The 65,467-nt window shown below is 40.0% G+C and overlaps 6 protein-coding genes across 7 annotated transcripts in view; 1 reads left to right on the forward strand and 5 right to left on the reverse strand.

Annotated features, from left to right (window-relative positions):
- Positions 1 to 1,750: 1,750 nt before the first annotated feature.
- On the reverse strand, positions 1,751 to 9,671 carry suox (sulfite oxidase). Its single transcript, XM_041032963.1, has 5 exons — positions 9,604 to 9,671; positions 7,330 to 7,400; positions 6,841 to 7,015; positions 5,485 to 5,757; positions 1,751 to 4,450 (listed from the first exon to the last, which is right to left on the reverse strand). Exons 2-5 carry the CDS (start codon positions 7,386 to 7,388, stop codon positions 3,227 to 3,229), a joined length of 1,731 nt encoding a protein of 576 aa, XP_040888897.1. The 5' UTR covers positions 7,389 to 7,400; positions 9,604 to 9,671; the 3' UTR covers positions 1,751 to 3,226.
- A 2,975-nt stretch (positions 9,672 to 12,646) lies between these two features.
- On the reverse strand, positions 12,647 to 17,454 carry mcrs1 (microspherule protein 1). Of its 2 annotated transcripts, XM_041034824.1 has the most exons (14): positions 17,311 to 17,454; positions 16,341 to 16,495; positions 15,991 to 16,129; positions 15,720 to 15,884; positions 15,493 to 15,602; positions 15,288 to 15,396; positions 15,035 to 15,173; positions 14,436 to 14,511; positions 14,272 to 14,300; positions 13,987 to 14,079; positions 13,799 to 13,881; positions 13,610 to 13,697; positions 13,192 to 13,319; positions 12,647 to 13,080 (listed from the first exon to the last, which is right to left on the reverse strand). In XM_041034824.1, the coding sequence occupies exons 2-14, from the start codon at positions 16,493 to 16,495 to the stop codon at positions 12,994 to 12,996; spliced, it is 1,401 nt and encodes a 466-aa protein (XP_040890758.1). In that variant the 5' UTR covers positions 17,311 to 17,454; the 3' UTR covers positions 12,647 to 12,993. The 2 variants fall into 2 exon arrangements, with proteins under 2 accessions (XP_040890758.1, XP_040890759.1); XM_041034825.1 differs by lacking the exons at positions 16,341 to 16,495; positions 17,311 to 17,454 and having other exon boundaries at positions 15,720 to 15,886; positions 15,992 to 16,123.
- Positions 17,455 to 18,773: 1,319 nt separating this feature from the next.
- Positions 18,774 to 26,035, reverse strand: LOC121179789 (25-hydroxyvitamin D-1 alpha hydroxylase, mitochondrial). Its single transcript, XM_041034823.1, has 9 exons — positions 25,785 to 26,035; positions 24,661 to 24,851; positions 23,927 to 24,117; positions 22,441 to 22,641; positions 21,486 to 21,649; positions 21,236 to 21,402; positions 21,058 to 21,139; positions 20,682 to 20,879; positions 18,774 to 19,977 (listed from the first exon to the last, which is right to left on the reverse strand). The coding sequence occupies exons 1-9, from the start codon at positions 26,010 to 26,012 to the stop codon at positions 19,864 to 19,866; spliced, it is 1,536 nt and encodes a 511-aa protein (XP_040890757.1). The 5' UTR covers positions 26,013 to 26,035; the 3' UTR covers positions 18,774 to 19,863.
- Positions 26,036 to 35,537: 9,502 nt separating this feature from the next.
- On the reverse strand, positions 35,538 to 41,265 carry mettl1 (methyltransferase like 1). Its single transcript, XM_041034206.1, has 6 exons — positions 41,074 to 41,265; positions 40,566 to 40,693; positions 40,258 to 40,442; positions 37,728 to 37,841; positions 36,440 to 36,541; positions 35,538 to 36,174 (listed from the first exon to the last, which is right to left on the reverse strand). Exons 1-6 carry the CDS (start codon positions 41,151 to 41,153, stop codon positions 36,058 to 36,060), a joined length of 726 nt encoding a protein of 241 aa, XP_040890140.1. The 5' UTR covers positions 41,154 to 41,265; the 3' UTR covers positions 35,538 to 36,057.
- Positions 41,266 to 42,580: 1,315 nt separating this feature from the next.
- LOC121179569 (E3 ubiquitin-protein ligase MARCHF9-like) lies at positions 42,581 to 49,370 on the reverse strand. Its single transcript, XM_041034476.1, has 4 exons — positions 49,029 to 49,370; positions 45,138 to 45,293; positions 43,290 to 43,482; positions 42,581 to 42,900 (listed from the first exon to the last, which is right to left on the reverse strand). Exons 1-4 carry the CDS (start codon positions 49,368 to 49,370, stop codon positions 42,581 to 42,583), a joined length of 1,011 nt encoding a protein of 336 aa, XP_040890410.1.
- Positions 49,371 to 55,551: 6,181 nt separating this feature from the next.
- cdk4 (cyclin-dependent kinase 4) overlaps positions 55,552 to 65,467 on the forward strand; it is an 11,583-nt gene continuing 1,667 nt past the window's right edge. The window contains exons 1-7 of the mRNA XM_041034570.1: positions 55,552 to 55,823; positions 61,881 to 62,115; positions 62,206 to 62,341; positions 62,505 to 62,672; positions 63,241 to 63,350; positions 64,866 to 64,916; positions 65,018 to 65,153. Of these exons, the coding sequence (XP_040890504.1) occupies positions 61,898 to 62,115; positions 62,206 to 62,341; positions 62,505 to 62,672; positions 63,241 to 63,350; positions 64,866 to 64,916; positions 65,018 to 65,153 (819 nt within the window). The 5' untranslated portion in view covers positions 55,552 to 55,823; positions 61,881 to 61,897. The remainder of the gene's footprint in view (positions 55,824 to 61,880; positions 62,116 to 62,205; positions 62,342 to 62,504; positions 62,673 to 63,240; positions 63,351 to 64,865; positions 64,917 to 65,017; positions 65,154 to 65,467) is intronic.

Here is a 65,467-nt window from a genome sequence, read left to right on the forward strand (position 1 = left end):
CTGTCTTTTCCCTTTAATGTTCACAGAAAATCCTCCAACAGCCATATTCTGCCTCCATCCACATGCTGGACATTCCTCACTGTATCACAACTTACCACAGAGAAATTAAATGAAAGCTGCCGTGCTCAGGTCTGCATTTACCACCAATGTGACACAGTTCTCTGTGTTTGCTGACCTAGATAGCAGTGAAACGCAAAGTCAGCTTTATCTGCTTCCTGTCATTGTAATGACAGAATCATTACTACTGACGGTAACAAGAAAGGAACAGAAAGCAGGAACTAGCAAGAAGTGGGAGTACAGTAGACAGATTTTTTTTTTTTTTTTTTTAGATGAGGCTGCTTTTGACACCTTGACCAAAGGGAAAAAAAAAAAAAAAAAAAACACTGGAAAGACTGATGAAAACTGACGACTGTCTGTATCCAAAATTAACACACAGGAGCATGGGCGAATAGAGGAGGTAAAACATTTGGTCCAAATTACAACAGTTTTATACAACAGACCACTATTCTTTGATGCGATTTCTTAAGCCTCACTTGATATTTGTCATTTCACTGCTGACTTTTCTTTCCTTCTCTTTGTGTAATTTCTCCTAAGCCTTGGTGAGTAGTTCATGCTCGTAGTCACACCAGCATCACGGTTTTGTGTACAGAAACCAACAGAATACATCTATTATCACAGCCCAGGTCAGCGGCAGATCTATATAAATATGTTTTCTACATCTGTTTGATGTAATTCTGCTTACCGCAACTTTAGTCATTTATGACTCAGAGACAGATCAGAAATAAAAGTTTGTTACTAACATGATTGCCAAAGAGCTTCCCCTGTCGGTCAGTTCCCTCGAGATACTAATAAATGAATCCCACTGCGTCTATCATGCGTGGAAACTACTGAAATATACCAGGTTTTATCATATAAAAATACCTGCAGGCAGAGAAAACAACATGCAGAAGAACATCCGTATCACTTTAATCCAAGAGGGCAAAAGGCCAAGCTACTCATCATTATGACAACACCCTACCTCCCACTTCATTAGTTCATTAAGAAATCACACATAGACTGTAACTTTAATGCAGGATAAATATATTTTATATGGTTCAAATGTGGTTTTGCACCAGTAACTACTCAAATTATTGTAGATTTGATGAAAGAGTTTTCTGTTTTGTTTTTTAACAATAGTCTGTCCAGACATGACATCTCATCTTTTAAAATTAAATTATCCTCCCTTCTTAGCTCCTGTCACCTTCCTGCCAGCTGCAACATCTTTTGTCAGGAAGCTGTCTGAGTCAGTTCATATCCTGTTTCCTCTGTTGCCACATTTAGGAATCACTGTGTAAAAGTAGCAGGAAAAGATATCTGGAAACTTTCAGACAGATTTTACAGTTTGAATTAAGTTTGGTGCCAAAGCCAAAATGACAAAATCCAGGATATGACCCATGATTTTTGTTACCATGATCTAAGAGCTCTCAATAAAACATTTTCAAAAGGACAAATCTTTGCAGGTTATTCTTGATTTTTGCATAATAAATCCAAAATGGTGAGAAATCACCAAGTAATATTTTTTTCCTAATTAAAATAAACCTTGAAGAAAAAAAATGTGATGTCTTTTACGAAACAGCAAAAACTGCAGTTTGACCTGGTTAGTGGCCAAAAAGTTGACACGTTTTCAATGTCTTCAAATTATTCTAATAAACCAAATGCTTTTTTAGTCTTTTTTCATGTCTATACACAGCACATCAGGAAATCTAAGATGTGCCTGTGAACTGACTCAGACAGCTCAGACAGGTAGTGACACTGAGCAGAAACTGAACCAAATGCCTGTGTAAAGTTAGATCTCTTTATTCATCATCTTCAGTGATAATATTCATTTTACACAAAACGTAGTGTTAACAATGCTAACCACATGGCTGTTTGCCATGAAAGGAATTCAGCAACTCTGACAGCTTCAACTGTCAATATGACTCAGATAGGTTAACATTAATGTGACCGAACATCACCATGATTCTGAAAAATGAGGTTTCCTTTGGAAAAGTTGTGCAGTTATTCCAGTTTAAATTAGTTCTGCAAACGGAAAAAAAATTAGGTTAACAATTAGATTGTGGCATACCAGGTCTTACACACTGTTTACTACTCCTCCCTCTCCTGGTCTGTCTCTCTTCATGTAAGGAGTCAACACTCAACTCTCACCAGTCTCTAAATCTCTGTCTTTTTGGTTATTTCAGAAAACGGACACAAAGCACAAAGGCCTCCGTGTTTGGACAAACCAGGTTAAGACTGTGGTCAGGAAAAGTCCTGATCTCTGCAATATGCTGTAGTCTATACCCAGATCTTCACAGGTAGGTCTGGTACTTCATGGCAACTGTGAAACAGTGGGGGGCAAACTGAATAGAGACCCCAAAGGTCACAGTTCATCTGTGATTTGCCGACTAAAAGCAAAAATTGATGATTACAGCCACTTCTGCTACTTTTTCTTTAAGCTACTCAAACTTCTCCCATAAAAAACATTTTCTTTAATCTTATCTTTTGCGGGGGTTATCGATCAGCAAAGCCGCAACTGCAGATTAAATAAAAAAAAAAAAAAAAAAAAAAAATCTCACAAATGTTTGAAAAATTCCTAGCCTTTTCCCATCTTGGTAAACTCCAGTTAGTCTCTCTAAGGAAAAGCAACTCAAGCAGTTTTCATTTAAAGCAGTACCACTAAAATAAACTCAAGACATCTCTATAGCTCTATCAGATTCCATAATATTGTCTAAAATTTGGCATTTAAATTATGATGCGTGGTAATCACACAATGAAGTAAACCCTTTTAATTTACTGTGCATCTTCAGTGTTAAGAACATTGATTAAAAAAATAAATCTTATCTTTTCTACAAATCTCAAAGATGTTCACTTATGACAAAAGTGTAAGTGACTCGTCAGATAAAACTGGACATCTTTTGGTTTAGTTTACAGCCTTTAGCTTTGCTCTCTGTATGTACCGCTGAAAATATTCTATCAAATCTCACAGGCAACATGTTTGGATAAATATTTCAAGACTGTGCGTCAAAAAATCCGGTTGTGTTTGTTGTAATACTTCAAAATATTGTGCATTCTATGTCTCAATGACACTGTTTTTTTTTTTCGTCGTATATTTTCCTGCTGAGCCCAACTGACAGATGTCCACCCTTTAACAGCTGTATGAGCCCTAAACTTTGTAAAAGCATCTTGAAGGTGGATCAGACCACTGAGTCTATTCCTCATTCTCATCGTCTCTGATCTTCACCTTCACTCTGTGCCAGGCGTTACTCAGGACACCCCTCAGGTTCCAGATGGGAGGCACCGTGTCCGGCTGCATGTTGTAACTGTTGTCGACTGCCTTGCAAATTATCTCCAGCTCCTGAGCTTCAGGAGGAAGAGCAACTGTCAGCTCCCACAGCTTCCAGGCCCAGGCTCGTCCTGGTGGAGGTGAGGGTTCGGGTGCTTGTCCCTTGTCGCTGGTCCTCAGCTGGGCCACCTGCCACGTCTTTCCTCCATCTACAGAAACATCTACACGTACCACCTCTCGGCCCCCGCCGCTCCACGCGTAGCCCTTCACGGTCACCTCTTCCATGCTGCGATCTACCACAGCACCGTCGGCCGGTGTGGTGATCGCAGACTGAATGGGCAGCTCTTGGATGGCCGGAGCAGACTTGAAGTCCACTGTGTCCCAGTCCGTCCCAGGGGAGAAACCCTTGTAGTCGTTCTGCTGCCAGTGGCTGATGCTCTCCTCCGCGCTCACGATGATCTTCCCCAGCCATTTAACGTTACGGGCACCCACAATACCTGGTACCACAACGCGGACAGGGAAGCCGTGGTCGGCAGGAAGCTCCTCACCATTCATTTCATAAGCCAGCAGCACATCGCCTTCCTCACTAATTGCCTTGTTTAGGGGTATGGAAGCACCGTAGGTAGTACCCGTCACATCCTTGTCCAGTCCTTCAAACTGAACATGGCGAGCCCACTGAGCCACATCTGGCCCGTAGCCAGCCGCCAGCAGCACATCCCTGAGTTTAGCGCCGCTCCATGTGGCATTACTGATTGCAGCAATGCCCCAGTCCAGTCCTTTCACCTGCTTGACCTTGTTCATCTCAGAGCGGCGGTTACCTGCACACTGCAGTGTGGCAGTGACTGTGTGTTTGGGGAATCGAGTCTTCAAGTCTTCTAAAGACAACGTCAGCGCTCCTCCAGGTAGTCCCTCCACATGGAGCTGGTAAGAAGCCGGGTCCACCTGAGGGACTGGTAAATGGTTTCTTTTGAAGAAGAAAGCCGAGGGGGTGACGTAGCTTTCAGAGAGCATTTCAGGAGGCGGCTCAGCATTGAAGGGCTTGAGGCTGTTGATGTGCAGGACGGGGTGACGCTCTGGGTCAGTGGAGTAGGGGTCCGATGATTTAACAGCCTCCTGCTTCTTCAGGTCTTCCGCACTCAGCTCACCGACCTCATATCAACAAAATACACAAAAGCTTTATTAGACCACATTAGCGCTGTAAGTAATCACATATCTTCAGCAGAACTTTTCTAAAATGACCTAAAACAGAAAGGAAAAGGCAAAAAAGAAAGAAAAAAAAAACTCGGCAGGATTCAAGCTCATGAATAAAACAGATGAACCAAGCATTTTCCTCACTGGCCACTTGAGGGAGTGCCAAGGTTTAACCTACAGCTGTGGGTTTTTCCTTAGTTTACAGTGAGCAGCAGACCTTTGCGTATTTGTCTTCAGTGATCAAATGCAAGAAGGACAGAATAAATCAATTCATTCTCCCAGTAATCCTAATACAGCCACACTGTAGACTGACAGCAGTTTCAATTTAATTTAATTTCTCAAAGATTAAGCAAACATTATTTAATGGATGTGTATGCTTAAATAGGTATTTTTTTTTGTATTGTGATTAACATGTAGTGGAAACTTTAAAGCACTGAAAGGAAAATTGAAAAGAAAACTTGGATTTTATTTCTGTATTGTCGCTGCATTTATAATTACTATGAGGTATGACAACTTCTAGAACTGGTGGCTGGAGCTCTGAAAATCAGTTGTAATAAACCATAGTTTTCAATTAACTGTTGGTGATTTGCTCCTGCTTTGTTTCAGGTTTGACTGTGGCTGGCAAGTTGCCGTGGCAGCAGCAGAGCCCTGCAAGTGTGTTACTGGAAGTCAAAGAAGGTTGACACTTTGACTTAAGGCCTGCAGAATATTTAGACGGCAAATGTCTACATGAAGGCTCACAAACATTGTCTATAGTGTTTGGTGCTAGCAGCCAATTCTCGTCTCAGTTGTGTGGTGGATGCCCTGTTTGATGGAACTTGTTCCAACCACAAGACCAGTTAACATCTGCTGAAAACACCTTTTTTTCACTGGAGGTACAGAGAGTTAATATTTTACCCATAACTCACTGGTTTCATAGAATTTTTTTTTTTTTTTTTTTTTTTTTACAGTTCTTCAGTTAAATTATCAACAAAAACCAAGCGTGTCCCCACCTTATATTCTGAGAGGATTTCCAGCACATGTTCCTGGTTGTGTACAGCATACAGAGCCCAAAAGGGTTCAAGGGCCCCACCCGCTGCCAACAAGATTTTATCCCCGCCAGGGTGCATGGCCACAAACTCAGTGATGTTGTAGACGCCGCCTTTGTAAGTGACCCACACGCCATCCTCCAGAGAGCGGTGTTTTGAGACTTCTTCCTGGCTGAATATGGGAAGAGAGGAGGTCTCCTCTATGGTTTGCACTTTGATGGCGTCTTCCCGTTCAGCCTGTAGGGGAGAAGAAACTAATTCTGAGAGAGTTCGTTAGCCCAAAAGGTGTATGGTGCATACTGCAAATACATGTGTGGTACAACTGTCACTGTGTGGTCTGTTGGATTCTTCTGTCACTACTGTGATTGTAATTTTCTGTTATTAGATCACGCTGCAGTGTCACACTACCATGAAACTAGAGGCTTAGTCTTAATTGTGCAAACACAACATACTGTTCCACCAGATGGCCTTTGTTTGTTAAGCATCAGCAGCATGTAAGTGAGCTGTTAATGATTTTTTTTTTCTTTGAATTGCCCTTTACTTGTGGCTAAAAACAAAGTAGAACAGACAGTGAGAGCTTCTGAAGCAAATGCATGACTGCTACAATTACTACAACTACTACTACACAAAGTCTTGAAACCGACTTTTGCAGCATCACTGTTAATTATTCACACATTTTTATAAGAGAACTACACTACTGCTGCTTGGAAAAGTTAATGTTTTCTCACTGCAACTGAAACACTTGTGCGTTTGTAGTCAGCAGTGTCCTTAGATTTCTTCAGTCTGAACTTCCTGTGACATTTCTTTGTTTCAGGACATTAAGCATTCAGCTCAGCTTAAGATGTATATGCATGTTGAGTCACATGAAATCTGGGAGTGAAAATGAGCCAACAGTACGTCAGGTCACTGCCCTCACAGTAAACAGCAGTGGGCCATAAACGGGTGTGAGAGGGAGCACTGCAAATTCTTCTTCCCTAAATTTAATGTTATCAAAATGTATGTTTGCCAAATAAAGCACTGCTTTCATAATTAGGATTGTAACATACCACACTGTGCAGTTACACTGTGCTACTGTAGAACAACACAGAAAACCTTTAAGACCTTTCAGACAACAATTTAATAGATCTATAAAGAGTGTAGTCAGTGGGTTTCAGGTTTCTAAAATCTAAATCAATCCATCGTTTTCTTAAATATGTAGTCTATAGGATGTAAAAAGAAAAAAGAAAATCACCCATCACAACTTGTGGCAATAATTTAGTTTTGCCACAAGCAAAGCAAATTAAACATTGTCTGTCTTTACAGATCTTATCGGCTTCTCACCTTGTGCTGGTGGAGGCTATAAGCCAGTACAGCCCCGGTGCCAACCAGCAGTCCTGCCAGGCCATGTCTCCAGCTGGGAGCGTGGGCGCGTTGGTACGATCTCTGGTCGTCACTACCGCTGCTGCTGCTCCAGAGACGAACTGCACACGATGCCAGAGCAGGTGCCACCTGATGCCTATGAAACGAAAAAGCATGACTCTAATTTTAATGCAGAACAAGCCGAGCTCATTAGTGTAGAGAGTGTGAGTGAAATAAAAGATAAAACAGGGATGAACACCACATTCAAGCTATGTTGAAAAATGAGCCAAATAATTTGCTAAAATGCAGCTCGGGCTGCCCATTTTAATGTCCTTCTTCAAACTGAGACCTTTGACTGGGTGGAACTCAGTAACTTAATTACTCTGTCAGTGGCAGGCCAAGTAAATGTCAGCACATGAAACCTCATGTACGACACCTGTGACAAACAACCATTTTGTTACTGTACTGCACCTGTGAGTGTGGAGAGGGCCAAGTCGAGTCAGGCTGTGGCAGCACCTGAGAAGCAGCATTGCATTGATGTTCTAAAGAGAAATTGAGATGAGGGGGAAAAAAAGGTAATTTCACAGTTTTAACTGGACACAAAAACCATAGTAAAATTCAACCTGTAGATAAAACAAATTATTTCTTTTCCCTTTTGCCAAGCTGACTGTATTAACATGATTTGCCAGCAGTGGAAAGTTACCTGTTACTGCACCGTGACTGATTTTTCTTTCTGTATGACACATTTGGTATGTACTACTGGTGTCACTTCACATGTATACAATGATGTGATGAGCCACAACATGGCCAGTTTCTACTGGGCTTTACTGTTAATTTTGCTGTCTGAAATTCTACTCAATATACAACCAGATCTTTGGGTTTGGATCAAAATGACGGCCGTCCACAGGCTGCTGGACTGATTAACACTATGATCAGTCTGGCTTGTGAACCCCTTGTAATATGTATGCTATGCTACGTCTGACCTAGGAACAGTTCAACCAAGTGGTTATTTTTTCTTCTCCTTGTTTCATTTCAGTAATTTATATGCACTTAAGGAGGAATAAGTACCCAGTGTATCACAAGAAAAGATTTCTTAAATCTTAAAATGAATTTAGTGTTCTTATTAAATCAATCATCTCGTGGCCTCCTAGATTAATCAACTTCATCGACTTCATATCTTCATATGCAATTTTGACAATAAGCCTTACGTGTGTGAGGAGCACTGAATTAGATAGATCAGACTAGAAGAATTTGGAAATTGTATAAGTTCAGCTTGCAAAGACCTGTAACAGTCCCTCTGAATACAGGCTTCAGTGTCAAAGTCATTCTAACATAGAATTTGCACTGAAGGCTATGTATAGTCTAATGTATGTATAGTCAAGTTTTTTTCGGCATGTGTTTGCGTTAAAATGACCAAGTGAACTTTTAAACCCTTGTACTCATACTGAGCTGACCAACCAGCAGTAATTTCAACCTGTAAAAGGAGCCAACCAGCTGAGGGGGAGTGAACAGAGAGAAGGAAGAGGAGGAGGGCTGAGCTTCAGCTCCCTCTTCCCTCAGTGCTGATGTGTAACTCCCTTATAGTAAACCCTGACAGTTTGTCCAGTGTCCAATTAAGAAACCGACGGAAACGTATTACCATTTAATGGGATGTGTAATTAAACAAAACTTTGTCTTCAGCCGTTGACATCGTCTTGACATTTTCACAAAAAGGAAACAAAGAATGACTCAATAATGACTCCAGCCTGAACCCAGGAACAGACTAAATGTCTCACTACACTTTATGTGGAAAGACCTGAGACTGACTAAGAGGAAGGTTGAAAGTTTACAGATCTCCACGGTTCACTGGAGCATCAGACCAAAATGAACAGCATAAGCTTTATTTGAAGAGAAAGTATGAGGGAAATTTAAAAAGCAAGCCGCATGGTTAAAGAAATGCATTTATTTTATGTCAGTCGTAAAATGACAAATAGGATGTGGAGGAGCTCTGCTTTATCAGTTACACTTGCCTTATCACTGTCACAAGTGGCCATTAAGATTACTGAGGGTTATCTCCAGCCAGCTTTCACTGAGGCAGCCAGAAGAACGCTACTTAAATTCCTCTCTTTCCCTCCTGTTTATGGTTAGTCTCACACCATTTTCAGTAAGAGAAAACAAGTGCTCTTTCAGGAAAAATAGTGATAAGGTGGAGGTATGGAGCCATATTTGTCACAGCTATATATATTAAAACAATGTCGACTTAAATTTTCCCTATGATTTTTTGATGACGCATTATCTAGAAAATACCTGATGTGTGCACAATTTCCATCATGTAGTTAGCAGTGTGTCTATGGACACTAAACCCCTGAGAGACCATCTGAAAGGCTGGAGAGGGAAACTCAAGTGTGAAGAACATGACTGTTCTCACTGACAGCAGCAATAATCAACAACAGTAAACACGTTTAAGGTGGTCCACGCAAAGTGAGCACTTCAAATGACCTGGCGTTAGGGTTTTTTTGCCTTAATGTTAAGAAAACAAATGTAAGGTCAATTAAAACACCTTAAATCGGACACTGCAGCGCTTCATCATCGCCATCACCCCCATCATCCTCATCCTCGCGGCTAACTTAGCTAACACTCAAGTTAGCAAGCTTGCCGCCGGTAGCCACCCTGGCCGACTTCAACCACTCATTCATAAGAGGAAGAAACGTTTATTATTGGGTTGTCTTTTCTTCATGTAAACCAAACCAAACCGGCGTTACTCACTTCTGATGTGTCAGTCGTCTGCTTGAACCCAGATGCTCTCCACGATGCACAACCGAAAACAACTACCGACAAGCACGGCTCTGAAACGTTACACAAACACCGACTGAGGGGGCGTTCAAGACAGCTAGTACATTTAAAAAAAAAAAAAAAATTCTCGACCCGTCATGTGTTAAACTAAAAGCTTTGCAAGGAGCAAGTGAATTAAATATAACCTGCCCAAAATATAAGCAGGTTTTTTAGCACTGTAACACTTTGAAAACAACCGTTTGTGAGGATTAATTTAAGGATGAACACCGGCTACTGGCAATCTGTCAAACTAATGAATCACCACCTCCTACTGAGACACCTTTATCAAGGATTTAGGTTGTAACTAATTACTTTATTAATGCTGAAGTTGGCAGGGTGTAAAAAGTTAAAAAAAAAAAAATCTCAATGACTCATTGGACCACTTATCTTCAGGGAAAGTCATTCAAAGTTTCAGTCTTTCTAGACAAACCCTGAACAAACCTGAATTTACAGGGTAAACACTGGCTGGTTTGCAGAGCGGTTAGTGCACTGAGGTATTTGAATAAAACGCAATATTGTTAGCTGATAAGGGAATATTGAAATTTTTTATTTATGTATGGGGAAGAAAAAACAGTAGCCCAACATCCATATGAGGGCTGGAGAGTGTGATATAAAATATATCCTTCCCTGAGGGGTGATTGTCACATCAGACAACAAACTGAAGATAACAGACAAGTTAATACACAAATGCAAGCATCTGCAACAGTGCATGGCATAAAAACAAGATAAAGATATTTCCTCCTCAAGTAAGCGTTCAGAAAGGATAGCAGAAGCAAAAATAGAGATAATGGAGAAACAGCAGGGAATAATGTGGTTCTCCTCATATTAAGCTATTTGGATTTATTTTATTAGTTAAAGCAGTCTTCAGAGTAGGGCCTCGGTGCTCTTGCTGGCTGGCAGTAGAAGTCAATCAAAACTTTATTGCTCCAGGTGGAAACAGTAGATAGGTGTGGCGATGCAAAGTGGAAGAAGTGTCTGACAGTGACCAAAAAAAAAGCAGTAACAAAAGTGAAACAGGTGTTTCTCGTAAGAAATTAGTCAGCACTGTTTTTTGCTTTAGCTTTCCTGAAAACTGCTTGCTTTTATAAAAGTAGTATTCTTACACAAGGCCTTTTCTTTGTGTTTTTAAATGTGTTTTTGTAAGAAACGCAGGAACCTTCTGCAATTTTTCCACCAGAGGAACCTGCTTTTACTCACTGTTTTGTACCAGATTGCAGTCAAACTATAATGTAGTAGCTGCCAGTACAAGTCTTCTCTGAGGGTTTCCTTTTACAGTAAACTTACAGTAATATGTAACTGTACTTCAAAAATGATAATAAATGCAGCAATGATTCACTAATGTTACACAATATCACTCTGACTAAAATATACAATGTGATTACTGCTTAAATGAAGAGATACAGACTCAGAAACCTGCATATTTTGAAGATATTTCACACTTAAGCTCCAAAGGTTCTTCTGTGTCTCAGTCTACAAATCCAGTGAAAAACCATTTTACCTGTCAACACAAGTCTCACTACTCTGATTCTGTTTCTTCTCTTGCTGAAAGTCTAGTTGTAATAATACATATTTGAGGAGCAGAATATTACAAGAGAACTGTGTGGATTTGGTCACTGTTGTGTACAGAGTGACAGAGGGTTGTCGGTTTCCTGTGTTTAAACTTTGCCAGGTTACGTTTTCACTGGATTCCAGTGAAAACACAGCCTGTGGCCTTATTCTGGCTAAGGATCTGGTTGCTGTGGCAACAACAGATTCACTGTTTGTGTTTTGATGACAACATTTCCAACCCTCATGCTACATCTCCACACAGCCTTAACAGTCAGATGTATTTGTTATGTATGGGTGTAATGAGACATGCAGTTAATATGGGCTTTGCAGTTATCCAGGTCACTTCCATGGGTGTTTAGTTTCTTCACTGTCTTTAGCGCCTTCTGACACCTTCAGGTTAGTGAAGTACACATTGAATGAACCAGAACATCCTGTTGCACACTGAAACATTTTACAGACAAAACATTGCTTAAGCTCGGAGGGAAGGGTCAGATCTGTCAGACGTTTCCACAAACTGTATTATCAAGCCAACAATCAGGCCATGCTCAAACTTTAGACACACCTTAGAAAAATATTTGTTTAATAGTATATGCATTGCGTGTAGTTTGTGCAGTTGGGTGCAAGCAGTGAATGTATTGGAGCTGTACATGTTTTAAATAGCCTGAATGTTTTTTTTTTTGTTGAATTCCCTTTAGGTGGAAATCTAAGTCTGATGCTGTATTTCTGAATGATGCTGTGCCTGAGTGTAGCTCACGTATTTTATATATTTTTGCAGTTAATCCTCTGTGTAACTAACTGCCTTGAGGTGAGTGATTGGTATTTGCATGTGACCAGAAGAATTACAAAAAATTCAGAATGTATTGAATTAATCAAGAAAAAGAGGGAGTTAGTTTTATGCAGACCACAGTGTGTAGTGCATTTTCCTTATATGTACATTTAGAACCTGGAATAGTAGCTTTGCTGTCTGTATCTGCAGAGCTCTCTAGCACTACCTGCTGTCAATGTATAAATAATTGTTAATGCAGTCAAAATAAGAAGTTCTGTGCGCCCACAACCTACGTCACAGGCTGCAGATGCAGAGTTAATAAGTCAATAAAACGGCAACTGCAGGTTGTTTCACCTGATTATAACAGGAGTTCTGCATGCTGGAAAATTAATTTCAGTCTTTCACAAGAAAAACTAAAAATCAAAAATAGACATCAATTTATGTGTATATATAAAAATTCTCAAAGATTTGGGCCAAATTGTACCTCCAGTCTTTTTCTAACGTCTCACTGAGTGTAGGTCATTAAGTACATTTTAGTATTTTTGCATTAAATGCTTGTTTGCAGGATGTGCTGTTTCTCACAGTAGGTTTTTTTTGTTAATATGTGAAACTTAATGTTACAACAGTAGATTGGGCTGTAAAAACTTCAGAAACTTCAGAATATTGTGTATACAAGTTTAATATTTTGAAAAAGCTTTACTACAGAATTTAAATACAATATTCTGAAAAACTGGAAAAACAAGGCTCTACCATCAGAGTATCTACATTACAACATGAAAAAATGTTCAAACACCAAGTAAAAACCTGTTAGTATTTCGCTTCAGGATTCAGCTGTAGCTTGTTATCAATTCACATTTCAGGTTAACGTCGTCGTCAGTTCAATTCTTGGTGACACTGCTGTGCTATGTAAGAACAAATGTTAACCACTGTTCTACACAGAGCGACTGACTGGTCCTTTCGTTTCTGCCAGTTTGTCCTGTATGTCGATGCTCCTGCTGGATGGCTGGCATTCACTGCTGTGTCATTTTGGCTGCTTCTGCTTTTATTAATGAGATGAGTTCCAGGTTAATTAGAAATACGAAGCGAAGACCTGCAATCTGAAGAGACAGATACAGTATGTTAAGGTCGTGCCTCACTCTGTACCACTCAAACACATTATGTTTGATTTGAAATATTGTACAACTTGGCCGGACCACACACACACACACCTCCACCACTGAGTTGTTGTTGAGTTTCCACTTGTTGCCTGACAAGACCGGTCTGCCATCTATGTAGATGGGTCGTCTACCCTCATTGGCGATGAAGAAGTCTCCATTATTTTTCAGTTTAATAATTCCTGTAAACATCAACACATACAGTAAGCATGATTCAAATGACAGACATTTGTGTACATGTTCAGTACACAACAGTGTAGCATACAAATCTACCTTAAAAAATAAACAGTTGTAGTAATCATTAAGACAAATAATCTCAAAATCAAAAATGTGTTTCAAAAATTAAAAAATGTTCCACTCGTTTTTGTTCTGTTGTTTCCATTCTCTCGGCTTCTTTCAGTAACTAACAGCAAAAAATATAAAATTGCTTTGCATGTGATGTTACAGCCTCACAGTGTATGAGTTTACTCACCTTGTTTTCTTGATATTTTCCACGCAGGTCCCTCTAGGGACAGATCTACATCTATCTGTTTGTCCTTGGTCGCCCTGCCCAACGTGATCTGTGTGAAAATCAATCAAAAAATAATTTATGCCACAGTCAAAATTTTCTTCTCACACGCATTAAAACTTCAGCATTAGCTGTTTCTGAAAGATTATTTACCTCTCGCGATCTCATGAGGTAGCGTACCATTCGTCCTCGTAGTGCTGCCAGTGTCTGGTTGTCAAAGTCGGGCATGCTCATCCCTGATGACACAGACACACAAATGAGTTCCACCTGAGTGGCTTCTTTAAAACAGGCACACCTGTAACAGCCGCCTGATTGTGCTTGGTGAGTAAATCTTTACGCACCTGTGATACTGTCCACGAGAACCTGCCAACGAGGCAACTCCTGCTCTAACTGTCTGATCTCCTTTTTCTGGTGTCGATCAGAAATCATCAGCTCTGAAAGTGAAGAGGAAGAGAGATTGCATTCATGTTATATAGTGACAGTAAAATCCACCAGGACATTTCTGGCTAGAATAACAATCTAATGTACTGCCTGGACAATAACGAATCCAGCAACAACTTAACCGAACTGTGATTTCAGATTTGCCATTAGGACAGCATCTAAACAATTTTATAGTGATTTCTTACCATGTTCCAAAACTTCATCTCTGCTCTCCCTGTGTGAAAGGAAACATGATCAGTATATTATAGTACATAATACAGTATTTTAGTGAGAAGATGGACAATTTTTTTTTTAATCTTTTGCCACACACACACACAATTAGCTGCAAAAGCATGAGAAACTCTCTTACTTTAACTTTACATCATCAACCATCTGCTCAGCATCAGAGAAGTTGAGGACTTGGTCTCCTTTAGGGAGAGGCTGGACTGCAACACACAATCAAAACCAACCACAATATTACATACAGAGCTCATCACATTGTTTCAGAAAACCAACAACGGGAGCTTTCATAGACATGATACTTAAAAACTCTGATTTAGGCAAAGTCATTTCCATCACAGTTTTCATCTGTGATAAACATTGGGATACTGTTTTCCATCCAGTAAGACTTCAGATTAATATAATTTGTTTTACGCGACCATTCTGAATAGCTCAGACATTCCTAGAGTTCATTCTAACAAAATGAAGAGTCTGGCTTGTCCTCAGCTCATTTTATTATACAGGGTTTTCAAAGTATAAGTGACTACATGCTATCAGATGTCAAAATGTCAGTTTACTGGCAACATGGCGCCTTAAACTGTCAATTACTAATTAATTTGATGTGCATCTGAGTACAAAAGCCATTTTATCAATTTCCACAGAAAAACCAAACCAAATTAGTAAATGCTCCACAGTCTGAATGAAACCTGCACACAACATCAGTACTAATGCGTGGGCAATTATACTCACCGCTCTGGTCATCCAGTAGGTAGTACTGCTTTAGAAGCTGCCAGTGCACCAGCAGGCTTTTGGGGGTGCGAGATGGGTGAAAGACACCAGGGTGTTTGCTCAGAAGCTCCTGGAACACGTCCAGTTTGGGCTGACTAGTCTGTTCAATGACAAAAGTAATACAACACTCCTTGTGAGTACCGAAGTTAAATGTGTACATTTATGAGATGGTTTAATAATGTAATAATGTTTCTAACGTAAAAATTTCACGTACTGAGCCGATCTTTGCCAGCAGTGCCTCCTCAGCCTGACTGAAGAGAGCTTTACTTTGAATTGCTGCGATGGCTTCTGGGTGAAGTTGCCGCATGGCTTGCCATGCCAGCCTAACCAGACAGACAACAGGGAGAATGTGATTCAACGGTAATTAAAGGATAAACGTGCCAACAAGAGGAAAAGTTGTTGCCTGCGTAGTCTCTTACTTTGAGATGACAGGATCGTACAGCAGAGCGTACCACCTCTCTTTAATTTCCCGCAAAGTGAAACGACAGCTGAACTTGACCCCCAGATGAACAGAGGTTAGATCTGTGGTCTAGAGGGAGATACATATAAGCACAAGATTGGCTGTGTCCACGTCCCACACTGGTGCTTCATAAGATGACAGACATTCATCTTTTTAGACAATGATTTGAATTTTTGCACTACTCACCTGTAACACTGCATTTATAAGGAGCAGATCATCAGTGGGTTTCCATCGGCCCAGGTCTTTAGTAATATGCAGAGGCTGCTTGCTTTTCTTTACTCTTTTGGTGATCGGTGCAGGGTTTATTACCATGGTGAGAGGAGGTGTGAGAGCAGTCCCTGACTTTGTCACCTGACAAAGTGTGTGAAAGGCACAAAAATTATCCATCAAACTTCTGAAAGCTCTACCTCAGTCATTGCTTCCTGACGAAATCTGTTGATTCTATGGTCACACATACCTTTTTTTTCTCACTAGATGATGGTTCACTCCCTGAACAGCGGACAGGCTCTATGACAGGAGGGCCTTTGACTCTGCTCGACGATTTCACAAGACTGCTTTCCACCAGTTCATCATCAAACTTCTTCCTCTTTATCGACCTGAGGATGTTTTGACAACATTTGTAAGCAGTTCTTCATTTTTTAAATGTGATGCACTAAAGCAACACTACATCAAATATTCTGAGCAACACTAAACAGCACATCTATTTTCCTATTTTATTTATACATATCTATTTTATTTCCATCAAAGCTATACTAGTATACAGTGGGATGACCGCTACGGTACAATATACAAGTAGATATATCAAACCTGGAGGAACTTCTGCGTTTGGGAACACCACTTCCAAATGCTTGTGTTGCTGTCCTTTTTACATCTTTTACCCCAAGCGACTCCTCGTCCTCTGACCGACTCTGGGCACCAGCTACAGCCACAGATGCACCAACTACAGGGTCACCTGCTTGCATCTGTTCAATCACAATATGAAACACAAAAGGAAATTATTCAGAAACATCTCAGCTCAGAGCAGCAGGATTCAAGACACAATAAGGCTGGATGGTGATCTGTGGCTGACATTATAAACTTTTAACTTGGCTTCACACACTTGCAGAGTCCATAGAGCACGTTTCCTAATACAGGTTGCACACAATTGTTGTAATCTTAATATAGTTCAATCTTTTTTGAAAGAGCAGCTGGCAGAAGAGGTTTGTGAACTCACCTCTCACTTTGACGTAGTTTGCTCTAACTGGCACCGAGTAAATAAGGTAAAGAACAATCTAGTATGCTTTTTTTGTTTGTTTTTTTTGTTTAATCATCAATGTTAGCCCTTAATATTGAGCATCTTAACATCACTGTATGACAACATGATGCTTCTGCTTTGGCTTCAATAGATACACAAGGTACCAGAGCTGTCTATGTCTCAGAGTAAAGTGATTTATTCAGAGTGTTACTTTACAATTCAGACTTTATTTCCGCTTAGCAATTACAGGAGGCTAATCAACTTAGCCGCGTCTTTTGTTTACATTTAACGTTAGCCACAGCCTCTCCCGCTGCCTTCAATATCTAATATTTAGTATAAACGGAATTACTGTGGCGGGCAAGATAGCCAGCCCAGACAATATTGCAGTGCAGTGTGTTTTGTTAGCCAAGATATTTTAATCAAAATAATACTGGCTTATGTTGGCTAGCTCGCATTAGCTTTAGCTAACACAACGTTCTCGCGGTAGCAAACGTTAGTTAATTAGTGAGTTAGTTCAACCAGCTACCCAGCCCTGTCACTTACCTTTCCTCGCTATTTTCCTTCGTTGTGTTAGCTGATCCGTTAACCGGAGTGTGGATAATGTGTTTGTGCCTTTAATCAACTCCCTGTTCGCTGGCTACATTGCTAAATGGCTACATGAATTTGACGTATGCCTGTTAGCATTAGCTTCTCTGCTGTTTACTTCCTGGAAGGTTTGATCGCGGAGCTTTACCGCCGCTTCCTGGACTGGAGTGTAGACCTGGATCTGTATAAACGTTAATCATTTTCACGAGATCTGTCCAAAGTATTTGAAACTGACAGATTTTTCTTTTTTTTACCTTTATTATCCGACAAGCTTATATTTTGTTTGTCTTCTTTTACTTGTTGGGGGCACATAACCAATATGTATGGTTTTTACAACTGTAGACAATAGTCATACATCCCACCATTTGCTTATTTATTATGAACAGTGGCATGTCATGCTATCTTCACTTCTTGATAGTGTAAAAGGGGAGAACCATGGAGTCAGGCCACCCGGACACAAGCTGGGGTCTGATCAGCCCCAGCTGGGTCACCTGGAGGAGGGTGTATGATGTTTAAAGACCCAAAATGCCCGATGAATGGTGTGCTCAGAGGTGTCAGTAGACGTATGAACACTAGAATAAATAGAATGACATCAAATAAAATCTACACGCTGTCTCTCTTCTTACTTTTCAATAATCCAAGAATCACCTCCAGCATCAATATTGCTGTTATACTTACAGGGTTATAGCTTTGTCTTTTGTTTTTTCTTTTTTATTTGCTTAAAAAACCAACCACAGCTCAGTGATTCTTCTCCACTTTTTCCAAGAGAGATCTTTTCCAGTGTAGGTGTATAGTATTTCCAATGCATGTGCAGGTTTTCTCAGTATTCTAGCGGCATTTCTCCCAGAGTCCTTTACTCCACAGTCAAATATTGATCTAAAATGGTCTCTTGTGAATGTACAAGAAATGATTCAAGGCCACAAAGTCAGGAGCTTATTCATATCCAGCATCTACTGATTTTAACATTCAGAGCTGATTGTCACTGTTCATTTTTGAATGAATGTTTATTGTTATAAATAGCATTTGAGGTGGATCTTTAGTTTTAAAATAAGCATAATTGTTCCCCGTGTAAAGGACAGGTGGATGTGATGAACGAGGCATCTGAGTGATTTTTGTCCAAATTATTGACCCACAGCTGCTGCACCACAGCTCACACAGTCCACATGTCACACGGGAACTTTGATACTTAGCACTGTGTTTCGCAGAAACTGCTGCCTACGTGCCTTGTGGCTGTTCACTGGCATCAAACTAATGACTATTTCAAATATGGGTAAGATCTAATCTGATACAACTGATGCATCATGTTAACACAAAAGGAAGAGGTGATATTATGGATGTAAACTGGACTCTCATTGATTAGGTTAAATTAAATAACAAATAGGCACAGGTGCAACTTGAAACCTTTTATTAACGTGTACAGTAACAGTTTCAAAATGTGTTAAATTAAAATAAATACAGAAGCTCACAAGTTTACAAAATTGTGGTATATCACTCATAGGTTAAGATGTAAAAAATAAAACAAATTAAAAACAGTTAAACTTGCATTGTGCTGCACTAATTGTGGCTTATGATACAGATAGATTTACAAAGCCTGAGTGCAGAGTAGCCTACTTTTCAGATTTCAGTGGCACTATATTTTCCTACACAGGGATAATTTCAACAGCTGCCATTTTTCTTAGAGGAACCCGTCACTAAAAGTTTTTCATCATAAGCACCTTATAAAATACACTTTGATCAATATATTGAACATCACAACTACACAACTCTCTCACAGTAGCTAAATAAGAGCTGGAGGTATTAGGAACAGTGTCTCCATGTTCCAGTCTGAGGCTGCGATAATATGCTTGAATAATTTACAGCGCACTGTGTATCTCAGACTTTGAGAGAAATGTAATGCGCCTCTTGGTACTCTGGGATAACATATACAGAAGTGCTCTTGAAATGTTTGCGCAATCAGGACACTCAGGAAATTGCTGATATTGGTGTACTGTATGTATTAAAGAGCGAAGATCACAGTTCATAATCAGATTTAGGAGGGGGTTACCAGATTCAGAAAAAAAATCAGCTTCAAATACTGGCATACATATATCAAATGCCATGAAATGTAACATGGTCTGACTCACTTTCAGAGTGAAATGAAAGTCTGTTGAAATGTTTTGGAGATCACTGGGTGGCTCGTGGCATCTGTGCAAATAAGTGCTTAATGGTGAATTTATGTTCAAAACACACTATTAAATTTGGAGTAACAACGCTCCCAGTGGAAAGCCTCAGTGAATGAGCTGTCAATCCTCATCCTTCGTTCATTTGTCCTTCTCCACATGTTAGCCTCTTACAAATGAGGGTTACAAGTACGGAGGGCTTTGGTCTTTGCTGAGTCGAAGGTTGAAGGTCCGCTCTGACGCGATCCACTGCATACAGCACACTCACGGTTCCTGTGACAGCTCCGCCTGCTAGTGCTCCCTGCTGCCAAGAGACTCACGTTCACGTAACTGATCGGCTCGGGAGAGTAGGTCATCGTTCGATAAACTTTAGGCTAATGACATTTTCAGGAACTAGAAGCGTCCGTGTCATGGGCTTCACAGAAACCCCTTCTGGGTCCGGCTTCACATCGAACTCTATTAGGATCTAATGAGAGCAGAAACAGACAAAACAGATTTATTATGTGGTGACTGAAATTAAAAAAAAAATCAAGTGGTCATCATGTGATAAGTGTTAGGTAGTGACTCTTAACTGAAATCCCTGGATTAAGTAATCAAATTAAATCATTAGAAGCTGGATTTGCACAATGGATTAAACTCCCCCCTCAATAGTTTCTCACATTATTACAAGAAAAGGTGCAGCAAGAGGATTTGTTGGAAATACAACAGTTTCTAAAACTATTTAATTGCAAAAAATTCTTGTCAAAACATTCAAATAATCTGTGTACATGCAGCACGTAACAAAATGTTATTTCTATTACATCCATCTATTGAAAGGCTGTAATACTGTGATTACACTAATTACAGTGCCTTAAGCCTCTTCTAATATATTTCATATGTATATATGTTATATACAAACCTATTTGAATAACTAGAGATTAAAATTGTCTAAAACTGTCCTCATATTCAACAAATAATCAAACATTAAATGATCACTTAATATATGGAGTGAAGTAGTGCATTATAACTGCAATGCAAATGTACCTGGATTTACTACCTTCTTGCTTTTTCCACTAAAACCACTGACTCCGTGTGGATCAAAACTTGATTTGGATCGTACTACTTTAAAAACTACTAAATTCAGTCTCTTAATATCTTATAGAAATAAAGATCAAGATCCAGCCAACCCACCCTGGCAAGAGCAAGATAGAGCTCCAGCTCAGCAATACGACGACCTATGCAGCTGCGTTTTCCCACCCCAAACGGCACAGAGGCGTACGGGTGATGAGTCTGGTCCTTGTTCAACCATCGATGAGGCTGGAATTCATCTGGATTTGGAAACACTGCCGGATCTCGTGATGTTGCGAAGTGGCACAGAGTAATCAGAGTCTGGATGGAAGGATTTTATGGTCAGATGTGTGTTGGACTGCAAAGGTGAACCGTGAATGCAACATTCATATTTAGCCAAGAACAAAGACTCTTTCTAATGTGACAACATGGCACGAGCCAGATTTGAATTCAGTCATCACAGGGTATGAATGTGAAGTTATTCCCTCAACACACTCACATTTTTAGGGATTAGGTAGCCTCCAACTTGTATGTCTCTTTCTGTAATCACTCTTGCATTTGCAGGAATAACAGGGTACAACCTGAAAAATGAAATTTCAATAATGTAAGAATAATTCACTTGTATATTAATAACTAGATGTTTGGCAGGAAAATAAACGCAACCTGTTTATTTATACCTGAGCACTTCTTTTACTGTGGCTTTCAGGAGAGGCATTCGAGCCACATCTGCTGCCTCCGGCATCCTTCGACCCTCCAGTACGGTCAACACCTCTTCCCGGAGTGAGGCCTGCACCTTAGGGTGACGGGACAGCTCATACAAGGACCAGGACATAGTGCTGGAGATCTGTAATGACGCAGTAAGACAAGAGTTTTAACAGTCTGTTGGACAGCTCGGGTTGAAAAAGAGGACAGAGGGACCATCCTTACTGTGTCAACTCCTGCGAGAAGCAGCTCTGTGACGTTGCTGTACACGGTCTTCATGGGAAGGCCCGTCTGGGACAGGAAGTAGGTGAGATAACGGCCCTCCACCTTCTCTCCACGAGCCACTTTCTCCGCTTCGGCTGTCAGGCGCTGGTCGATGTGACCTTTTGCTATAGGCACAGATATTATGGGTCATTATGACAGTGAAGGTAAATGTGAAATAGACTCACTCACGCAAGGAGGCTGAGACACAGCAGTAAAGCAAGTCTTGAGCTCACGCAAACCATGCATTGCCTGCTGATTATTTACAATCATTCTCTCAAACTTGAGGTCTCTGTTTTCCAAATTTAAAGGAAAAATAATCCTGACCATCATGACTGATGGTAAAGATCAAGACTTCACATTTGTTTCAGCAGAGATGATCTTGTAGTGCGTGAGGGTTAAAGACTTTAATCTCCTGCTTCCTGATCTAGTTCGGAGCAGTGTGATTATTTTAAACATGTTCGATTTTGACGTCTCAGATCTGGACAAGACTTAATGTGCTGTAAGAGTGAGTGGGACGACAAGCCAGTGCTGAGTGGTAACCAGCAACAGCCAGTGAGAACTGAGGAGAGCGGAAGGAACTCAGTTGCATAAGTATGATGTGGAAAGAGATGATCCACCGCCATGTTTATTTCGGTCTCATGTTGTAGCATGGTGCTCGCTTGTGTGGTGCATCTTTAGTTTCAGTATTGACTGAGGCTTCTCTATAACATCCTCTAGAGTCTGTTCATTTAGTTTCCCTGTACGTTGGTAGATTTCACACTTTCTGACTTTCAAAAGTATTTTGTGATCTGTACAATGCAAAAACAGTATTATAAGTACAATTATAACTATCAGAGTTATTGTTTTCATGTAGGCATTTATTTTGCTGCCATTTCCTACACCAAACTCAAATGATGCAGTAGGAGAAACAACCTACCAAAATCGAACATGTAGTCCCAGCACTGACAGAAGATGTTCCAGGGTTTAGGGAAAAGCTGGTGTAACCAGCTTGGCATAGCCATTGTAAGAAGCGTCATCACAAACATGGTGTTGATAGACTGGATGAAACGCTCTGTCTCCTCAGGAACAACCTTATCAAGACAGCCAATTCTGGATTCAAACAACACTGAGGAAATACCTGTTGGAAAAAGAAAAAAGGAAAAAAGAAAAAAGGTAAATGAAGAGGTGAGAAAGACATAACGGCACAAGGGCTGACAGAAATGTACTGTAGACTGTGCAAACCACAACTAAGGCTTTTTTAAAAAAGATATTGTATTTCTTAAGTTGTCAGCTGCTCCATCATGATAACAGAGCTCAGAAATAACATTATGGTTAAATTAAGCAATGCCAAGCAATAACAGTATAACCAAGAGGGGATTTTTTTTAATCCCAGATGTGAAGAACATGGATTGAACAAAACCAACCAACATGCAAAACACCTTTCAGTAATAATTACTTGGTTGATGTGCCTGTTTCTTTAGGTTGTTAACTTATGCATTTATTGTAAATAGAAGCCACAAAGAAATGTTTAGATCAGAGTAGACAATGAAGGATTAATTGGTGGCTTCTAACATCTACTGTTACCATATGTAATAGGTAAGTAGACAGTTGTTCTCCTTTGGCAACATTTAGTTTCTTTCTATATGTCACAGTCTAATTCTTGGCCCAGTGTCCATTCAACAATACAGTCATTTTGGCGACGGTAGAGTAAATGTTTGAGAATTGTGCATGCGACCATGCAGTCACTGGACCGAGTCTGTGCTTAGTCTGGGAAAACCTGAGAGAGGAAAATGAATGAATGTAGTTCTCGCTTCCTGCAGGATTAACTGTTCAGGAGCCCAGACACAGAGAGCAAGTTAAATTCTTACATTCGTTCGTTTTCATATTTCATTCTATGTATCCTCGGTCCATTTTCTTTCTCTCTCAAACTGAGAAACTTGACTGCAAATATCTGCAAAGTTCAGCCTCTTAAGTCAAGGCTACAACATTAAATGCTGCTCAGACACTAATACATCAATAACTATTATCAATATATATGTAACACTCCATTCTGGCCATTCTACTTTATGTGTTATTTTACTTTTGATATTTTAAGTCTAGTTTTCTAGTAAAACTACATTACTTTTACTGAAGTATAACTTTACTTTACTTATGATGAAGTATTTTTATATTGCAGAATTACCATTTTTACTCAATACTTTTTCCACCACTGGAAAGGTGAGATAAAGGTTACTTGACATTGTCATCGTAGGTGCAAGGTGGAAATGTTTAAGTTATTATAGCATGTACATTTAAAATGCCGGTGATATCACCTTATATTACTTCCTGCATGCGGCTGGTACTAATCACCAATGTTTACATGGCGTGGTCCACCCCGTAGTGATGCGTGACATTTCCACTCGTCAGACTACATGAAACCTTACCCTCGAGGCCGAAGCGATAGAACTCGCTGGCGATATCAGTGACGAGGCCTTGAGGGCGTCTGCTGAGGCGAAGTTTGGCAATGAGGTCACTGACCACGCTGTTCAGGGTTTTATCATAAGCTTCCACTGCCTTCGGCCGCAGCATGTGCTTCCCCAGGAGACTTCTCACCGCCTGCCACTCCTCCCCCTCACTAGGAACACACACATAGTCAAAATGAATAGTAACATGCATCTGTGCACACAGCTGAATTGTAGTACTACATGGTTTCAAGACGGAGTATTTAACTGCTGCTCTGAAAAAGTTTTCTCCTTTGTACTTCACTCACAATTAGCAGAAAAACTTGACACCTGATACATTATACAGTGAGACAGTAAATAATTTAAAGTCTTGTAAGTCTGACGCATCAGTATGACACTTTGTGAAATCTTAGGTTGTAGTTAAAGCAAGTGCCCTCTCAGTTGTGTTTCCTTCTGCCTGAATCAAAATATTTTCATATAAGTGAATGAACTAAGTTGAGAAGAGGATGGTCGATTGTCTGCGAGCCTCATCTTTGTTGTTGTCTCGGTTATGTGATTTACGTCAGGAAGGCCAAATACCATACATTAGATTTGGTTTAACCTTGTGATTTCGAGCTTCTAAGAAAGGAGAGGACAAAGACAAGGAAAACTCTGTGGGTAAAGACAGAGAAGTTGCCACAAGTCAGAGTACAAGTAGGTGATTATGCAACACTCACGATGTCAGGAGTCCGTAGTGGTGCCCCCTGAGCTTCCTGTAGTCCTTCCAGGAGGAAAGGTCAGAGCGCATGGGGTGCTGGCCCTCCTGCCTCAGTACCTGCTCGATGAGTGCTGGATCAGCCACGTGAACTGTCAGGATGGGGCCAAAGCTAGCCTTCCACATGGGGCCATACCGCCGCACTCCATCCAGCTGGGACATGAGACAGAGGTTTGACCTCGTGAAAAATTCTGCAGGCTACGAGATGACTGGCATTATCTCTGGATCATTATTTTAGTTTGAAAGCCCGGTGCAGAAATGAAGATGCCTGCAGGCTTTCCTGAACCACTAATGATTCGATAATTTTCAGTGAAGATACATAAATTTATAGGCACCTTCTTATCAGCTAAATCTTCTTCTTTACTTGGCAGACATGCTGACTTAAGGCGTTAGAATAATTCAAAAGGTGTTTAACAGATGTGATACTAGAGGGCTGTTTCATCTGCTGAGCTCACTTTACATCTGAGTTTGGGACATGTTCGTACGAGCTTGTTTTGTGACATAACATCTAGTCTGGAAGCCAGTCATGATGCAGTACTCAGCTTGCACAAGTGGGAAACCTCCAGTGCACATACACTGAGAATGGGCATTTTTGAGTGAGCATCTGCGTATTAATAGATTCTGGATTTATCACTGGGGGCGGAGCAGCTGATATGTGTTTTTAAGAATTTTTTTAACGTGGAAATCTTTGTAGAAAAAAAATAACATATCAGACACAAATTATTATTCAAATCAGATTTCTAAATGTCTTAAAACATATCTGGAGGGACACTTTAAGCAACTTCATGGTTTTTTTTTTTTTAAATGATCCAAATAAAAAGGGGAGCTCCTTCTTGACCACTTCTTATTATCTTGTCTCCCCCCGTCCCCTACAACTATCTAAAAGCAAGCAAATATTTCAGAACTGCATTCATTCTGCTCTCTTTGAATCTCCTGTGCATCAGTGTTTTTCTTCATCAGTCCACTGTGATGCAGCCTGTACACTGTGCACGTGTTTCTATTAAAAATGCAGGTATTGTAAATACTGGTGTATTGCACAGCATTTTGGCTCCTCTTTAACTTCATGCATGTTGAACTTGAACCTACCTGTAACTCGTGCAGCCGTGACAGCCCCCGTTTGGCGAACAAGTCCCAGGCGAAGCTGGCGACCGACGGTCCTGGCATGTCGTCCAGCGTCCTCACTGCCTGCCGCTTGGTGCCCTCCGGACCGGCTGACGCGCCCTCAGCCCATCTCTCCATCCACTTGACCAGGGGGAAGGCGCTCCGGCCGGATACTCTAAGAGCTTGCTGCAGCATCTTTCTCACAGAGATCATGGAGCGGTGGCCGGACGCGTCTCCCTCGGTTGTCGGTGCTCATTTTGTTTTCCCCGGCTGGTGGCTCTATTTATAACGCGCGACCTGCTCGTCGAACCTGCGGAGATAAAGCCGTAAATTTTCTTTTTCTGGGCCAATCATGGGTGTAAATGCAGCGCAGACCCCGCCCCCGCCTGAAAGAGGCTGCGAAGGCGTGAGCGGAGAGGAAGGTGTGTCCAATCAGAGGGCAGAGCTCAGACCATCCCAGAGACAGCACACGTGGAGGTCCTGCATAAATAATACATGACTTCTCTGTTACTGTTCAGGCTTATCTCTCCCCCTGTGAAGCACTTTGCTCTCTGAGAGTCCAGCAGACTGACATATATAGAGCGATCACGCACTTGTGGATATAATGTCTTGTGTGCTCAAAAGACTTACCCCTCAAGGCCAATGTTATTATAGATCCCATTTATCTAAAAGGGGGGAACCAGGTCTGTTTGACAGAGATAAGAGGGCTGGAGGTTAGTTTCACCTTAAACAGACAGTCCACAGCCAAGCAGAAACAGTTGATCCAATAACCAAAAAGTGTGACAAATCACGATTTGGCCATACTCACGAAGCACCAGGAACAGGCTTAAGTTTGTAGAGGCCCTCCATGCACAAAGAAAACGGAACATTATTTCAAGCTTAAATTGGAAAAATAGGCAGGGATAACCTGTGTCTTTTCCAGACCTGCTGGTGCTTTGTTTACCCAGCTATAACCCATTCTTTTGCTGACTTGGTGGGTTTCCTTGTGAGAGAGAAAATCCTGACCTGATTTCATTTGAACTGGAAATTGTCCAAAGCACCATGTGTGTGGACTGTGAAGTAACAACCCCAGGGCTGTACTCAGAATCTGCTTTGACATTTGCTCCCACATTTCGTATGCTCTAACTAGAAAGCTTAGATCACCCAGTTTCAGAGAAAAACAGAGGATTGACTGGCAATCTCAGCTGTAAAATAATGAGGCTGGATGGAAGGCCTCTGCACTCCCAGTGGGACGAGGGTGTTACATCTCAGCATTTTTATGGTCATCTTACTGTATTTTACAAATCCATGTCATACATTTAAATATATTTAGTGCTTTCAGGATAAGCCTCTTGATTTTAATAGTGTCATTACATTACATTACATTACTGCCATTTATCAACTATTGGGAGGTACAAAGAAAAAATTGGATTTAATGTCACATCATAGACAGCCACAAAAGAGGATGCTTTTTTTTTCATCTTGTCTAATCAAAGTGTCTTAATAAATACACAGAGGTACGTAGCTATAAAAACTGCTTCAAATAAACAGGGTAATTAAAAAATGCTTTTAAAACTGAACATGAACCAGTGCCATTTTCTTACAGCAGCCAATTAAGAGCATCATAAATATAATAAATATTTCAAAATAAATCCACATTGTAAATAACATTCAATACTTAAAGGTTGGTACTTAGTAGTATTATGATATACAATGTCAGCATTATCTAAAATAGGCAGCAACAATTGGGCATTAAGAGAAAAACAGTGCTTGAACCTGTAAAGCATGACCAGACCTTAAAAGGCTTGGAATCATTAATAACACCAAGATGTTTTACAACTTATAAAGACAAATCAGTGCATGTGCTTGAAAGTATATTTTACTGAAGCAAATACAATGGCTAAAACATTCCTAATGAGTTTTAGACTGCACTTTTTTGGCTATGACTGTATGTAATTCCTCTGAAATATGTGATTAATAATCATCCTTTAAGCTACCCATACTCCCAATACCATACCATAAGCTTTTTAAATCACAAGTTATGACCACAATATGTCAGCCAAATGCTACATACATCCCATAGGTGTGCATATAAACATGTGCAGCCTGAAGGAGAAAGAAATGTGAGTTGGCGCCTGAAAATGAGCCCAGCAGCCCAGTAAAGGTAGTTCCAAAAAATGACATATTAGCAATTTTTGTCTGTCTACTTATAATGATGTGCAGAATAACAGCAGACCAGCATATTATTTATACAGCAGTAGCTTTACTACAGTGAGACAGACCTTCTGCCCTGTGATGTTCAGACTCAGTCGTGACCAGAGAGCCTGGTGCATACATAACAAAAGGTAGCAGAAATATTGTGACATAAGAAAGTTAGATTAGGCTGCACAGTGGTGGTCATAGACGCTAAAGTTGACCAACATGAAATCGATGCAAACACCTGACAACAGCTCCAGCTGTATTGAACAAAGAATCAAGGGGAAAACACTGGAAGACCGTGTTTAAGCACGGCAGCAGTCCCCACATATTTGACCTCACTATTTACAGTACATGACCTGAACATGTGAATCAGACTTCAGTTTCAGAAGCAACAAAACGATCTGTGATGCTGAGTTATGAGGTTGAAAGTGCAGCATGGAGCAAAGAGCGAAAGATCAAACCCACTCTGTCGGAAAAACGTCTATACAAACAATGCATGTACACGAGACTTCCCAAGTGGAAGATGCTTAGTTATCTTTAAGAGAGAAAGATAAACAGTGACCTCTGAAATTTACAAGAACACATAAACAACTTTTAAACAAGGTCACTGTGTTTAAAACCTGCTCTAACCCAATACACTGAGAAATGGGGGATTAATATTGATTATGAAAACCATAATAAGAAATCCAGTGAAAGAATGGCTTCTTTGTGCTATCGTACAGTGTGAACTGATGCAGCCCAGTTGTAGATCATGCTATAGAGCGTGGCAGGGATAGCCTGAGAGGTATTTCCCTTTATTGTATTGGCCCGGTGCCCAGAAGGGAGGTTGCTATACTCCCAGACTAGTGTGTTAAAGTTCATGGCTGCAGTCTGCCTGTCTGGGTGGTATCAGAAGAGTTACACAAATACACACACACACACACACACACACACACACACACACACACACACACACACACACACACACACACACACACACAAACACACATACACAGACACATACACATACACAGACACAGACACAGACACACACACACACACACACACACACACACACACACACACACACACACACACACACACACACACACACACACTTGTACTTCTATCTTTGTGGAGACACTCATTGGCATAGTGCATTCCCTAGCTCACGATCTTAACCCTAACCCTCACTCTAACCTGAGCCTAAACCTGAATCCTAAAACCAAATCTTAATCCTCAAACAGCCATTTGAGGCTGTGTTAGAAACTGAAGACCAGCCAAACTGTCCTCACTCCAGTGGTTTAAAACTCAAACTGGTTCTCACAAAGCTTAGACATACAAGTACACGCATGCACACACACATGTGTACATATGTGTATATGTACCCAGAGGTGCACATGTGTGTGTCTAGTGGTTGTGTTAGCTGTATTTCCTCACTCTAATGAGGATGGTGTTTGAATGGTTTATTACACGGTCATATATGCATTCAGTCATTAAAGCATGTGGGTGACTAACTTCCTAACTACCTTTCTTGCTCTGTCAATTGCAACCTGAGGTGTTTGTGTTACAACTGGCTCAGGCTGGTGGACTGCTTACTGATGTAAATATAATAAACATCAGCGCCACAGGAATTTGTAATCCTGTTTGGCTGTTTATCTTCCTTACTGATGCAAATGTGTGTTATGGATTCTTCTTTTTTAAAAAAAATAAATTCACAATTTTTAGTTTTGGTGAATTTAGTTAAGTTAATTAGTTGAGCTTTCCCCTGACAAGAGCATAAATTAACCCTTGGAGTATAACTGCCTTTGGAAACACTGCATCAGGGCAGTCGGTAATCACTCCAAGAGTAACCACTATTTCAGTGACTGAGCCACTCTCTGTGAGAGAGCCCTGGCTCAGAGCCCTCTAGAATTCATCATGTTGTTCCAATTTATTTAATTATTTTTTAAAGTTGCTTTTCACTGTGTTTGAAAAACTGTTCAGGATATGATATTCAGAATGTGTTTATGGACAGGACATAAAATGTCATCAGTATGGCAATAAGCTGGAGGGATGAGGTGTGCACGGAGTCACTAACAACCAACAACAGGAATTTGCCAAATGCCCAACAGCTGCTTGTGAACATACAGGATATGAGGATGTGGTAATGAAGAATAAAAATAGAGCAGTAAAATTACTGAATAATGATTTTTATTGACATACACGTGGTAATTGATTGAGACTGTGCAATTAAAAAAAATAAGGAGTGGTAAAGGGCATCTGTTAGATAAAGGACACATCTGGATACCAGATGTGCTCTTTATGTCCACCACAGTGACAGCATACATGTTACAGATAATGGACTTTATTTGTTCCTGGGCTGTGTTTGGCACATCCACTGTACACCATGAGTGATTACACACAAAATTATCCATGGTGATGGAGGTAAGGTAAACTCTCTGCCTGGTCATGTTCACCAAGAGACATCAAGAACTCTGGACAGAAAAACAACAAACACGATCGAGCGTGAATCAGCCTTCTGTAGAGGTTTGATTATGTCCCTAACATCTAATCACACCTGATTGATAAAGCTGTATGAAAGCAAAATGGTTCTGAGATGGGCAGCTGTGCTCCACATTCTCTCCAGTCAGAAGCATTGTACAATTACTCTCTGATTGCATGTTTTGTTTACATTTAATGATGCACTCCAGCTAGAACATAAAGAACCAGTTGACCCTAACACTGTTATAAAACCCTGATGACATTCTTTGTCTCTGCTGGGTTTTTTTTGATTATTCTTCCCACTTGAAGTAGCTCTGTATTTGCTTTCCTCTGAAGTGTGTTTTTACTCTGGGACCTTAGCTCTAATAATAATAATAAAATCCTAGCATTTTGTACAGCATATTTAGTGAGGACACTAAATATCAAAAAAATATCTGTCGATCTAATATAAATATATATATAAATATCCAAATTTCATTGAAATGCGGCCGTTAGTTTTGGAGAGATCTTGCCCCGGACCAAAGTGTTGAACAGATGGTGAAACTGATGTGCATCATGAAGCTTATGCCAAAAAAGAAATGAAAGTATTCTATAAAGGGCCACATGGAAGAGAGATCCTTAGACTAAGTTGCTCCCAAGACAAACAGAGCTCCGAACTCACCTTTATCTGTTATTAAAAAAGGACAAAGTACAGATTCAGCCAAACCTATAGCTAGCATGCAGCAGTCTAGACATGACTGATGACCACTTGGCACTGTGTCATATTTTTGGTCACACGATGCAAGCTGACTTAAATGATGAAGCAGTCATGATGTCATGCGCAGCGGGTGTAAACAGTTAAGAGAGGGCTGCAGCTGCTCTCCACTTCAAATTAATTGCTGGTGTCCATCAGCAGCAAAGTTTACTCTGAAAAGTTTGAACAGATTACATTTCCTACAATTTATCATGTACACATGGCGCTTTCTTTTGCTTTCTTGCATAAAGGTGATTGATTGAGGGACAAAGCAATGAAAAACATAGTATAACCATTTCAAAGCCCGGCTTCCCTTTACAGTAATCATATCTACTTTTTGATATTTCCATTTTACAGCACACATTTTTTTCCAGTATGCAATTAATTCAATTATGGAGTAAGTTTAAAACCCATCATTGCCACTGTTTCAACCCGTCATTGGAAAAGGTGAAAAGGTAATTTCTTTAACCTTAAATTATCCCATGAAAAACAGAGAGTGCAAGGTGAATAGATTTTTTCACAGAGGCCAACATAAAAGGTGGAACAGAAAAGTGAGACGTGATCGGGGTGAAAAAGGCAATGTGAATGTTTCTTGAAAAGATGAGTTTGCAACAAAAGATACAATGATAGGGTGTGAGTCTTCAGCTGTGACTGAAGTAGAAAAGTAATTGCAGCCAGAGAGGAGCAAGCAAGTTGAAGAAATGATTTTAGATAGAGAAATTACAAAGTTATAGCAGGAAAGGAGTTCAGGCTGCTGTGTGGAGCTCATACACGTGTGTGTGTGTGTGTGTGTGTGTATACATATATAATTTCGCCTTGGATATGAATAGTGACAAGCAGTATGGGCGTGAACACAGGAGTATAAAGTGAATACTTTGTGAACAGTTTCTCTTTGTTGAGTTGAAGGGCCTGAGAAAATTAGGTTGGAACCTCAGGTCAGGAGAGGTTTCGCGTTAGTCCAGACCTCAAAATCCCAAGTGAGGAGGGATTTGACGCTGATTTCAAGCCTGCGTGGTTGCAGAGTCACTCTGATGTGGTTGTCTAAAACCTCACCACGGTTGTTAATGCTGTGGGAAGGAACAAGTCAGGATTTTCTGTAGAAGTTGTTCTGCTCAGACTGGTTTAGGCTGAGTTTGAGCTTGACCTTGAGGCAGCAGAGATACACACCTCAACCTCAGTATTAGGGCAGAAAATAAAACGGTAAAGTTAGGCACCAGGGACTCAATTGGCAAAAAGTAGGAAACATTGTGTGATGTGATGATGCGTGTAGAGAGGAGAGCAGCATAAGCTGTCAGAAACTTCAATGAGGACAGTTCAGAGACAAACAATGACTGTACATATCCGTAAATCCTTTTGTCGTCTTGTGTTGGAGTCTGGTGTTTAACAGTATCAAAGGCTTTCTACAAAGCTGGGAGGGAGAGAACTGAGGAATTAGAGTTAGCAGAGAGCTACATTACTGATATCTCTCTCATATTAGTGTGGTAGGTATAAAGCTAGAACCTATAGTTGGGTAACTTAAGACAGAAAAATGGTAGAAACAGCTAACCTCTCTGTGCAAGGGTAAAGCTCCACCTACTAGCAGATATAAAACTCACTATTAAATGTGTTTAATTCTGTTTGTTTAATTTATGCAAAAACTGTGGTGTAAAAACATCAAATTGTGGTTTTATGGTGCAGTTAAATGCCAGATTACTTCTTCTCCAGGAAACTTAAGGAAGTTACTGCTCCTGATGAAGAAATTGTCCACCATACAGCTACGGGCTGATGTTAGGAGGACTTAGTTACTTAGCTAGCTACCTGTTCCTTTGTTTCCAGTTAAGCTAAACTAAGATAACTGGCTGTGCAGTGTAGCTTCATATTTACTGTACAGGCAAGAGAGTGGAATCGATCTTCTCATCTAATGCTTGGCAAGAAAGAGAAGAATGGCGACAATGAAATCAGTGACTAACGTTACACATCCTTGTGTGTTATAACTTAAAAGAGAATGATGGTCGGTGGGGGTTTGATTATGTTATTAACAGCACTGGACAGCTGCCTCTGTAAACACGTTTAGAAGGGGATTAACCTTTGACCTCAATAACATTCTGACGTCCAGATGCAACAAATTCTTTGGGTGTGAAGCAAAGGCAACATCCACATTGCTTTACTGGTGTGGCCAAATGCTAATCATTAAGTTTCTCTTTCTGTGATTCCCCTGCAGTGCATTTAATTAAACTCTTATTTGATGATCTGATGGAACTAAAATGTTACATGATGTACTTGGGCTGACTCAAATGGCTTTGTTGCCACATGGCAATAATAAGTGAACAGCGGTTCCTCGACAGTGTCACGGATTTAATGGACTAGACTGGTTAACGCTTTCACACCATAAAAAATTCTGTGAATACTTCCTGTATTTATCAAACCTTACGTAGACTTGAGGAAATGAGTCAGAGATTTGAGCTCAAAAGCAGTTTGGCAAAAACTTACCAACACAAGATCCACGTATTTGGAATTTCCGAAGCTTTCAGTCACATCTGGTGAGCCTCCTCAGTACATGTCATGGAAGCCAATGACTTGCAGCTAAAAGCTCCCAATTAAAATCTCTTCGGAGATTTTTTCGTTCTTTGTGCTATGATCGATGTGGTATGGCAGGTTTGGAATGTGAACATTATCATAAAGAAAATATTTGCTGATAGACACACTCACCTCCATATTATAATGATAGAAATGTTATGTGAACAATTAGTTTTTCCCCTCATGGCTTAAAGAGTTTGTATTACAGCCATATTATAGCTAAATAACAAATGACTGTAGAGGGGAAATGTCACCTTTAAGAGTTTTAACTATTCTCATTTTCATTACCTTCCAAGGAATAGAAATGTGTCTGAGCACATACTGCTGTATGAGTCTATTTTACATGTAGGTTCATCATGTGTTCACAGATGGACTTAGGCCCACATGCTCACAGGAAATAAGTACATACTGTTCTGTATGCTTAAGGCTACGGAGAGATGGAAAATCAAACATACTGTCCCCCTGCTGCATATTCACAGATGCAGTTTCAGGATAATGCTCCTCTCAATACTGGAAGCTATCCATATTTTTTCTTGTTTCACTAAAGAATTTTGCAGAAATTGAGCAAAAAGGACGAAATGTATGGAAGGTGATTTCATACACTGTATTATGATTTGGAAAAAGGTTTCACAAATTTTATTGTCAAATAATGGTAAAAGTGAAATGGTCTTTAATGCACCAATGTGTCGGATTTGGGCAGTTCTATTGGGAGCAATGGAATATAATACAGAAATTATGTTTTCTGTGAAACTAAGAATCATTATGTTCTTGTTAGCTTCGAACGAGCCCTTCATTAGCCCTACATAACTACATAAGGAAAAGCTCCTCTTCCATGGAGCCCACCGTGTTGCACCACCATGTTTCTACGGTAGTCACCATTGGTTCTTCCACACACTTGGAAAGAGAGGGGTATTCAGTTGGTTGCAATCCTCACCTCTAAATGCCACTAAATCCTACACACTGGTCCTGTAATATTATTAAAATGACTTTTAGTTTATGAGTACTCCAATTACTCTCTGCAATCATCCAAAGTTTTCCAGTGTCTGGGTTTCTATCATTAAGGCATGTGCTGTCCTGTTCTTAATCACCACCCCCTGCAGCAGCAAAAGGGCTTCAAACCTGCACTGTCCCGTTTCTAAACTCATGACAGACAAAAATACCAACCTGTAATATACTGCTAAAATCATAAAATGAGCACAGAAAGCCACTGTTTCTGTTACAAACTCTTTTGATTTAAACTTCACAAAGATCCTTGCCAGACATGTCTCGTAGATAATACCAAACAGATAATATAATGGGTCTTTTTGCAGCAGCAACATCAGTTGTGGTCAATATGCGGTTTTAGTGATTAAAATTTAAACTACATTAGAGAGAACAATTAAGTAATCTACAAGTGTCTTTCAACATAAAGGTTATAATTAAACGACTTTCATATGCTGTTGTCCAAACAGGTTCTTTCATCTAGATTTAAAAAAAAAAAAAGACTATTATAGTCATTCCTTTGAATTTGAACATGCTGTTAATGGGATGTGCTGCAGCTCGTTCTGTTTATTTTTAAACCAGACAATGACCCAAAGCAAACAAGCAACATTTAGATTGTTGGCAGGCTTTCCAGTGTAATCCATTTCAGATTCAGCTGCCAATATTGCAAATTAATACCAAGAAGTTAAGGTTATAATAATGAAATCTGAGTCATTTCAAACAGTTCTCAAATTTATACAAAGCACTAAGGCTCTGCATCATAAAGCAGGATTAGAAAAGATAGCTGGATAACTGTGCTCAGTAAAACCTAAACTCCTCTTCAAATCTAGGGGCTGAAGATAAAAGCAACTGATCTCGTGTTTTTTTTTTTTTTTTCAAACAAACTTGGTTTTTTGAGAAAGGCCCCACAATAACAGCAATGCAAGAATACAACATATAGTTGTTTTACTGATAGAATTTACAGCTTTAATCCAAAACAATGCAGTCACTTTTAGGAAAAGAAACTGAAGAACACCATTTAAAAAAAAAGAGGCAATATTTTAAAAAAGCTCCACAAAACACTGTGCTAGCCTAGTCTGAATAAAAATCCTTTTGTGATTTACTTCCCTTGTGGCGTCTTTTGTGAGCTAAGGAATGAAATATGTAAATTATGTGTCAAAACTGTCAGGAAAGGAAGTATATGTTTGTTCATTAATTCCAGGGAAAAAAAAATCACTGTTTCATCTGCTTGTGGAACAAGCCACAGCCTCCAATTCCACAGGGCAGTATCATCCTCTGTGCAGTTCATGCCTGAAAGACTGCTTAACACCATGATAGTTGTTTCCTGCATGTCCAAGTAGTTTGGTCTTAGTTTAAATCCTCAATCCTTCGGAAAACTGCGAGGAAATTCTTCCCTCCGTTTCTCTGCACTTTCTTTCCTTCTTCTGTACATGTACCCAAACGATTTATGATGACGTCCTCAACCTGCCAAGAGAAGATTTTTTCTTAAAGCTTATTGAACATATTTACATTAACACACGTGTTAATATTAAGTGTAGAGACATGACAGTGTATTCATTTTCTCATCTGATGATAAAAGTGAAATGCGTACTTCCCAAAATCTCAGACAATTTTTTTCACAGAAATACAGATCATGAATTTGACCTCTTTCCATTCATAAGCAGATGTACAACAAATGTTTTTGTCATGACCTGTAAACACAGAGATGAAAAGCTCCATGTTAACGTACCAGTTCTTCATCAGGGACACGTGTAAACAGTGGATGTTCAGTGAAGTGCTTCACCATCCAGAGGTGGACTTCCTCCACATCTGTGATGGTATACACCAAACCCTGACATGACCAGACAAACAAAGGCAGGTTCATTAACACAGTTCTGGGAAAAACACAAGTTAAAAGATGGCTAAAGATGGATCCATTTATCAATCACAAAACAAACTAATGGATAAACAAAATGAAATGCAGACTTTTTTTCCGGTAGATTATTATTATTATTTTTTAAAATCTTTTTAACGTTTTCAAATATTACAGCTTCACAGTGGTTTCATCACCTCTGGAGAGCAACGGCCCATGCTAAAAAGATAAAAATAACCTGCAGACAACACAGAGGTTAATCACCTATGTCACTGTAGTTTACTTTGGAGGCACGAATGATAACATTACTAGAACAAGGATTTCTTAGAAAACTCAGCAATGGCACAGATTTCCACACCAGTGCATGATGGCACGTAAGTAATTTTCTATTCCAGGGAACCCAGGATGAGTATGCGTGTCCGTGTGTTGTCTGCACAGATTCATGTTTATCACACCTGTTTACTGCTTCAGGTGTAGTCAGGTGTAGTCATTTAGATTTAAAAGTCACTAAAAGACAAAAGACAGTCGCTTATACACAAGAGAGTAAGTTTAATTTGGATATAAAACTGCCTATAAATGAGCATTTTGACTTGACAGCTTCCTCACCCAGTAGCACAGTTATTGCTGTGTGCTGAGGGCCCTTGTCGAGCTCATACACACACACACACACACACACACACACACACACACCACATGCATGCACGAATGCACAGACAAACACCGGAGGAAAAACGATAAAGCCAAATTTAGAAACAAGTCATCCATTGTTTCCCACAACCCCCATCAGCGCTCGCACCCTATTGAAATGTCCCACTGCTGCCCTGACAGCTCTGGCAGGCGGGAGCAGGGTGTGTACAGACATCAACCAGCTGCAGGCCACACCGGTTGCTCAATTTTATTTCAGTGAATTCATGGATTTCTGCACACGGTAATCAGCTGATAAAATGATGTCAAGAATGGCAAATTGTTGCACAACTATTAGTTGGTTTTCAGATTTTTTCAGTGCCATTAAGTTTACAAATGAAATCCAATTCTCTTTCATTGTGTTCAGTTGGTGGAAAAAGTCTCAGAATAAATGTATGAAACGTTTGCTTAATAAATTGTATACAATTCTCAAAATTGTTGTCAATTAAATTTTTGTAAATCAACTAATTATTTTACATACCCCAATTCTCAGTGTGTAAGCATACTCCGCCAACAATGTGGGACTAATGATCCTCCACTTGTGCTTGGTTTTCTTAAAGTGAGGGTCGGGGAAGAGGAAGAACATCTTACTGAGCTGAAAGAAAGAGGGAAAAAAAAAAAGGTCAGAAACAGTAGAATTAAAAAATGTTCTTTTAAACCTTAGTCATTACTTAGTGTCAATCTCACACACAAGATCAAAACTGAACTTTATGTTTTTATCTACTTTGATACTATGGTTCTAAAATATATGAATGTCATCACTTAAATGTGGGGCCCATAATATTTTGTGGTTGGCTCTCAGGCACCATGGATTGCAAAACTGGAATTTCCCTCCTTGATTTTTTTTCCATAAAGTTCCCTATGTCTCGGTCTTTGACAAGTGTACAAGTGCAGGCTCCATTGATATTAGTCTGGCTGATACATTAAAACCCATTCCAGTAACTTTTTATTAGTTAAAATAAATAATGTCAGGTATAGACAGAAAGATGTGGGGATAATCACTAGGGACTGCTGCAGCCTCAGGGGCCACTTCAGTGCTGATGGAAGATGGAAAAAACTTAACACTTTGAATTATTTTTGGGTTACAAAACATACTAAGAGGAAAAAAAAGAAAAGAAAAGTATGTCAGGTCTTAAAAATATGCTGTTTCAACACTTGAGTCACGTCGTGCTTATGAGAAGCATAGGGACTAGTTTTTTTTTAGCACTAGTCTGGGTGGTCGTCTTTTATTTTTCCACTTTGGAAAAATCTGGTAAGTGAAGACAGTTTTGCTCTAATCATAAGTGAGGAAGACAACTAATACTAAAGGTAAATTAAAACAAGTGAAGAGCTGAGGTTTAGGAGTGAGTTGAAGGGAGTGACAATGTCTGCAAAATAAATCACCTTAATGCAAATTCAAGTTGTCTGTTCAAACCATACAGACTCCTCTCAAACACTTCGTATTTCTGCTTGGCAAGAAGCCTCAACTTAAGCTGTACAAATAATAGCCATATTATTTAAAATAACCTGAAACAGCATATTTTTAAAAAAAAATCAGTGTATGTGTTTTTATATGAAACACCTATATAATTTGTATTCCATAAACATGTCAGTGTTACAGCAATTACTCTCCTGTGTTCATTATTAGTTTATAGTCACTCAGGGCATTCGAGGTGAAGTTTTTTATCCAGTGTACCTAAATTAACCCTGGTACACTAAGCCCACTGTGTAATCTAATGCGAGTTTCAACAAGTCATAGATTACTGCAGCTAATTGGAACGGATAAATGGCGTCTTGCACTGCTCCATACTCAGCTGATGCGATGCCTTTGCGTGTCAGTCAATGACCCCATTGTTGTGAAATCCTGGATTTACTGTGCAATCCATATAAATTAATTCAGTCCATATGTTGAACATGAGGAAAGTAATTATTTTAGTCTGCGTATTCTTATTACCTCGGCAGTGCCAGGACAGACGGTCACCTTGAATTTAAAGTTATTACAGGCAATATTAGATGAGCTATTAAAGAAGTGCAGGCTTTTAGTACAGGAGGTCTAATTCAGGGCTGTCGACAATATTTGGATACATTAATATCCCATTCTGTGGTTATGTCTATATATAATGGATACATAAAGGTTTGGTACACCCAATTTATTAAAAAAAAAAAAAAAAGTATCTAGCCATGCAGCCAACCACCATGGTGGTTGACGTCGTGCCCTAAATCTATAACACCTTAATATAACACCTAAATGAACCGGTACGCATCGTGTATCAGAGATGAGTTGAGTTGTAATGTAAAATCTCAATTGTGTGCTGGTCTATATTAATGTTTATACCATGGCCACCAAGAATCCTTGATTCTAATTGGCTTTCAGGTGTGGATTAACCTTTAGCAACCCAATATAACTGGACACCTATGAGGCAGGTGTTCTACATTAATGCACACTATTAAACTGCAGGTAAGGAATGTAACAGTGAGGCTTAGCTAAAGAACTTGACTTGTGTAACTAAAAAAAGTTTACTGGCTTAATGAGAACCCTGCAAATTTCATATCAAATATGTTTGATATTTGCATGTATCTGGATTTAACAAATTAATTAACAGTGGGAAAGATTCTTCCAAAACAAAATAATTATAATTTCATTTAATAATAATAATTTTGTTGTATTGTTATTGTATTATTTTGCTATGGAATTGTTAGAGTGAGTGGAATAATTTTAAACAAAGTGCAATGGCTCAGAATGCTCAGAAAAAAAGCTTGTATCTTAATGATACGAGTGCCTATTTGATGTCTTAAACACTACTCATGCGCAACTAAGCTCATAATAAGCAGCGACTGGCTGTATCAGTCAAACTTCAACCTCTCATGAAAGTTTTTAATGAACTCTATACATTCTTGTGATCTTAAGAGCAAATATTCCTGAATTCTGAATCCTCATTAGTGAGCAAGTTAGGAATCTCCTGCCCCAGCATCCAGTTGAGAGCAAGAAACAACTTTTCCGTCAGCAGCAAACAGACCAGATGCGGATGTACCTGTCCTTTAGAGAAGAAGTTGGGCAGGTACTTCATTGCATTACTGCGAATGCAGGCGATGTTCTGGTAGCTTCCCGGCTCAGAGGCTCGCAATGACTGGATACGATCCTGAACATAATCTGACACTTTGACTCGGATCTCCAGGCCCAGGATGAGCTTCTCAGGAAAAAGTGGAGATAACTCCACTGAGGGGAAATAAAGGATTCACAAGAGAAACAAACAGAGACATGAACGGCGTAGACATGAGGACAGTGTAGAGCAAAAGTATGACCTGTGCAAACTATGGGAGGTCAGATCAGTCTGACTACCTAAAAGCCCCCCGTATCCACATCCAATGTCTGCGAACTCCACTTGTGGGGTCTCTTTCTCAGACAGGTTTCCTGTGAAGAGGTCTGGATACAGCTTGGACCAGTCCATTTCCTCTGGACACACAGGACTGAGGAGGAAAGAGGAGAAAACAGAGTGAACAGCTTTCTTTGAAAATATGCTCCTCTGAAGACAGTCCCAATGAAACCTGCTGACAGTGTTTTCTGTGGATTATCCAGAGTAACGGTCATACTGTATCTGTAAAGGGATGGCGCTGATAATTTTTAAAATGCTGCTGCTGAGTTGTAAGAAGGTGAACACAGAAACTTCAGACAAATATGAGAAATCCTAGACCAATAAAACCGCATCTCTCTGCACGACTTGCTGCCTCAGTGTACATTTATACATGTACAGCTGGGACTTTCACGTTAGCTGGTACTGGAGGAAAGTACCGTAAACGGAGCGCTGTGTAGAGTAGGTATTAAAGTCAGACACATGGACATCACTCACTAGTCAAACGTGTGGTGAGCCATAGGGTTTGAATGGGCTCGCTGTCTGTAGTAACGCTTCTGAGGCATTGACGAACTCATGTTGGATTAAAATACAAACTCTGCTCTCGACAATGTTCAATCTGTCCCGTAAATATTTAAATAAACATAGGAACGTGTACTCCAAAGGGGTTTCTAGTTCACCGCCGGTTGTGAGTCGCGCCGTTTTTACGTCATCACTAAGCGTCTTCTCAGGGTTGCCAGGTTTGCTTTTTTTTTTTTTTTTTTTACACGCCCAGTGACAGTATCTATCTATCTGTATATCTATCTGTTCCTTTTATTTTGCCGTGGTGGAAGGTGATTTATGCAGACCCTTAAGTAAAAATAGTGATAGCATAATGTAAATTTACACCATTACAAGTAGAGCCCTACATTTAAATTTTTACTCAAGTAAAAGTATCAGAAAATGTATTTAAAGTTTCAAAAATAAAAGCGACTCCTGACCAGTTATGTGGGTTTAAATGTTTCTGTCCCTGTTATATTATCAATTAAATGGTTATTCCTAATACAAGAATACAATGCCATATCTACTGGTGACTTCTTATCATAAATGCGTGGGGCTAATTTTAACTCCATGATATACACTTTAAGTTGTTTTTGTCCTGTTGTTACTGCAAATTTTCTCACCAAAGATCACCAAAGGTTTAATGTGTAAATGAGTGTGTAATCAGGCTGAATACACTGTGGTATTTACATAGTTTTAGTTAGCATTATCTGCTATCACTTGTAATTAATATTACAATTGATGGTGATATTATTGTTGATGCGTAACATATTTTTGTATAAAAGTCAGACAAAGCAAAACACACCCTTGAGACAACAAAGTCTTTATTACAAAACTTGTACTTTGAGGGTATATTTTAAGCAACTGTGTCATGTGTTAAAATTTCATTGGTCTTTTTAATGTCTGATCCATCAGTGCAGCTTCAGTTGAAAACAGATTAAATCTACCACTCTACACCATGGACCCTCAAGACTATGTGGAATAAATTAAGATTCTCAATTATAGTTAGAGTTAGATCCCCCCAAACAAACAAACAAACAAACAAACAAACAAACAAACAAACAAACAAACAAACAAACAAACAAACAAACAAACAAAAACAGTTCAATGACATTGTGTAACATTGGTCATAAATGGTTTTAAAAAATGGTTTATAGCTTTAAGAATCAAAGCTTTTTCTTTCTTTCAAATGCGTTTTTTTTTTTTTTTAATTGTCATGTTTTCACAGTCTTTGCATTTCAAGACTCAGATAAAACAGAAACTTTCTCCCTTTACTCAATCTTTAGAAATGTTTCTCACTGCCCATGTTGAGCTCAGCCAGGGAGAATTTGCAAACGCAATATGAGACTAGGAGTTAATGGCAGTGTTTATGTGGCAGATTAGGATTTATTTGTATTAAATCCCAATCAACACTTTCATGTCCTCCTTAAACGCTGATGCACATTTGTCTGTTTTTAACCCAGCCTCATACAGTGGTCACCCTCATGACCACCTCATGGTTGGCACTGTGCCTGTTGTTGGGTCTTAACTGGCTAAGGATGTGCAAAATAGCATAGCCACAGTGGTGGTGGAGAATAGTCCTAACATGCCGACTCGCCCTCCGTCCGCTGTCTGTAACAGTGTGAGAAGAGTTCCTCTCAACACGACCAGCGCCTTTACTGCTGGAACTGATGGTGTCACCTAAGTCATTTGCTTTCTCGTAATTCAGCACTTTCCACTGCTGGTTCACAGCCTGCCAGCGCTTAAAGATCCGGTAAACAGATGATCCTTCATGGATTATAAGGCCTGGGCATAAAGGACAAAGGGTGGGGGAGAACAGGGGCAGTAAACAGGGTTACACATAGGCAAAAATAAAGGACAAAAAGGTACAGAGCTAAAAAGAACTATTAGGTCTCAAAAGCAAAAAGATTAAATATATTAGACATGTTTGTGGATATACTAGACTGATAATCCCTTCACAAGGAAAAAAAAAAGCAGAGGCAGAATGCAACAAACACAGTCAGGCATTTGTTTCATTGATGTCCATGTAATTAGAATAAACAAATGTGTAAATGTGTTACCTAAAGGCCAAATTGGTAAAGAGTTACCACCAAATTTGTGAAAATGACACTCGCTTTGTTGATATTCCAACCACCTTTAAAAATAACACGGCAGCCACAGCATCTCTGCCTTACCTATACAAACTATGTCCATGAAGCCGTACATGCCGTAGCATATCTGAAAGAGAAGGTCCTGCCGCTGCCATTTAGCTGAGGGGCTGAGAGAGGACCACACCAACCAAGAGATACTGGCGATGAGGAACAAAGAGCCCAGGATAATGGCTGCAATCTGCACCTTCTCAATCACAGTCAGAGAGATGGACTGCCACTGGAAAAAAGCAGAGCGAGACACAAGAACAGACTGAGGCCCAGTATTGTATGTGTAAACCGTAAAATTCTTCTACATTATAAGAGATAGTAGTTGTCTCAGTCTTTGACAAATTATTTTCAAACCTTTTTGTTGCACATAAATGTACCTTCAAACAGCAGCAGGACAAAGGGTCCAAACAGCCACATTTCATTGCAATTGCGAGTCTTTCATTATTTCATACATTCTAGTATGTAGAATAAAATCTAATTTCTCTAACAAGTGACGACTTCGGCCACTTGGAACTCCAGGTTTTAGTGTCACTTGAGTCAAACAGCAACAAATAATTCTTGAAACAAAGTGGAGCTGATGCTCCAGCAGTATGTTTGAAATAAATGAAAACGTGTGTAATGCAGAATATCTGATAATGCAGAATGATATTAAAAAAAGTGGATTTACAGTAAATCAAAAGCAAGTGATGCTCTCTCCTCTACTGCTATTTTTTCATTAGTATAAGACAGGGATGTGTGTGGCCCAGCAGATACTGAGGATTGTCTGTTTATTAGGGATTATCCATTTATAGGGCTGATTGAACCAAGATTGCTGAGCCCTGGCTTCCACACATCATGACACATTGCTAACAATGGGCAGCCCGGCATCGCGGATGGCTGAATGAGATGCACATTGTAACCTGCTTTGGTAGAAAAGTACTAGCAGCTGTGAAGACTGTGTATAAGATCAAATATACTGAAGCTTCTCTAACTTTTCCATCAGGGTTCATAGATGTTATGCAGTATGGTAAAACGTCTTTGCTCGCTCCCTTTGGCGATGTGGTGTCACTGTCAGCGTTGGTTTTAATGTCACTCATCAGCTGAAAGGCTGCTTACATCTTCTGCAAGAGAGAAATTCTTAATTGCCCCAGTTCACTCTGGGTTTGTGAGTGCAGATCACTACACATCCAAAGTGATGTAACTACAGTGCCATTCACTGAGAAAACCACCGTCTCATTGAGAGGTTTTACACTGATAATAAAAAGTGACTCGTTGATGTTAGTGCCGTTAAAGTGCATGCATCGTCCAGCCGGAGGAGCAACTGAAAGACCACAAAAAATGTATCTGATAATATCTCTGTTTAAAACATTAATTAATGCTGAAATCATTTGGTCATACTGTCTGTGAGCCTGCTGTCCATGTGCCTCATACTTGAATCATGTGCCAACTCTTTGAGATGAGTGCAGTGACTCAGACATTTGTTCTTGGCATCTTCCTTTAAGTCCTCACCACTTTCTTCTTCTCCATTTGTCCATGAAAACAGTATAAATAGCTCCTTTGTCTGCCAACAGAAAAAGCTATTGTGCTTCCTGCAGGGAGTAAGTGCTTATTGCCTGGACAAAATCAGCCTAAAGGATCCTGTGGTAATGTAAATAGTACATGGCCTCCAATGTATGTCATTACATTTACCTTCTGATCAATGACCCATATTGTGATTACTATGCTTTTCTGCCAGTTTCTCAACTCTGGCAACGTGAAGTTTGTGTATGGCTTCCTGCCATATAGTCTGGCAGTCTCATGTCAAGGACTTTATTCATACAGCTCCTTTAAATGTTTATACCCCAGGTAAGAATGTTTTCCACAGAGGACATTAAAGATGAAGACAGAGACACTGACTGACTGTACCTGCAGTGGGTTTTTGGTGCTGATTGCCAGGACCTGGTACTTGAAGTAGCAGAGTTCACAACTCCAGGAGCCTCTCTCACTGATCCAGCGGATAAGGCAGGACTGGTGAGTACAGCGCACAGAGCCATCACAGCGACAGGGGCTCAACAGCTCCCCCTGCAGGACACAAACAGCAGCTGCATGACACATGCAGACATTCACAAAGGCTGCTGTTATCGAATCTGCCTGTTAGGAGATTTGATTTAGTGGAGATGACGGTAAAAATAAAAGATAAAAAATGTTATCAGGAATGGCCCAAAGTCGGAAATCCCCGGCCCTGACACTGTCAGATTTTATCTGCTGAAGATATTATGTAAGGGCATTTTATTAGGTGTGTTTGTGCCATGAAGCTGGCAAGAGATTATAAAAAGATTTAAAAAAATAAAAAAGAAAAAAAAAAGACAGCAGCTTGGAGCAAGTACCAACAGATGTAATCAACATGGAACTATACTGAATGTATTTAAATTGAATAATAACAGTGTTAGCTGTTGAATATTATCCTCTTGCAGCTTGTGTTTTCTCATTTTTTCCTTTATCGTCACCCAACACAATTTGAGTTTAGCTGATAGATCACATTAGTTTATTTCTTTGATTTGTTGTTGTGAGCAATCCTGTCTCCTGGAGGATAAAAGTGTTTGAATGTGACATCAAATAATAAATAAAATTATGACAACTTGGAAATAATGGTACCTGGGTTTGTCACAACAATATTTCATTATGGTTTTATCACCTACAGTTCTGTATATGTAGCTTTTATGTAAGCCTTAATTCTGTCACTTTAGGAGTATTAGCATTAAAGCAAGAAACTGACGAGGTAAGGTCAAAGCTCCCACATCCCTGCTACACTTATTGTTAGCTTTCATTGTCAGCTGGCTTCTATTTTTATGGCTCTTTGAGTTTATTTGAACAGACCAGAGCTTTACTTTTTGAGCCCAGTTTTCTGAGACTGTGTGACATCGGCCTGTTTTCATATTGTTTATCGGATTTTTGTCAGTTATGGGATAAAATTAACCATCTCGTCAGTGGTGTATACAGCCGTAGGATCCTGCATCTTAGAACCATCTTAGATATTGTTGACTCTCCGTCTCCTGTGTGGCAGCATCTTTCCAAAAAAATGCACAGCTCCACATCTTGTCCAGCTTCACTTTCATTTCACCCTGCACAGTCTTTGGCTTGCCAAGAAGCTATTTCGTGCATGCTGCTGTAGTACTGACGAGTGGCAAATCCAGATCTGCTGAATTTTACCACACTGTTTTGATCCATTATTGATTAATCCCACAGAAATGGCTGATTAGACTCCCTGCATTAATATCCAACACCTGTTACTTTCTTTTTGCAGTGAAGTAATCATGGACCCTGAAAAAGGGGCTTACTTGTTAATTAAATTTCATACTACAGGAAATTAAATGAACTAATTCACACTACCAAGCCTGACACAGGTTAAACAATACTTTGGAGCTTTCAGAGGACTGATATGTGCGTTATGTAGCTACAGTAAACATGAACCTCTCTAGGAACAGATATGCAGAGCAAAACAAGTACATGCATCCATAGCTGCCTGTTTCAATTCTGAAAGATGATGATGGTACAGTGCTGTGGGGCTTCTTATTTAAGCACAAACCAAGCCCCTAAAATAGCAGATTTGAATGTCATGAAGTGTCTGGACATCATTGCACTCAGTTATAATGCTTCATGGCATCAATACATCACCATTAGAAATTGTCGAGGAACAGTTCCACAAACATGGCAGCGAATTCATCTGATTGCACTGGCTCGGCCCAGACACCAGATCTCAGGTCCAGATGAACATTTGGGATGAGATTTTTTGGGAGCAATGATCAGCTCCAAACTTGACACACTTGCAGAAAATACTGGGTGCTGAGAAAATCTTTTGGCACTCGATCCTCCGATTAATTATTGCTAATTAAGGAATAACAGCATGGCACCTCATCATTATTAGGAGATTTCAAGCATGGTGTGAAATGAATGCATAGTTATCTGGCTGACTTGAAAGGGAAATGTCACTATTGATGTTCCCAGTGGATGTCATCTAGCCACTGCTGCATAAGCAATCAAAAGATACACGTGCCTATATGTACTCAGCTGCAGACATTCAAAACATGAAAATCATCAAAACGTAATGAAGGGAGAGTATGTGGTACTCTTATTTTGATACATTTGACTATCTGCTGCTTAACACCTTCATCTGGATACAGTCTTCTTCTCTCATGTCACTTTCCTGCAGCCTCAAAAGAAATCACAGGACATCTGGCGCAGGTTTTTTGTTGTCAGTATGAGACTCCCTAAGGACTCCCTCGGACTGACAACGCTGTTGCACATCTCAATTTATTTTCTGTCTGACTCTAGGTGATGTGCTAGGCTTTTAATCAGCGGGATTTCTGGAGAGGAAACAACAACTTTCTGAGACCTCCAGCAAAGTCTGTCTCTTCAAGGTTGACTTCCTCCACCAGATTTGACGCACTCAGGCCTCCACGCCTCAGATGACATAAACATTTTTTAAGAAGCATTTACTTTCTGTGTATCCAGCCGATCTGCTCTCCTTCAGCTGTACTGTGTGTGACCTCGCTGTAGCCTAAAGGAATGATCAAAGGTGATGGTAATGGTTCCTACTGAAGAGTCCTTCATTAAGTCATTGAAGTCATGCTGCTTCCCTCACTGAGATCCCTCTGAATAATAATGAGTATAAGTAAGCAGTTGCTAAAAATGGTCTTTCATGTCGAGGAATCATTTTGTGAAACCTTTCGTCATTGCTTTTTTTTTTTTTTTTTTTAAATTGGCCTAATTTTTGTGTATCAGATGCTGAATACATTACTGCAAAGAATTCACTCACTCACATAATAAATATACAGCTACTGCTTCTCTCCAGGCTATTCTTAACAACTGATGCCCCTCGCCTGCCTACTGCTATTTCCAGTCCACTGTTGATAGATGAATTCTTTTTTTTAGTCGTAGTCATTCTGGATTTTTACGCTGCGTCAGATCAGGCTTGATGCACACTTACACACATCTGAAAGAGTTTGTATGTCTAATGACTCACCACCATGCCTTTTTAAAACTGAATTTGTTTGCACAGCTAAATAGCCTAAAGGGACAATCCACTGATTTTACACAAGGAGCAACTTTTTTTTTTTTTTTTTTTTAAGTTTTATTTAACTCAGCCTGTGAAACAGGTCTTTAAAGTCTCCTGTGCCTCTGGAGGAGGTTTTTCAAGTTTGAGAAAATCACCCTGAAGGTGTCACAGTGATGTCGTCAGGGTTTATCTCATCTAATTTATGACATAAAAATTCATTCATGAACTGAATGTGTTTGAAAAGACGTGGCAGTTACCAGGCAGGAAAACACTCAGAAAAAGATGACACTGAGTTGCATGAGATGTAGGATACGTTTTTGCAATTTGACCCAAACTAGGTTACAGGTCTAGGTTATCCCACATTTGTGCAAGCAGCGTACTAAATTGCTGGAGTATATGTTTATAGTGGAAAACTACAAGATATAACATTGCACAAAACATTCATGAGTGGTTAAATTTCTCATCTAATGCTTTTCTAAGTGTTTGTTGCCTGCTGAAAGATCTTTTCAAAATTAGTTTTGATAGTGCCAAGCATTTCTGTGGACCCAGTAGAGTAGTGGATCTGGCAGGATGACCTGACCCTTCTTCCTTCATCTGAGGACCACGTGTTTTCGAGCCTTCTGCCCTGCTGAGGTGTCCATGCGCATACCAAAATTTGGCAACCTTGAAGGTTTCCCGTGAGTCCTACTGAGAAGCTGATCCCCATTGTCAAAGCACAAGCACCCACATCAGCACCGTTTATTTTACCTACTTAACTTTACCTTCTCTGGTCCCTGGAAGCAGATCCGGCACTGCGGCGATCGCATCCCGCTCTCTGAGAGACTGGGGAGGGAAGCAGCATCCAGGCCTCCTCCCTGGGGTTTGGCTCCTTCATCCTCAAACGCCAGGCTGCGTGGCCGGGGGTCAGAGCCATAATATTCCTCTTCGTCGTCCCGGTGAGAGCAGTTCAACGGCGGCCAGCCACAGCCTCCTATAGCGAGACCTCGCATCCTGGTCTGTGTGTCCGGGTCTGTACCCGTGTCAGTCCTCCTGCTTGATCCAGAGCGCATCAGTAACAACACTTTGACTTCATTGAAAAACATCCGGATCCGATACTTAAACATTCTTCAGCAGCTTTACTACACAAGTACAACTGCTCTGTGAGACAAAAGAGCCTTCAGCTTGACTGTGGAAGGTCCATCAGAAATTATTATTATTATTATTATTGATATTATTATTATTAGTAGTAGTAGTAGTAGTTGTAGTTGTAGTAGTATGGCATTTGAACCCTCAGATTTAAAAGCACAGTTCACGTCCTACTGAATAAAAATACAGATCTCGGTCAAAAAAGTGTGCGAAAAACATGATAGGCTATGAGATCAGCCCATAGCTCTTTGCATATCCTGTTGTTACAGCATGTGCACCGCAATCCAGCCAATAGGGAGGGATTATTTTTCACGGACAGAGGCGTTTTCTTTCGGGATTCAATGGAGGCTGAGAGCCACGAGCTGTGAGGCACCATCATTAAAGTCAGAGGGGTCCAGCAGCATCCTCTCATCCCTTCATTTTCAGTCCGGTTGTTTTTGTCAGAATCCCAAGGTTCAAACGGGGTCCTCTCGGTGCCGTAAATCAGCAGGAGCTGTCCAAGGTTTGCAATAAAAATGTTGGAGTCTATTCTTCTTCAGGCATGAAAGCGGAGAGAGTGACTGAATGAGGTTGGGGGTTGATATTAAATCCTATTAACAACTAAGTCAAATCCGATTTATGTTTGAGTTTCTCATTTACCTACAGGGGAGATGCAATTACAGGAGGTGACAAGCGTGTATCCTTTGTTGTCTCGCTGTGGCATCCATCAGTTCACCACTGTTTCCTCTTGTCTCCTCTTCTTCGCTTTAGCCTTCTCTCTCTCTTTCTCCCTTTTTTTTTTTTTTTTTTTTTTTTTTTTTTTTTGGTCTGTACATCGAGCGGATTTCACCCCCTTCACACACACACACACACACACCTCACCTTAAGCAGCCCAGCTACAAAGTTACAGTCCAGGGGCGTTGCACGTTAGAGCTGAATGAGAGGAAAGTAAATTAAAAATCCGTTGAACAACAACAACGACAACTACAACAAAAAATCCCCCTCAACTTGAATTGCCCGTTCTCTTCTTTTCCCATCCATCTCTGCGCCACAAATCAGGAAGAGCGAGAGGATGCCAGATATGGATTCTTGCAAGAGACAAAATGAGCCGACAGTAGACTGCAACTGTCCCTTCCGGGGGGGGGGGGGGGCTGTTAAAAACAACCTCACACCATCATCATCATCATCATCTTCACCACATCAAGTCAAGACCTTCATGAATCAGTGAGACAAAAAAAAAAAAAAAAACACTTCACAAGGCAGGCTGAAGCGATGTGTCTGACTGGGGTGGTCTCACCCCCCTCCACCCCACCCCTTCCTCTTCATAAATCTCCTGGATATGTTAAAACTTGATTTCACGTGTCAACACGAAGCACAAACTTCTTCATCTGTATTGTAACAGACGGCGGTTTTCCATTGAAAACATCCTCCCGCGTGCGGCTCCATCCACGGTGAGCAGCGCTGTGCCGGGAGAGGCTGCGGCCGCTCGAGGTGCTGATATCCATGTGACGTGGAGGCCACGTGCTGAGATCCATCGGCTGATCGAGAAAAGCAAAACAATTACTGTAAACAGCAGTGTTTGTGTGCGTTTCAGAGGTAGGACTCTCCAGGGCTGGGGGAGTGTGCACGCAATGGATTCATCCACCTTTCACAGAATCACAGCACACCTGTCAGGGAGAGTTGTTTTAGAGGAGTCTGTCTACTGTTTATCATTAAACAAACAGGACGTTTTGAATAAAGTGGCCAAAATGCGACCATTGTGAAGTAAACATGATGTCTGGCAAAGCATCTTCTGCGTCTAAAGGGGAAATCAGCACTGAATATCAAAAAACAAAAAGAATTTAACAGAGGCAGATCTTTCCTGTGATGTACGACCTTTACCTGCAGACACCTAGAAATTATTTTCTGTAAAAGTGTTAATGTTCGTCGTCAATAAGTGATCAGGAGTTCCAGTGTGCTGCTGGACATGTGCTGTCATGCACAAGTAAGCTCATGTTTACCTTAACATTTTCCTCCTGTGGCACATATTTACACTTAACTTGACAGCTGTCTGATTTGACGTGCCCTAATTTTTACATCTAAAGTGCTTGAGGACTTTTTCCACTATATCATGGGAGGCTTCGTGGGGCTTCAAAGCAATCAATGATTTTTGCATTGCCATTTCTAGGAAGTTAACAAAAAGTGAAAAGCCTGAGATTTCATTTGATTACTTTCTCCAGCAATCCATAAATTCTCAGTGAATATTGATGTGATGGGTTGATTAACTGATCAAATTGGACAATAGTGGGTGATAATAATAATAATAATAATAATAATAATAATAATAATAATAATAATAATAATTCCCCACTTTTCAAAAACAGAGTAAACAGAAAAAAATGTGAGAAAAAGTCCACATAGTAAGATAACAAAGAAAAAGAAGGAGAACATATGAAGAGGAACAACTTACAGTGCCATAAAGAGTCTCACTGAATCAGTCCAACTTAGAGGTTAGTGGAAGACATCATGTCCCATTTGAAATATGCAGTTTGTAGTAAACAGTTTGAGGATTGCGTATAAAGAATAGTAAGGAGATATTCAGTAACAGACTGATAATCTTGGAGTAAAGGCAGTGCTGCAGGAAAAACACTTTGCCGGTTGGAAAATTTGGGCCAATTATAGTGATCTCAGGTTTGTCACAGCTTCACACAAAGTCTGAAAACTAACATCACAGAACTGAACCGGTGTGTCATCATCTGTATCATAATGCAGGGACTGAGGGCTTGTAGTGGGCTGTGGTAAACATTACTGCAGAGCCAGAGGCCTTTTAAGTGTGCTGATGCAATGAGATAGCTTGAGGAGCTCATCAGAAGATGTAAACAAACATGGCAAACACACGCAGTAATTATCATACACAGATTTATGGTAATAGAAATTCGGTTTAGATGCCTCGTCACCATCACCACTGACCTACAGTTACATCACCTGCACCAAGTCACAATGTAAAACGTCCTCTGGTAGCAGATGTTTGAGGTTAACACATCTGCAGTGATCAAACAGCTGGGAAGCTGCCCATACAACCTTTTAACTTCTCTGTACTGCAGCTGCTTATTCTATTACATTAGATCTCAAATTTCTGTGGGTGAAAAACACTGATTATTTATTTTCTGTTGCCATTTACATTGCGATTAAAATATAAATATATGAAGTCTGAATGAAAATATAACAGCAGTAAACTGAAAATGAATACAAACTAATACATTTAAGAGAGGATTTGTATATGACTGTGGAAATGCACAATATGTGATGAGGGAAAGGGCTGATATTTATATACATGCTAGAATGTAAATGTGCTTTATTCTAATTTTAAATGTATTTAAAAGGTGATTTGTATGTGGGATTTTGCACATTTTATCAATATTTATCACAATCTCCTTTTTTCCTTTTTCACATCATCGCTCAAATAGTGAAACATCATAATATAAACATACAGTAAATAATCTAATTTCCACAGATTGTGACATGTGACATTTTCACATCACAAAAGAAAAAATAATAACATTTGATGATGGCTGAATTCCATTTAGTTCTTTCATTTTCAGCCTCCTGGTTTTATGCATGCTGGCTGGCTGTGATCTGATAGAACAGAGTATAAGTGTTTCTTCTGCTGGTGGAGGCAGAAAGCCTCTGAGTAACACATATTTTTAGAGAAGTGCTGCCTTGTTTTAGACTTTTGTCCCAGCCGCCGAGACAGTCTGCATGCCACTGTCACCGTACTACATTCCCATTTCTGGCCACAAGTGCCGATACTGACATCGCCTACTTTCTTCCCCTCTAGCATGCAGCAGCAACAGAAATGTAGTGGCTGGAAAGAAAATCTTAAAAGCACTGAAGGAGTGTATGCCAAATGCATTAATTGTGCACAGCAGCAGAATACAGAAACTGTAACTGGCCAACTAGGATTTTTATTTATAGACCACCATTCATGTTTTTCTGCAATCACATGCTGTTTTCAAAGCATGCAGACATTGTGTAGTTGGTGTGTAACCAATGAAATCAACCTGTACTGTGTCTTTGACTTGAGGTGCACTGACTCACAAAGTGCTCATATTTATATTTCAACATCAAATCAGTAGTCAATCAGAGAAGCCACCACAAAGATGAATGATCACGGTTTTCATTCCTGTAACTGATGTACTAATGCAAAACCAGTGGTTTTAATCATCAGGATAAACCCTGAAGTTATAGTTAGATTTTCTTTTTTTTCCTTTTATATTGCAGCATGTCCCAGATATGTAATAGAGTAAAGTCTGCCAGGCCCCAACTCATTAATCCAAAAACAACAACAAGAGAGATAAATGAGCTCAGAGAAAATGAGGGAGAGGATGGTTTTCATCTGTTTTCTTTACACTTTATTCCCACCTAATTGTTTTTTAATCATTACTTCATGCTTTGTGGAATAACTGATGAAGTTACGTCAGAAACATGGAATTTTAGAAGATATAATAAAACTCTGGACATTTATGTCATGTTCTTTTTAATGGAGGCACTGGATGAAATTAATGCCTATTAACGTACATTTAAATAGGGTGTGTGCGTGTTTCTAAATGTACTGCATGGGGAATACATCAGTTGAATTCATATTTAAAAATATGTCACAGATTTAACTCAAAACTCAAAAGCTTATTTGATAAGTCAAACAACTATTAACTTTGAATACTCCGGCCTTATTTCTCCCTGCCTGTGAGTAAAGACTGGGTTGGGAGAGTGTGGGAGCCGTCGCCTCTCCCAGCATGCACCACCAGCATATGCATATGAATGCATTGTGAAAACAGTACAGCAATGTATTGATATTACTTTGTAATTTGTACTTTTGAATACTTAAGTATGTTTAAAAGCAAGTACTTCACAGTACTTAAAAAATAAAAAAATTGACCGAGCAACTTTCATGCATAGTTGAGTAATATTCGACAAGGACTATATATACTTTGAGTCCAGTGTTGGGATTGAGTATTTTATTTTGAGGATTAAGATAGAGCCCTGCAGATTTTTACATTACAGGGACCTACACGCAGAAACTGGGTTTTTATGTATGTACGTATGTTTGTATGTTGGTCTGGTGATTTGGTGATTTCTTCTCATTTAAATAGAAGAACACAGTGGTCCTTTGTGGCATTGTGTGGTCAGCGTGTGGCCCTTGTTCGGTCTCTTATGGTGTGTGTGCCATCCCTCTATGGTCCTTAGCCAAAGAACGTCACATTACAAGTTTATGCATACAGTCTTCTTCCTCTGTTTTTACAGGTTACCTTGAGAAGCACCCATCAATCAGACAAAAGTTAAACTTGTTCTTTGGACTGCTGGGAGGCTACATCATCGCCATAACTGGCCACCGAAAGGGCGTCGTCATCAATATGATGCGGGAGGAGGTCGAGAACGCAGACAGAACCAAAACAAGTGACAGCATCATCCATGTAATTATAAAGGGAAAGCCACTTGATTCACTAGGTTGGACAGCACAAGACCCAAAGGTACCGTGGGCAAGCAGCTGTCCCCCTCTGTCGCCACAAGTATGACTGGTTGCAGCGTTATGAAGAAGCTGTGTGAGGAGGGGAAAGAGGAGGGGGGTGCAGTTCACCTCTGGGTCTCTCTCGGAACGGGTGTCGCCCAGGGAGTAATTCAATGTAGAACCGCCACTGGTTTCTAACAAATCATTAGGTCGCAGATCTAAGCGGTTTAATAAATATATTTGCCGACTCTCATAAATGGAAGCTGGTGTAGAAACAAATGGATGAAGACATAGATGAAGATATATTATAATAATATAAATAAATTTAAAAAAAGTTCATAGGGGAAGTTTGGATTGCTGACAAATAATAAGACAAAAAATTCCTACAACTGCTTTATACTGTATTATAAATCATTTACCTGATGTTTATATTCTGCTAACAAAGACTAAATAAGAGGACTTAAAGGGGTCACCACTGAAATAATAGGTGTCTGATTTATGTAGGTCTATTTTTTTTTATTATCAAGAGAGACAACAAAAGGCAAAAAGCATCACTCTCCCTATAAAATACCTACATCATGGAGCACGGGTTACATGATTACTTAAAAGTTTATGTGCCACAGCAGAGCTTTTAGTTCTTCATACATGATGAGCAGATTTTGACTCCGCCTCCTCTAAGAGTTGCTAGAAGCAACAGGAAGCGACAACCCAAAAAGAGAGCAGGCTGGAAGAAGAAGAAGAAGAAGCAGAAGAAGAAGAAGAAAAAAAAAACAGTGGAGGCCCCAGATCATATCGTTGGATTGGCTTCTCCACGTCAGATCCACTGCCGGGGGTCGCAAACCTCGGCCTGGACCCGACCTGCCACTTCTGAGCCGTTTCTGTAGGAGTTAGGTTTTTACGTGGCACAGTCCTGAGCATGTCCTGCTCATAAGGCTGAAGTACCTGCCACACAGAGGAAACAGGCGAGGTAAGTCCACTATCACAACTGTCGTTTACATGAAAGTGATCGTGATTCGTGTGTGTGTGTGTGTGTGTGTGTGTGACACTTTGGCAGCGGACATTTATGTAATGTGGCGCTAGATGGAGAAACAAATGCCAAGTTGCAGGCGGTGATCTGTCTCATGCGCTCCGGTCTGTTTTCCCTCCGCCACGTCAGTGAACATGTAGGTGAGGAGGAAAAAAAAAAAAGTCGGTGTGGCCTGTCGTTACTGCACTTTTGTCGCCAGTTTAATTAACAAAGGAGAGATATGGAGGCGCACCACGTGTCGGGGGACAGAGGGCTTTTCCGTCTGTCCTCTCCTCTGCCGCTGCGCCTCTCTCTCTCTCTCTCTCTCCGCCTCCGCCCACTGCTGGTTCTCAATGTCCGGCTTCGATCAAGCAGATAAATGAATGAAAAGTGTATAAATATAAAATAAAAAAAATATAAATAAATATGTAAATAGAAATATGCGGACAGGCTCTGCCGGTGATCAGTGGCTTGTTGTTACAGTTGGGCAGGTTAATGACCTCGGTGTCAGTGAAACGTCCAGGTGTGGAGCTATAATCTGCCCCTGCTCTCTTTCTTATGGTGAGAGCCGCTGCTCTGTCGCTGGAGAGGAAATGATGAGATGTTTGCAGGGTGACAAGTCATGTACAGCCAGACCACTTCCTGTAGGACCAGAGGAAGTTTGGCATGCAGACCACAACAAGCCTGATCATTCATTATGAGAAGGCGAAGGACCTTCAGCAGACTGCTTCTGTAAATCTGTAATTCCTGTTGTGAAATCAAGGACACAGCAGGGATTAGAGCCTGACAGACGAACTGGCTGGACCACATTACTGGCCGAGATCGCAGTTTATTGTAGATATATTGAAATCAGCATGTGTTTTGGCTGGTAAGTGACAAAAAAAGACAACTGTCTTTTTCCAACTGTTAGTCATAATTGGAACCAAATGGAAGGGAAGTTACTCACATAAGTTAAAAAAAAAAATGTCCCACAACCAGAATGTCAAACTGTAAAATGTTAATACCAGCATCTGCCTTTAAAAAATCCAGTGTTGGTGGAGCTAAAGCAAGTAACTTTCAGCTGTGTGACATTTGAAATCACAGGCCTGGATATTTGACCCCCCCGTCGTCCGCCAGTATTTTCTGAATTTGTCAGACTTTGTGGCCCTTTGTGGCTGTGCTGCCTCCCACAGCAGTTGCTAAACAACCTCCAGAGGAATGTTGCACTCTCACAATGAGCTGTGGATGGTAACCACCTAAAATCAGCTGCAGCTTCACTTAAATGGGACATTCAACATCTGGAAAATGTAATATATGATCAGCAGAGCGTGCCTTAAAGGAGGAAAATACAGAGCTGTGCTGTGATATCATCACCTCTCGGCTTATAAAGCAGCATATTAGATGTGATGTTTTCGCGCACAGTACACAAAATAAGTGCTGTACTTTTGTCTTTTTATGGATAGCACCAGCATGCAAAGTTTTGGGAAACTGTTTCATCAAACTAAGAAATAACTGCTCCTGGTTATCCCTTAATAGAATAGAAAATATGTAAATAATTTATTTGAATATTATTAGTTTTTAACCATTTTCAGTGACCTGTTTGTTCTATATAAATATTTTAGAACTATAAACTTCAATAAATCTGTACTTTTATTACTGTATTTCTAATTATGACTTCATTAGAAAATTGATATATATGGGCCACAGTTTTGAAAATACAGGTTGTCTAGGATGTCTTGTTTTTGAGTTTGTAATTTCAAACTAAAATCATAAAACAGTATTTAAGATCATATTTAAAATATCACTTCATAAATTTAAAGGCCCTGCATGGTTGTAACAAAAGCATATCAGAGAAACAGAGAGGTGTTATTTAGATATTATTTTCTATATGGAGTGCATATGTTGTTAATATCAGTAAAGTTATAGTTTATTGGTTGCGTCTACATGTATGTGGGGATCTGGATGAGGTACAGTCAGTGAAGTCACAGGTACTGAGAAGTTGTGATAATTTCTGAAGTAATTGCGTCACATTTTAAAGTCAAAAATCCCAGATCTTTATGAATGAAATAAAATTGGAGGTTTTTAATAAAGGTGTCATGAAGACAAAGTCTGCTCAGAAAAATAAGGCACTCAAAAGTGTTGCATTAAAAATGTTTCTTGGGTTTCATCATATTTTGTTGGGGAGAAAGTTTTATTTGCAGTCTAATTCGCAGCAGAGTTCCCACATGAATATTGTTGGCAGGAGTTTTTATTTCTTGCAGATACACAGGAATGCAGGCAGATTCTTGTCCGCAGACACCCTGAGTCAGTGTCCTTTGCATAAGAGGAAGAAATGTGGTGTGTTCTGCATGAATAATGCAACATCACTTCCTCTTATTTATACGGTTTATATTAACCACTTCAATAATTGTGGTTTGGCAGCATATAGATAATATTTAAACCCTGGACTATAACATGTTGAAGACCAGCTGACATCATGTTCACTTTCACTAGCATGTGATCCAGTATTTTAGTGCAACAGAATAACACTTCACAAAATACCTCGAGATACGACTCGAGATATGACTCATATGTACTTGTCGGGTTTTAAATCTTACTTAAACATCTGCTCACATAAAACATTCATTACTAGAAGAGTTGACAGCAGCTGTCATGAAATTTATATGTAGATCTTAAAGGCTGCAAAGGACTCATCAGATTATCTGAATCTTAAAAATCAGCCCATAAAGGCAACGGTGACCCTGAGTTTATCCATTTTCTTACTCCAGACTCATGAAGTTTACAGCTTGCAAAAAGTTTACAAAGTTACGGTCCAGACGTCTCATGCTGTCAACAAACAACTCTGACACTGACACAGTTTTGGAAAATGAGGAGTGAGGTATACAACAGGAGAGAATGAATTCCTTGTTGAAATGTTTGGCTTTCTGTGGATTGTGTTTCTTTTTTCTTGTTGCTGTACTTTTCTCTGTCTCCTCCGCAGAAACTTTTCAGCTCCAGCTCTGCTTCACCTCTTCTGCACTTTTTCTGCCGTAACGAGTCCACTGTGATCATATTTTATTCTCACTCTGACACAACATGACACGTAAAAGTTTAGTGTTTTATTAAAGTTATTAAGACAAGTTTTCTAGCTGAAGCAGAGTTAAAGCTGCATATAGCTCTGCAACTAAGAGTCATTGTCTTTACTGAACGAACCGATTTACTTTATCTGTTAATCAGATCATTGCTTTGTCTTTTTCTCAAAAGGTGGTGAAAAACGCCAACAGCGATTTCCAAGACCCCAAAGTGACAAATTCAGATACTTTTTTATTCAACCAACAGTTTAAATCAAGATATTTTTTAAAGCATCAAAGCCTCACATTTAAGAAACTAGAACCAGCAAATGTTTCATATTTTTGTATGAAAGGTGATGAATCTAACTAATTCAAAATGTTTCCAAGTAATTTTCTCTGATTAGTCAATGAACTAATCAGTAAATCAGCTGATTGTTTCATCTTTGGTCGCATATATGAAACACATAAAAACTGGACAGGCAACACCCCTGGATCGTGATATCTCTGTGTATTAAATGATGTAAACTGAAGTGAGGGGTGAGGAGGGGAGGGAGCGGTGCAGGCTGAGCAGCCTTCCTCTCATCCAGAGGAAGTGTACCACACTGCTTTGACAGTTTAGACAGGCTGAGTCTTAAACAAAGGGAAGGAAGGAGATAGATGAGACCTGGCAGGAGACCGAGGGGGGTGCATGGAGTTTGCGGTGAGTTCAGAGAAGAATGAGGAGCAATGGGAGAGAAAGCTGTTTGGGTTGAGTGGCTGAAGGTTCTTGCTGTGCTGGCCGAGTGGTGGCCAAAAGTCCCACGTCGAGTGTTATTTGCTTTAAAATGGCGTCCCATTCAGTGAGTCATTTGACTTCTATTGAGGAGGTCAGGTACTTTGTCCTGCAGCTCATGCATTATAAAACATTTGGTGAATACAGAAGAGCATTGATAAATTCCTCTGTGGATATGACTAAAAATATGTCAGACATTTCAACACTTGACACCCAAAGTACCTGGAGGGCTCTTATGAGGCTTCACTCTAATAGAGGCCAGCACAACTAGCCATAAAATGTTGTGCACTTAGCTGCAGGCACAGCTCACTTCTGCTGCCAGAATGGCTGAAATATACAGATTTTTCACTTCTAAATTTAGTTTTTTGTGTTTTGAAATCTGTCACTCGTAGTGGTGAACCCACAGTGGGAATTATCACGGACTTCACAGTTCCCCCGTCGGATCTATGTTTTTTTTTTTTTTTTGGTTTTTTTTTTTTGTGTCTTTCAGCTCATTGTTTTGGTTTGCTGGAACATAATGTTAATTTTTTTTTGTTCTTTCTGCCCTCATAAGTGTCATTTTCAGCCAGTAGTCAGCAGTTTCCAGAAGAAAAAGCTCAGATAAACCCTCTGTCAGCTACCAGCCCAGAACCAAACAGCAGACAAAGTCAGATACTAGCTAAGAAGCTAATCCACTGGATTAGACGTTTCCATCCAAACATTTTCCAACAGTTTTTCAGTCATATTTTCCGAAAATTTACAAAATAACAAAATGCACTGAGATCGTAAAATAAAATTGCACTTGATAAAACTGTGATAGAAGATTTTATTCATATTACCTACTCCTAATAGCTGAAACAGTATTTGTGTAACTGCAAATGTTATACACTCAGCAGCTGAACCAGAATGGCCTTGTCAGCTCCTTGGCACATGTACCAGGTTGTTGAGCTGTGCAGCATCTGTCTCTCTCTCTTCGGTGCTGCCTCTCCTGCAGACAGCAGTACTGTAACCTCTACACATTGTGTACAATGTATACAACTTGTGTAGAAAAAAAAGTTGTTGTTGTCCTCTGTGGAGATGAGGGACGGTGGTTTACTGCTCGGTGCAGTAAAGCTGCTGTGACTGATAAACTGATGCTAAATGAAGCTCTCCTCCTCACTCCTGCACTCCTCCCTCTCCTCGCACTGATGCCTCCTTCAGCCAAGGCGTCACTGAGTAACTCCAGGAATGACAAGACTGTACTAACAGGCGTGCAAAAGCTTGAATAAATTTATGTTTTGAATAAAACAAAAAGGTAGCACCGCCAAAGGTGAAATTAAACACATATTTCAGTGAGTGAGCAGAATAGATTTTCATGTGCAGCTCTCAAGAGGTCCAAATGTGAAAGTGTGTTCTTCTGACTGAAAATAGATTTTATACTCATTACAAAATGGATGTTTAAGCACAAGAGCTGTCAAGGATCATCGGTTAATTTTGGATTTGAAGGGTTTGGAGAGGAACGACTATGAATTTCAGCCTCTGCGATGTGTCACCCTTAGCCTGAGGACAGTTCTGCCTTTTATTGCTGAGAATCCACCAGCTTCTCACAACCAAAAAAAAAAAATTGAGAGAAGTTTATTCCTTTTCCAGTACAGAGAGTTCATGGAGAGTTCATGCTCATAGTGTTATTTTATATATAATATACACACAGACATATTTAATAACTGCTCGCTTCACCAGTTAAGATAACAGAAATGGAAAAAAATTTAATAAACAATTTAATTAAAAGTAGCAGTCTCAGATCTGTGAGCTTGACTTAAGTGGATTATTGGTTTGTTGGATGCTTTTATGTGTCTTGCCATTATGTGTCCTTTTTTTCTTCTTTTTTTAATCTAGAATCTGTATCTTCTTCAATGATCTGTTATGATAACAGATTTTTGTTGCACCTATAGTTTCTATACTTAATCAAAAGCAGTTGCCTTGGTTTAGTTGAGTCGAGGGATGTGTTGGTTGACACTGGGAGTGATACCAAAGAAGAGAGGTAGTAGGCAGCGGGTGTTATAGCCTATAATCATATAGTGATGTGTATAAGGATATGGTTTCCCACTTAGTCTCTTCTTTATTTCCAGTAGAACAGCTCAGGTATGATTGAATTCAGATGACACAGCAATGCATTATCATTGTTCATTTATTAATTATTTTGATTAGAAACAGTCATAGTTTCAGCCTCTAATTTTGTCTGTTGTGTGTTACTCTCAGTCTGTTTGAACTTGGCCATGGCCCACACCACCGGTATCCAGTATGAGCCAGTGGCAGAGATCGGAGGCGGTGCTTACGGGACTGTTTATAAGGCCCGGGACACAGAGAGCGGGCAGTTTGTTGCTCTGAAGAGCGTGCGTGTCCAAACAGACCAAAATGGCCTGCCTAGCTCCACAGTCAGAGAGGTGGCTCTGTTGAAAAGGCTGGAGCAGTTTGACCACCCAAATGTAGTCAGGTAAGTGCTTTTTCAGTGTTTCAACCTGTGTTGTCTGCAATCCACTGTGGTCACCTCTCACAGAAATCACTTTTTTGTTTAACATGCCAGGCTCATGGATGTATGTGCCACCCAGAGGTCGGAGCAGGAGACTAAAGTCACCCTGGTCTTTGAGCATGTAGACCAAGACCTCAAGACATACCTCGAGAAAGCTCCAGCCCCCGGGTTATCTCCCGACCGCATTAAAGTGAGGAATAATATCTAAACTAAACTGCATAATTTATCGAATAAGTCACAAGACAGAAACATTATGGAGTGTTCTGTTGTTTCAGATGTAAAAGCCTAATTTCTCATTTAAATCTGCTGAAATATTTAGTGTTATTTAAACCATGCCTGTGTGTTTTTTGCAGGACTTGATGAGGCAGTTGCTGTGTGGTCTTGCATTCCTTCACTCTAACCGCGTGATGCACAGAGACCTGAAACCAGAGAATATTTTGGTAACCAGCCAGGGCCAGGTGAAGCTGGCTGACTTCGGACTAGCCAGGATCTACAGCTGCCACATGGCTCTGACTCCTGTGGTAAGGACGCATCTGGATCATGCAGTGCCAGTATACAGCATTTTCCAAAGCGTAACATAATGTTTACTTTTTAAGATATTTAGATTTTAATCATTCAGCCAGCTTCTTTTCAGTTTAAAATACAAATCAGCCTTTAGCCATTGAAAATCTAGCTGAAATAATTAATCTGTCATACTAATCTTTTTTTTTTTTAAGTTACTCTTAAATTCTTCATTGATGATGCATCCAGTGCCCAGCATTTGATAGTCTGCTGCCAAATATTAACCTTGTGATTTTGATGTGACACAACTGACATCACAGGACTCTTTTAGCAACGTCCACATTAGCTTATCATTTGTATTTTTTTTTCAATTTCCTGACAGTATAAATGTGCTGATTTTTCAGTAGCTTGTATTCTAAATCAAAGTCAAATCTTGGATTGAGCTTCCGTGAATAAAGCTCAATAATATTTTCAGTACTATTTGGCTCTAACCTGCAAAACCACCGTCATAGTTCTTTAATTCTTTTCCTTTACTTGAAAATGATATGGTTTTACTAGTTTTACAAACTACAAATTTGTGCATCCCAGGTGGTGACGCTGTGGTATCGCCCCCCTGAGGTCCTGCTACAGTCCAGTTATGCCACACCTGTGGACATCTGGAGCACAGGCTGCATCTTTGCTGAGATGTACCGACGCAAGTGAGTCAGCAGAGTAATGTTCAGATAAAAAAACAAAACAAAAAACAGATGCGATGTGTTTGTGGCTTTGTTATGATGAGATTATGCGTCATTGTTTGAATCCAGGCTGAAAAAAAATGATTTGATGACATGAAGATATTTTGATGCAATTTGGTGCAAAGAGAGGCTCTGGACAAAAGAACAGCTCATTAGATTATGGTGCTGATCGGACTCAGTAAGTTAAAAAAGAAGCTGAGATTTGATTACATATCCTTTCTCATATAACTCCTCAGACCAGTCTAGAGTTTCACAGCAGTTTCAAACTTGGTGAGAGAAAGTCAAACCAAGTCTGAAATCGTTTTGCCACACGCACAGCAACTGTTTGCCATAAATGTTTAATTTGCTTTGATTTCATTGAGCAAATACACCTTTTCTTCATTCATTCTTCTTTGTAGCCGACTTTGTAGCTAAGCAGGGAAGGACATATGATGCACTATCCAACCTCGTATTTGTTGTTCAGTTAAGGTCACTAAAACACTTAAGCTAAGGTCAGGTTAAGGTTAAAGAAACATTGTGACTTTGCTTAAATGTTAACAAAAGTAATTTCCCATCTTGTGCTCTAGAGCTGACTTTTTCAAATTTGGTCAAAGGTCACAGCGTTTCCTTCTTCTTAACTGTGTCGTTTGCCTTGCCTAAACATAACCATAAAACCTTTATTCATGCTTTAGTCGCCCCAGAGTGAAAACCAATGAAATACATTCACAGTGAACAGCTTGAAAATGCATTCAATATGAACATTTCCGTGTTCTGTTTGAATAAAAACTCCACCTCTAGGCTTGTCTCTCACTGACTATAGTAGGTACACTGTTGATGTGAGTGTCTGGATTTTATCTGTAAATGGATCACAATATGAGGTTATCTGTGGCTCTGGGGAAATCTGGTCCAGGCCTCAGACAGTCGGGAGGTGAACTGGTGAAAGACAGCGGGGCTTTGCCAGACACATAATGTAACAGCAAAAATCAAATGTTTATTTCAGTCCTCCCCCTCTGCACGAAAGCATAGCCTACATACAAAAAAGAAACATAGCTGAAATCCAGCATTGAATTTAAAAAGTTCAGCTAAAGCTTATCCCACGGATCAGATCAGACCTTCTTATCAAGCTGCCCCTAACTCGAAATTTAGTAGCTTCTGGGCAGGACTCAGGTCTCTCTTGCATGCTGATACAAACCCACTGACGGCTCGCAGACGATGACCTGCTACTTTACTGGTGATAGCACAAACAGTTTCTGTGGGCAGGCTTCATAATCAGTAGATTTAGAGACAATACATAAGAGTAATTGTTTTGTGACTGGGCTGCCTGAGGTGATATGTGCCAGAGAGCTTTATCTCATCAGACTTTTTTGCAGCATCTTCCAGATCACCTCAGTGATACACACAGTAGCTCCATCTACTGGTAGAAATGACACATCGCATGGCGACGTTGGTCAGCTTGGGCAAAGATATTCATGTCTCAAAATAATTTCTTTGTCTGCTCAGGCCGTTGTTCTGTGGAGAATCAGAAGTGGACCAACTTGGGAAAATTTTTGAGTGAGTGACAAATACTTTCTATCACGTTTACCTCTCTAGGACATGTTTTGGTAGATAATTCATATTAAACCTGTTTCCGTGAAAATAATATGTCATTTCAGAGTTATTGGCCTGCCGCCAGAGGACGAGTGGCCGACTAATGTTACGCTCTCAAGAAAAAACTTTCCCCCTCTCACGCCTCGCCCAATCAGCGACTTTGTTTCCGAGATAGATGAGCAGGGGGCACAACTATTGCTGGTAAGACACGGTTTGGATTTTGTTTTTAAAAAATTATAGTGACGGTCCATCCTGCCCAGTAACTGATTCACATTCAGCTGTGCATACAGACCTAGAAGTCAGAATCACAGTAACAGATAAGTAACCTCAGACTCCAGAAGAATTTTCTTTGCTCATAGTCTGGTGATATTAAACACAAGCCACAAAAATCTCACTTGTGCAATGTTGGAAATTGCTGTGAGTAATTTTAATTGTCAGCTGGTTGAAGTAGAGGGCAGAGCAGGGCTAACAGCAGCTTAATTTAAAGAATAGTATCATATCTGCATGATTTACAC

The sequence above is a fragment of the Toxotes jaculatrix genome, chromosome 3, assembly GCF_017976425.1.
Source record: "Toxotes jaculatrix isolate fToxJac2 chromosome 3, fToxJac2.pri, whole genome shotgun sequence".
Taxonomy (NCBI): Eukaryota; Metazoa; Chordata; class Actinopteri; family Toxotidae; genus Toxotes; species Toxotes jaculatrix.

Coding starts and splice junctions, on each gene's coding strand:
- suox (XM_041032963.1), bottom strand. CDS start 7,388: ATGCTGCTTCTCAGGTGCTGCCACAGCCTGACTCGACTTGGCCCTCTC. Junction 7,016..7,329: donor GGCCCTCTCCACACTCACAG/GTGCAGTACAGT, acceptor TTCGTTTCATAG/GCATCAGGTGGCACCTGCTC. Junction 4,451..5,484: donor AAATCCTCTCAGAATATAAG/GTGGGGACACGC, acceptor TGTTGATATGAG/GTCGGTGAGCTGAGTGCGGA.
- mcrs1 (XM_041034824.1), bottom strand. CDS start 16,495: ATGCAAGCAGGTGACCCTGTAGTTGGTGCATCTGTGGCTGTAGCTGGT. Junction 15,174..15,287: donor TGCTGGCAAAGATCGGCTCA/GTACGTGAAATT, acceptor GTCATTGAACAG/ACTAGTCAGCCCAAACTGGA. Junction 13,698..13,798: donor ACCTCATGAGATCGCGAGAG/GTAAATAATCTT, acceptor ATTTTCACACAG/ATCACGTTGGGCAGGGCGAC.
- LOC121179789 (XM_041034823.1), bottom strand. CDS start 26,012: ATGATCTCTGTGAGAAAGATGCTGCAGCAAGCTCTTAGAGTATCCGGC. Junction 24,118..24,660: donor CACTACGGACTCCTGACATC/GTGAGTGTTGCA, acceptor GTGTGTTCCTAG/TGAGGGGGAGGAGTGGCAGG. Junction 21,403..21,485: donor TTCTCGCAGGAGTTGACACA/GTAAGGATGGTC, acceptor GCGTCATTACAG/ATCTCCAGCACTATGTCCTG.
- mettl1 (XM_041034206.1), bottom strand. CDS start 41,153: ATGAGTTCGTCAATGCCTCAGAAGCGTTACTACAGACAGCGAGCCCAT. Junction 36,542..37,727: donor CTTACACACTGAGAATTGGG/GTATGTAAAATA, acceptor TGGTCATGTCAG/GGTTTGGTGTATACCATCAC. Junction 36,175..36,439: donor GTGTCCCTGATGAAGAACTG/GTACGTTAACAT, acceptor TTCTCTTGGCAG/GTTGAGGACGTCATCATAAA.
- LOC121179569 (XM_041034476.1), bottom strand. CDS start 49,370: ATGTTTAAGTATCGGATCCGGATGTTTTTCAATGAAGTCAAAGTGTTG. Junction 45,294..49,028: donor GCTTCCAGGGACCAGAGAAG/GTAAAGTTAAGT, acceptor TGTGTCCTGCAG/GGGGAGCTGTTGAGCCCCTG. Junction 43,483..45,137: donor GCACCAAAAACCCACTGCAG/GTACAGTCAGTC, acceptor GCTTTTTTCCAG/TGGCAGTCCATCTCTCTGAC.